The sequence below is a fragment of the Suricata suricatta genome, chromosome 10, assembly GCF_006229205.1.
Source record: "Suricata suricatta isolate VVHF042 chromosome 10, meerkat_22Aug2017_6uvM2_HiC, whole genome shotgun sequence".
Lineage (NCBI taxonomy): Eukaryota > Metazoa > Chordata > Mammalia > Carnivora > Herpestidae > Suricata > Suricata suricatta.
The window spans coordinates 64,372,302-64,440,000 of NC_043709.1; the positions used below are offsets into that span (position 1 = coordinate 64,372,302).

The window sequence follows — 67,699 nt, forward strand, 5'->3', positions numbered from 1 at the left end:
GTGAGTGGGAGAGGGGAACAGAGAGAGGGGAACAGGATCCGGGGTGGGCTCCGTGCTGATGGCAGCGAGTCTGATACAGGCTCGAACTCACCAACCATGAGATCATGACCTGAGCCGAAATTGGATGGAATGCATCCATCCGTCTCTTCTCTCTCTCTTTTTGTAATGTTTTTTTATTTATTTTTGAGAGGCAGAGAGGGACAGCGCAAGCAGGGGAGGGTCAGAGACAGAGGGAGACACAGAATCTGAAGCAGGCTCCAGGCTCTGAGCTAGCTGTCAGCAGAGCCCGATGCGGGGCTTGAACCCACGAACATGAGATCATGACCTGAGCCGAAGGCAGACACTTAACTGACTGAGCCACCTAGACACCCCCATCCGTCTCTTCTCTTAACGAGAACATGTGATATGCCTAGCTCAGTGCTACAAGGAATGCCAAGATGAACCAAACACAGAGCCGATGTCCTCAGGAAAGTGAAACTCTGGTAGGAGGATAGGTAATTTATGCAGATAACCATCCATGGGACAGCCAATACGGGCTGTTAATGAAAGCTTTGCCCAGAGGCAAGGCCACTTTGCCAAGGGAAATTAGAAGGGCTTATATATAGGGAGAGACATACAAGATGAGTTTCAACAGGGGGAGATGGGGAAGAGTTACTTTTCCAGGGTGTGGGTAAATATCGAGAGGTAGGAAAGCCCAACGCTTTCACAGGGAACAGAGTCACTGGGGGATGCAGGTGCAAGAACCCTGTAATGATGTGTGTGAGCCAAATCATGAACTGTCTCTGGAAAGCAAGGATAAAACATTTGAGCTTTAGTGAGAAAAATTGAGGAAGAGGGGAAGGGCAGAGAGGTTTTGAGCTGTGAATGTCTCAGTTGCCTCCTCAACCCCTTTAGCATTGTTTTCTCTGCTGCTGGATTATGGCCTTTGTTGATTTTGTTATGTCGTGGAATCCCCTGTTGGACCATAAGCTACTCAAGGGTAGTGCCTTTAATTTAACTCTGTATCCACTACAAGCTTGGCCTGAAGGAGGTTCCCAGCAAATGCTATCAGAAGGTAGGAAGAAATGATAAAACTGTCTGTAACAGGAACACTGGCACAGCAATTCAGCACCAGATAAATGGGAGAAGAGGGGGCTGCTGCCTGGTGTCCCTCCACCTCCACCAAAGCATAGGGTAAACCCTGCTTTCTTTGCTGGAGTCTCTCCAGGAGCTCTTCCAAGAGGTACCACAAGGTGGCGGTGTTCTGTGTTCAGAACAAGTGTTCAGCCAAGGTTCTTAAAATGTTTGCAGTTGGAGAAGTGCCCATCCAAGAACTGTCCCTGGATAGTCTAGACATTTCCTTCCAGCAAGTGCTGAGACAGAATGAGAAGGCTAAGGGCAGTCATGGAAAAGGAGAGTCAACAGACCCCCAACCCCACAGTGAGTACCGTCCTCATCTATCCATCCATTCGTGTGACAGTACCATGTGTCAGGTACAATGTTAGGCTCTTGGAATAACAGCAGTGACCAAGTCATTGTCCCTTCCTTCAAGGAGCTCAACATCTAGTCCAAAACCCAAACTTTCTTTGCTATCATTCTCTTTCTTTTACATACACACATACACACGTTCCCCGGGCCAATCCCCTTGACCTGGGAAGCCATCTCCATGAGAAATCTACTCTTTGGCACTGCCATTCCTCCAAATCCAAGTTTCTCTCTAACATTGCTGCATGGGTACATGAGTGTGACCCCTAAATCCTGCTTCCTTGGATGACTCCCCTTGCCCTTTCCGAGCTCCCTGACCAGCCTTTTCCTACTCTCTCTCTCATCCTCCCATTTGTATCCACAGCCACACTGCCAATTCTAGTAGCTCTAGGGACCTCCTGAGAGTATGGCTGATATGGATTAGGGCCTCCCAATACTCCAGAGCTCTGGAGGCTCCAGGAACATGAGAGTGGATCCACAGAAGAGCCCTATGAGATCCTGATGTCACCAGCCCAGAGAAGAGGAGCTGGAGTGTCCAGAAAACCAAAGACGTCAGAAACATGCCCCTCTGTGGCCTGGGGGCTCTACCAGCCAAACCTGTCTCTAGACAGGCTACCTTCTTTTTCTCATCTACTTTGGGGGAGGGGGGGCGCAGGCCTCTCCCTAGCTGCAACTCCTTGGTGGTGGCTGTTGGAGACACCAGTTGGGAGGTGAAGCATTGTGGGACATTGTCCACTTTCCCAACATGCTCCAGGGCCCAACTTAGCCCTTGGCGGGTTTGGAAGAAGAGAGGAGGGAGGGTTGGTGCTGAGAGTGGGAGCCAGGCCTATCGAGGTCCCGGGAGTGAATGCCGCATTGTTGGCCAGGCCAGAGTCACAGATAATTACCTCAATTAGTGACAATGGGAGAGTAATAAATACAGGCTTAGTGTCTCCTACCCCACCAGGGCTCCGAAGATTAATCCAGGCTGACGGGCGGGCCCTGAAAGGCGTGATGGACAATTCATTAAACTCCCCAAATGCCGCACAACCTGGGCGTGAAGGCTGAGTTAGCCCCCTGGGGGCTGCGCCTTTGTCCTGATTGTGTGTCTCCGCCGCAGCAGAGCCCGGCAGCCCCCAGAGAGCGGGGAGGTGAGTGGGGCTCCCCCAGCCGAGCCAGGCGGCGGGAGGATTAGACCTTGGTCCGGCCCTGGTTGCCCTGGCACACCAGCCCGTCTAGGCTGGAATGTCCGTGGGGGGGAGCAGGCCGAGCGGAGGGGCGGGGCCGACAAGGTGGGGTAAGGGGGGCACACAAAACCGGGGGCAGGAGGAGTTAATTAGACGCCAGCCAAGGAGGGCGAGGGGCCACAATAGGGCCAGGGACGGCCCCTTCACTTCCGAGGATTAATAGGGAGGAGGGAGAAGGGAGGGGTTCAGCCCCGGCGGAGGAATGCTGGAAGCTTCCCAGGGTGGCACTGCCCCCTTTTGCTCAGCTTGGCACCTACTTGGCAAATGGATAGGAGGAAGCAGGAGGCTCTGGCAGCCTGGGCAGGTGCCTCCCAGCATCCCACAGAGTGGCTTTTTCTCCTGGCATGGCGCCTGCATTGGGAGATGATTGGGCAGGGAGGAGAAAAAGGACCCTTCATTTATCTGGGAATTAGTGGACACAGGAATGTTTAGGGGCCCTATCCTCAACACCTTCCACCTCTACCAACCTACTCTGAGGCAGAACCAGGAGGGATCCTGAAGCTTTACCCTTCCTGATGAGGCTGCCGGGTAAAAGCCAAGAAGTCCGTAGAGGGGCTGGTGCTGATGTGAACACAGGGAAGCCGCCGCTGCGCGTGCATGCACATTACATGTGTAGACACTTGTGCGAGCAGGTATTTTTATGCGCGGGCCTGGTGCTCATCAGGCCCTCAGTAAATGTCTGCTGAATGAATGAATAAACTTTGGTTTTGCTGAGAGTAAATGAATGAGAGAATGAGTAGTGATGCTGGGCTGTCCCATGATACCGGGTGGCCTTGGGCCCTTTCCTTCTGAGCTCCCCAATGTGGCCCAGAGAAGATGGAATCCCACCACTGAGCAGATGAGCAAATGTCCAGGAAAAATGAAGTGGTAGTGCTTCCTTCCCTTGGAAAAGGGCAAAAAAAGTGCAGTAGCCTCTTGGAAGCCCCACTTCCTCCTGGGCCCCAGGAGGAGGGCAGCCCTGGCTCCTCCCTAGGAGCCACCCCACCCTATCCCCTCCCAGGGAATGACAAGGGAGCGAGTTGGCGGCAGTTCCCTGGGCATATTTATAACCTGCTGCTCGCTCACCAGCGTCTGCTTTTAGCCCAGACGGGGGAGGGGGCAGGGGGGTGGTCTGTCTCATGCTGGGCGCCCAGGCTGGGTGTGGAAAGAGTGAGTAAGGGTGAGTGGTGGGCAGCTCTGTATGGATATTCCTGCTCACACCACAGCCAAACAGCTTATTTTCTCCTCATTTTGTTATTTTTCTCCCTCTGGCCTGGAGAGGAGGACTGAGCCAGCCTTAGATGGGGGGGGGGGTGCTAGACCCTGGGGTATTTGCAGCCCCACTGACAGGGTTTTTCCAGGGTGCGTGTGGCAGGGTGTGTGTGGTGCCGGCTTGCTGACCCCCTGGGGACTGTGCAGGTCTGCCATCTCACTCCTCTCAGCTTTTCCGCTCCCCCCAGGGTATTTCAGGACCAGTGCCTCCTTCGCCCACTGAGGCCAACCATGTGTCCGGGGTCCCTGGCGGCCTCAGATCCCCCTGGGTGTGTGGCACCTGGCACCTGAGGAGGGTGGAAGGATAGCCTGGGTGGACAGGGCAGGCCCATTCCTGACAACACCATCCGACGGCAATCCCCTTCAGGCACATCCTTTGTGAGGATGGCCCAGGTGAGCATAATATCAGCAAGAATTAACTTCTGTGTGATGCTTTGCAGAGATCCTCCACCCATTTTGCTTGTTTCCCCCCCCCACACACACCCCACCTTTTTTCTTAGTGCATGGCCCCTTGAGGGTCCAGCCTCATTCTACACTTCTGACTCTGACGTCCCTGCCCCTGGAGGTGAGGGCTCCCATGCAGAGGACTCGAGTCTGGGTCTGTCATCAAACCTCACGGATGTGCAGAGGGCTTTGCACTTCGTTGGAAACTCACTGCACTCCCTTAGTAGTCTGACAATACCAGTTGATGTGCCTGATTCCCTGGCCACTCTATAAACTCCTCTAGGTAGGCACGATGGCTCATGCATCCCTGTATCCACAGCATTTGGCACATGCCTGGCACAGAAGAGGTGTCAGCAAGTGTCCCGAGTTTTCATGAACATGACCTCATCTGAACCTCACCACCTTCTTGAAGGAGAAGACTAAGGCCTGGTAAGTATCTCTGTTTAATAGACAAGGTAACTGAGGCTGAGAAAACAACAGATTTGTTGAAAGTCTAATTAGGGCCAGAACAGGATTCATTGCTTCTTTTTACCCTTCTTCTAGCCCGTAGGTGTCAGCTTGGCTCAGAGGCACCAGCTTCTGGGCCTGAAAGCTGATACCCATTCCTGCTCTTGGAGTTAGGAGTCAGGTGAGAGTGCTTGGGGACAGCTGCCAACCCTTCAGCTCCCCAAATGTTGCTGCTTCTCCCCAACTCTGGGCATTGTCCAGCAGGGGTCCAAGCTCCCTCTCCTGCCTCTGGCAGCCCATTCACTTCTTGTTTTGGGAGCTGGGGGATCTAATAATTCATTGGATTAAAGACTGGACATTCTCTGCAGGGGGTTCTTTACTGGAAACCCATGGCTTATGAGAGGTGCCTTCCACCCCAATCAATAAGGTTTCTATTCCTCCGCCTCTGCTGCCCATGAGACCTAAGCTGGTGCTAGCTTGGTGGATGGAGAAAAAGGGAAAGGGATGTCCTTGCAGGGTTGAGCAGCTCCTGTCTCCACTCCCCTACCCCCACACATACCCCAAAGGCCAACAGGGGTCAGAGTTCACACATCCAGGGAGAGGTGGGAGGCAGCTACCACAGCAAAAGAGTCCTGGGGAGGGGGAGAAATTCTCCAGTCATCTGGGATCAGTTGTTGCCCTTGGGGGATGGGGTGCTTCATAGCTCCCCCTGCCTTTTAGGTCCTCCCCTGGCGGGGAAGTGTTAGGATTAGGGACAGGCATTAGAGCTCAGGAAGGGGTTAGTGTTGTCTTAAGTTCGGGTTAAAGCTAAGGTTAAACCTAGATCTAGGGATGGGCAGAGGATTAGGGTTAGAGATAGGTTCAGGGTGTAGGCAGGATTAGTACCCCTTCTGACTCTGGTCAATGTGCACATGGAGGATTAGTAACAGAGTCCTCTTTCAGGCTCTTTATGGGTATGACTAACTTAATGGTTTGGTTATGGACCACACTTGGGTTTCCTTCTAGTCACATTAGTTTAAACCCTAGCCTCTAGCTGAATTCTAGCCCTCCAGCTCCCTTCTTCTCCCCCACGGTCGTGTCTGAGCTTTTGGGTCCAGCTCAAGAGCCTATCACCTGTTACCTGGATCCTCCTGAGCCCAAAGTTGGGAGCTGGGCTCCTAATAAGGTGTTTCCTTCTCTTGGGGAGGAAAGTGCCTTCCCCACTGCTTGATGCCCTGACCACAGCTGAAGCAAAGAGGCTTCAGGGGCCCAAAGCTCTACAGCAGCACCCTTTCTACTTGGATTGCTCTTTCTTCTTTGGTTTCTTTTCAGAACGCGGTCATGGCTATCACTCAGTTGTAGCTATTTTTACAATACCTAGGAAAGGCGGGCTTAGAGTTTGTTTGTCTGTTTAATCCCCATTCAGCAAGGGAAGAAATTGAGGCAGTTAATGGATTTGCCCAGTATCACACAGCCAATTGGTGTTTGAATAGAAAGAAGAATCCTGCAGGGTCTCTTCACTCCTGCCCAGGTTCTTCTGTAGACCTAGACCCCCAGTGCCCTCATTAAGGTCAGGCAAGGGTCAGAATCTCAGGGTCTTCTTGCAGGACAGGGAAACCAGTTCCCCAACAATGTATCCTATTTGTTTAAGAGAGGTAAAGCAATGGTATGTTCTGGATTCAAGGAAAAGCCATCAAGTCATTGATAAAAATAGAGATTTTATTCTGCGGAGGAAGATACTACATTGGTGGGGGCGAGGAGCCACTAATAGCTACAATGGAAGGAAATGCTGATTCCGGTAGGCAATGGCATCTTTAAGAAACTGGAGAGAGAAGAGGGATCAGAGAAGACTGGAGAGCAGAAAAGGAGAGGAGAAGGGAGAGGGATTGGGTTGGGGTGGAAGTGGTCTCTGCAAGCCAGGCTGAAACCCAGCACAATAAATAGTTTTATTTACAACAACCAAACTCGTGGTTTTGTATCCACGATTCAGTGCAAATTATTTACACACTGATGAGGAGGCAGGACAGGAAGGGGTAGGAGGTGAGTGAGGGAGGCATGGCTCACAGCTGTTCAATGGCTCCATGACAGAGGCTGGGAGAATGGGGGTATTTCTGCTGGGGCCCCCAACCTCATTTTCCACATCATCACAGCTGCCCTTTCACCGGAGAACCTCCCGGTTCAGTTGAAGGCGGGGAGGAGAAAGGCCCTGCTGTGCAGGTGTGTGTTCAGCATCAGCACCCTCGGCGGGAGAATGGGAAGGGCGGGAGAGGATCTGGCGAAAAAAACGGAGGATAATGGGGAGGGAGAGAGGCCGGGAGGTCACTGGCCCGGTAGAGGAAGCAGAGCCACGCAGACGGAAGCTGACCCCCAGGGGGGAAGTGAACAATCCTTCTCTCACCTCCTGGCCAAGCAGGGGGCAGTGCAACAAGGGGTCTCCCGGGAGAGGGAGGGAGGTAGGTCCGGGGCAGGTCCATCAGGATGGCAAGAGGGTTCATGCCGGCCCAGGCAAGTGGTTTCAGGAGTCCCTCGGTAGGAGGAGGTGGGAGAAACGACCGCGCACGTGTGAATCTCGGGGGATTGTGGCTGGAGGCGACTGGGTGAGCACGTATCGGGGTGGGTTAGAGGGGGACGCTCCTGGGCGAGTCCGCGCAGCGTCTCACAGACATTCGTGCAGTACGCGCGTGTGCGTGCAGTTGCGGCAGCTGACGTGGCAGCACCAGTGGAAGGTGCAGTTGCAGCGCTCGGTGACGCGCTGTGTGCGAGTGCGGTGGCCTCGGCCACAGCAGAGCAGCTCGCAGCCGTCTAGCGCGGGTGACGAGCTGTTGCAGGCGCGCCCGGCCGTGCCCGCCGTTCCCAAACGTCCGCTGTATGTGCAGAAATTGGGCGATTTCTCGAAGTAGACGAGGTCGTGGGGGGAGGGCGGCTTGTGCGCCGGGTCTTCGGGCTCCAGGCGCAGCAGTTCCGCCCGCGAGGCGCGGTTGCTGCCGCGGTTGCCGTAGAGGACGCGTGAGGCGCCATCAAATCGGTCGCGCAGCACGTCGCCCACGGCGCGCAGCGTGGGCAGCCGCATCCAGCACGTGCGCACAGTGCACGAGCCGGACATCCCGTGGCACTTGCACTCCTGGCGCATCTCAGAGAACACAGTCTGGGGGGAAGGAGGAAGAAAGGATGTCCGGGGCACTGTCAGAGCCAGAGCCACCACCGTCCCAGATACCGCCCCCTCCCGGACCCTGTCGGGACCTCAGCAAAGGCCTAGGCCTAGGCCGGGGGGGGGAAGGGAGGCGCGAAACGTCGCGGCGAGATTTGAACCCCAGGCCCAACTGTTCCACGCCGGATATTGGTCTCGGCCTCCAAGCCTCGTTTTTTTGCATCTGTACAATGGAGGACTGTCGGCAATACGTTCCACGGATTCCATGACATCTAACCTCTTCAGTTCTACCTGCCCTCAGCCACTATCTCTTCCATTCTCAGCCTTCCTTCCAAACCTCCTGCATCCTCGGGACGTCCTCTCCTGGTCCCCTACCCTGACGCCTGGTCTTATCACCAATAGTCATTCCCCAAGTTCGAGGTTAGCTTCTGCTCAGGTCCTCGGAGATCCCTGCCACGCCACTCCGCTTCCGGGCGGAGCCCCTCAAGCCCGCTCACCGTGCGGCCTGCCTCGTTGTTGTGAAGGTTCATGAGGAAGCGCAGGTCCCGCCCCTTCTCCCCGGAGTCCACAAACTCTCTGCCGAAGAGGCGGCCAAAGTCGATGTTGTCGCTGCAGCCCCCCCAGTGCCAGTCGGGGCCCCCAGGGCCGCGCCGCCGATAGTCGCATGTGCAAGACTCGATGGAGCCCTCTGAACAGGAGCGCGCCACCGAATGGGTAACCCCGGCGGAGGTGATGGCGAAAATAAACGCCGTTTCCCGGCAGCCTGTGAGGGAAGGGAGCGGGGATCAGCGAGGCGGGTACCCGGGATGCTGCCAGCCTCCTCCGTGGAGGGCTTGGGGCCCTTGAGTTTCGTGCCCTGACTCCGCCCTAGGAGTCCCTAGAGCCAGGCGGCCGGCTGGGTTGGGAAGCTGGTCTCCTAGAGAAAGCACGTGCGTGAGCACGCAACCCTGTCCACGCTCCTAATCATGCGTTCCTGAGACTCAGGGCGCATTTGGCTCCTCAGTGGGAGCGGAGCAGCTCCAGAGAGAAAAACTGAAAAGAGGGGAGAGGAAGAACTCTGCCAAGACCTCTCGGAGGCCCAAACTTTATGCCCCTGTCGGTGATGCAAGCCTTGCTGAGCTGGAGGCAAGACACGAGCGCGGAGATGAGCTTCCCAGGCGCCTTTGAGAGGGGCCCGGCAAACGGTGGCCAGCCCGCGTCCACGACTCAGAACTCGATTTTGCTGGGGCAGTGGCGCAGAAAAGTTAAGCTTCGCGCCAGAGGTGCCCACCTTGCAAACGGCTGGTAGAATGAGTCCGGCCCCTAGCTGGCGCTGGGCACGAAGCTCTTGGCGGGTTGATCCGGTAACCCTGCAGGCGCCCGGGACATCTTCCCCTGCACTCGCCCTCCCCTGCCCTGCGGGTGACCCTGCGTTCCCCTGGTCCCGGAAGTGTCGCTTTCCTGGGTACCCACCTCGGTTGACGATCTTGCCGAAGAGGTGGGGCCCCGAAGCCGTGGGGCAGTTCCAGCGGCGATTGCGGAACTGCCACTTGCACTCTCGCACCGCGCTCTGCAAACCCCCGCTCACGCTGTGCAGGATCCCCGGGTTCTGGCGGATCAGCCTCCGCTGTTTTCGACTCAGCAGCTGAAGACTGGGCTCGAGCACCAGTTGTAGACTCTTGGAGTCGGTCAGCAGGTTCGTGGAGGAGGCTACGTTCACGATGCCCCTGATGAGATGCATGGTAGGAGCTGAAGCTCTGGTACGGGACCTGCTCCCTAAGCAAAAAGGTCGCGTCTACCCTGTCCTCTTCTCGGGGCTATTTGCCTGAGAGAGCCTCAGGAGATCAATAAGGAGGTAAAGACTCTGAGCTCCCTGGCTAACTAGTTTGAAAGGAATGGGCGTCTGGAGTTTTGTGCAGGGCCGCTCGGGACCCAGGGTCTGGGGACTGGACAGGGGAGTCACGGGATACCTGAAGACCAGATGTCCACCTTGACTCTGAGAGACTGCTTCCCGGCAGCCTGGGCGAGGAAATCCTGGCCTGGAGTCCATGCCCACCCAAGGCGTGAAATGCTCAGGAGTCCCACCCTTTTCTCGCCTCCTTTCTGAGCGCTGGCTGGCCTGGCCCTTCGCTTCCGAGGCAGGGCAACCTGTGCTGTGGCTACCACCGCTAGGCTGGGTTTGGGGCTCAAGGGAGAAGGGCGGTGCTAGATGGGAGTGGGCTCCCTGCCTGGAGTATCTGGGCCGCCGCGGGCGGACCGTTCACCCCACCTCATCAGAACTAGATTCTCTGGAGCAGCTCCGCTCCAGAGCGCCCCTAAGTGTCTCGGAGGGAAGTCAGTGCGGCGGAGCGAGCCTGCCTGCGGACTCATCCCAGAGCGTGGGAGCTGGCTGGGGCTGGCCCCTGGCTCTGCGCCCCGGGACAAGTGGCGACCCCGCACCAGCTCACTTACCACCATCGGCCACTGCTGTTGGCGGCCAGGGCTGCGGGCAGAGCGGCCAGCGCCAGCAACAGCATAGCAGAAACCCAGCCGGGCAGCAGCGCCCAGTGCCCCATGGCCTGCCCGGCCTCGCCTGCTCTGTGCTGAAGTTGGGGCGGCTTTGGCTGCTGCCCGCGACGGTGGGACGGGTCGCGGCGGTGGCGGCGGTGGCGAGAATTCGCAGTCTGGCTCTAACAGCCCTGGGGGCGGGCGGCGGGCAGCATGGCTCGCGGTCCCAGCTGGTGGGCTGAGGCAGCCACGGCGGGCGGCACCGCCTCTTATAGTTGCGGCGCCGGCCGAAGTGACGATAGGAGGCTGCCCCGCCGGGCCGCACTGTGGCACCAGGGCGCACCGGTCAGGGGCGCAGACAATGGGCAGCGAGCGGGCCGTGGCTCCCGCCCGTCTGAGGCGAGAGCTGACGGGCTGGCCGTCGGGGCTCACCCCCGCCCCCTGCCCGGTGGCTCCCGCCTCCGGGCCTGCACTGGCCGCCGACCCCTCCCCTTGGGACGCCCTCCCACGCGCGCCCGCTTCACTCCTCTTCGCGTCCGGAGCCCGTCGGGGACCAGCGTCCGCCAGGGGGCGCGGCGGCAATATGCTAAGGGGAGAATCTGCCGGCGGGTAGGTGGATGGGGTCCGGCCGCTTCGCCACCACCGGCTGTGTGGCTGTCCCCTCGACGTCACCCTTGACCCGGCTGGCGTCCCCTCTCTCCCCACTCCTGAGTAGAGGAAGGAAAGTTGTGGGCAGTGACTCTGGGGAGACGCCTCCTGCCCAGGAGCCTCCGACGGCTGGACAGGGAAGGATAAGCGGGAGACTGGGAGTGGGGTCGCAGTCAGGGAAATTCTTAGGGTGGATTTGGAGGGTGAGTTCACCAGAGAGAAATGGGGGGCAGCAGCAGATTGTGGGCTGGAAGGAGTGGACAAATGACTGTGGGGGGGTGCGTGTGTGTAAGTGGGACAACGCAAGCGTGAATGCATGTGAGAATGAATGTGTGAGTGTGTTCTCAGGGTGCGCACTCTTGTGTGTCCTCATGTAGAGAAACTCCGTGTTTTGAGGAGGGGTGTTAGAGAACTTTCCAAAGAGTCTTGGAATGTAGCTCATGTCAGAAGGGATCAATCAAGTCAACTTGTCACAGCCACCACCTGGGGCAGTGCATTATCTGTGTGTCAGGAAAGAGGTGGCGGCTACTGTCAGGAAAGCTCTAAAGACTGACTGAGGGATGGAGTGTCTGGAACTGTTTGTGGAGGTGGGTGGATGGGTGGATGAGTGTGTGTGTGGGGAGATTAAATATGCATATATGTGTCATTCTCACCATGTATACCTTGTGTCACCCTATGGTGTGTCACTCTGTGGCATGTATCAACATGTACATGTCACTAGGGGAGGGGACTGAGCCTGCAACCAAATGTCCATCAAGATGGACAAGGTCTGGAGTAGCTGAGTCAGAGGATAGGCTCAGGAAAGGCAGTGGAGTGGATGTCAGGTGTGTGGGTGGTGGGAAAAGGCTGGGAAGAGAAGAGTTGCTGGCTGAGCCGAACCCAGAATAGGGAACTTGTGCCTCCATGTGCCTGCTTCTTTTTTAATTTTTCTGCCAAGTTTCTCTCTTCCTGCAAAATTCTGGCTCTTTCCACTCTCACTACATTAAGATATCCATAATGCTTGCAAGCATCTCCTCCATTTTACACTTTTCCCTGGGACCTCAGTTCAGCTTCAAGGCTACCTGGGCCTCCTATTGAAGAAAAAGTGGCTGCTGTCCCCTTTATGAAGCATATGGAGCACCACCAGTTTTGTCATCATACCCCACCAGCACACACAGATGGCCCCTGGAATGAGGGAGGACTTTCTCCTTTACATCTCTCTTCTCTCTCACTTTAAGGAGGAAAAAAATAGATTAGGAAGTTGTCCAAGGTCCACACAGCTAATAAGTGAATAAATGGAGCATGTGTCTGGCTCAGTTGCTGGTACATGCATCTCTTGATCTTGGGGTTGTAAGTTTGAGCCCTACAGTGGGTGTAGCGATTACTTAAAAATAAAATCTTAAGGGCACCTGGCTGGCTCAGTGGGTAGAACACGAGACTCTTGATCTCAGACTCTTGAACTCTCCTGAGTTCAAGCCCCACTTTGGAGTCTTTAAAAAAAATGAGGGGCGCCTGGGTGGCTCAGTCGGTTAAGCGTCCAGCTTCAGTTCAGGTCATGATCTCACGGTTTGTGGGTTCAAGCCCCGCATCGGGCTCTGTGCTGACAGCTAGCTCGGAGCCTGGAGCCTCCTTCAGATTCTGTATCTCCCTCTCTCTCTGACCCTACCCTGCTCGCGCTGTCTCTCTCTGTCTCTCAAAAATAAATAAAAAACATTTTAAAAATTTTAAACAAAATGAACAAGTTGATAGACCCAGATTAAAACTCAAATCTGGGGCGCCTGGGTGGCCCAGTCGGTTATATGTCTGATTCTTGATTTCGGCTCAGGCCATGATCTCATAGTTGGTGAGTTTGCGCCCCTAGTCTGGCTCTGTGCTGACAGCTCAGAGCCTGCTTGAGATTCTCTCCCTGTCTCCCTATCCCTCCCCTGCACTCTCTCTCTCTCTCTCTCTGTCTCTCTCAAAAATAAGTAAGCTTAAAAAAAAAAGACCTCTTTTTTGACTCAAAGCCAATGCTCATTCCCCTAATCAGCTTTGGTGAGTGTGTAGCAATAGCAACAAGCTATGGGCCCCATCTCAAAATTGACAGATGAATAAAAATGATCTTTAGGGTCTTTCTGTCTCCCTTTTGGATCCTCTCTTTTTCATCTCCCCTGCTTTTAGGGTGCTTTCCAATTGAGTATGTCCCCAGATCTGATCCTGAAGAATTCCAAGTCTCCGAAATGATCAGGTATCCCCTTCAAGGCAGGGAAATCACTCTAAGGAGTACAGTCTGATACGTTTAATTAATCTTCCTGGGGGACCTCCATTTTAAACGAGATGCTTATTAACTAAGATGAAGCCCGATGGAGGTTATTTTTGAGGGCAACATCTTTCCCAGACCTATCGCTCAGTCCAGTGCACCTAGCCCCTCCAAGGATTTGACACTAAGGAACAAGATGGACTGGTTCAGCATCCTCCCCAGATCCAAAATCCAGTAGTCCCTTCAGAGGGCACCCAGCACAGAAGGCTCAAGTAAATAGACAATGTACCATGGTCAGCTTGTCCTTTGTCCCTTAGGAGTTCATTCCCACTGGGGCCTGGGCCATGTCTTTTGGCCTGTGGATTGATTAAGCCCCATGGAAGTTGGAGATGCACTGGAAGACAGGAAGTCCTGTCTGTGGCGCCTGGTGACAAGCAGAGGTGGGAAGAAAGAAAAGATGAAGCCAGTATCATTTGTTCCATCATTCCACCCACCAGGAGTAGTGAAGAAGGAGGGGGAGATTCTCTAAGTCTGAGTCACGCCATGAGACCTGGCCCAAATTTCTATTTAGATCAAATCATCACTCTATCAATTGCCCTCTGTTTCCATCCTGCATCTTCAATTTACCTCTACACTGAATTACACCCATCAGCATGGAAAATGCTGTAATCTCTCCCATCTAAAAACTCTAAAGCTTCATTTGACTCCACATTACTCCTTAAAATCGCTCCATTTCTCAGCCCTCTTTTACTGCAAAAGCTCAAAGGACTGCTTTAATCACTAGCACCAATTTCTTTTCTTTATTCTCTCTTTCCACCCTGATCACATCTTTGAATCTGCTACACCTCCTGATCAAAGTCATCCATGACCTAGTCATCCTAATCAACTTTTAAGGAACAGCAGACAGAGGTGAACACTTTCTCCTTGAAATACTTCCTCACTTGGTTTCCAGAACACCATTCCTACCTCCCTAGCTGCTCACCTTCTCAGTCTCCTATCTGGTTTCACTCTGTATACCCAGTTTCTAAGCTTCAGAGTGTACGCCAATTCAATTTGGAGTTTCTTCCCAGTCTACGCTCATTGTCTTGGTGATCTATCCAGTCTCAGGCTCCCTAATTTATCTGGCCCTGAACCCTGAGCTCTGGACTCGCACATCTTACACTTGAATAACCATATCAAGATATACATGTTCAAAACTGAACTCCTGGGGCACCTGGGTGGCCCAGTCTATTAAACATCCAACTTCACCTCAGGTCATGATCTTGAGGCTCACAGCTCAGAGCCTGGAGCTTGCTTTGGAGTCTGTCTCGCCTCTCTCTGCTCCTCCCCTGCTCATGCTCTGTCTCTCTCTTAAAAAATAGATAAACATTAAAAAAAAAAACTGAACTCCTGATTCTTCCCATCCCTAACCAGGTCTTTCTTCGGTTGTCCCATCTCAGTAAATGGCCACTCCATCCTTTACAATTGCCCAGGACAAGAATCTTAGAGTCATCTCGGAGTCATCTGTTGTCTTGTACTCCTTGTGAAATCCACAAACAAATCCTTCTGTCTTTAAAATATATGCGGGGGTGCTTGGGTGGCTCAGTCTGTTAAGCAGCTGAATGAATCTTGATTTCAGCTTAGGTCATGGTGCCGCAGCTCATGAGTTTGAGCCCTGCATCAGGCTCTGCGCTGACAGTGTGGAGTTTGCTTGGGAATCTCTCTTTCCCTCCCTCCTTCCCTCTCTCTCTCTCTCTCTGTTACTCCCTGACTCTCTTTCAAAATAAATAAGTAAACATGAAAAATTAAAATATATGCAGACTGTGACCCATTGTTACTATGCCACCGCTGTATCATTCATCAGAGCCACCATCCTCTCTCTCCTGTATTCTTGCAATAGCCTTCTTCCTAACAGCTCCCCTTGCTCCTACCTTTGCCCCCCACAATCTCTTCTCCACAGAGCAGTCAGAGCCTTTCTTTCCAAAACAGAAGTCAGGTCATTTCATGTCTCTGCTCAGAATTGTCCAATGAGCCCCCATCTCTCTCAAAGAAAAAGGCAAAATTTGTGGCCTCCATGGCCCTATATGATCGATCTTACTCCTTTCTTGTCCTCTAACTTCATTCCCCACCAATTATCTCACCTGTGGGTTCCCCCTTTTGACGGCATTGGCCTAGTTGCTAATTCTTTGAATGTACCAAGCAAGCAAGTTCCTGTCTTGAGATCTTTGCACCTGTTTTTCTGACTTCTGGAATGTCTTTCCTCTGATATCTCCATGGGTTTGTTCCCTCACTTCCTTTCCCATCCCCTTATATAAAACAGAATCCCCACTGCCTCTCTTTTTTACCTTGCTCTATTTTTCTATCACTTTTGACCATGGATAACTTTAAAGGCTTGAAGTAGAAAACCAGTAGCAAAGCACCTCTTGGAATGGGAACTGGGGAGAGAGATACTGGAGGGGAAAGGGACTGTACTTTGATGTTGGGCTGTGGGGAGGAAGCAGACTAGGGCTGAGAGTTTATGGACTGAAGAGCCTACCTTCCTTTGAAGCACCAGCAGGCGGCACTGCCTCCTTGGGCTGGGAAGGCATCAGCCTGTGCTAGAGAAGGGGGCAAAGTTCTGTCTAGGGTAATCCCGCAGATTTCTTGGCACCAAATGCTCAACTATTGGGGTTTTCCCTGAGAGTCCGATGCAGTCGGACTGTGGACCCTTTGGTGCCTCCGGGCGGTGGCCTATGGTGCTGCAACAGAAGGCGTGACAGGCGGAGGGTGGGCAGCACAGCTGAGCTCACTGCTGAGGGCGCATCCATCCCTCCCGGGCCTATAATTTGGGTTCCCCAAGCCTGGCCGCCCCTATCAGCGACTCAGCAATAGATGAGTCACCCGGGACCCCGGGCCAAGGCAAACATGAGGGGGGGAGGAGGAGGAGGTTCCCGAGACTTTGCTCTGCATTAGCCACCGCCTCAGTTGCTCGATTTCCCCAATCTCCCGGGGCCCCCACTCTTTTCTTTGACCCCCGCCCTCCAGGGCTCCAGTGTTCTTCCCAGATTGTTCTTGCTACACCCTCCATCCTCATGATGGGAAAGCAGCCGTCCAGTCTTCTCATCAAGGGGAAGAGGGACCAGCTTGCTCCCACTCCCTCCCCAGAGTAATGACAGCCCCTCACTTTCCCCCCTCCTGTCATGGCCCCAACCCCTGTCAAGGTCTCTCTGGTTCCCGCCCCTCCCCTTTCCTGGAGCTGGCTGCGTGCTTGGGGTATTAGGCAATGGGTGTGTACCCTCAGCCCTCTCCAGACCCCGCCTGCTCCACCACCCTCCAGCCGCCTGCGGGTCAGTGCTCAGGCCAGCCGGTCGGGCCAAGGGCACTGAGGGCCAGTGCAGGCCACCCAGCCTGTCTGCCTGTGGCCTGCACTGGCCCAGAGCAGGGCTTATGCATAGAGAGGGAACAGGAATATGGACCCCTGGACAGACCAGCTTGGGGAGCCCTGGAGTCACTGAGAAGTTGGAGTCTATGGTAGTAGTTCTGACCCTGGCCATTCCTTGGCACCTGACTATACTACAGCCTGACAAGGGTAGAATCAGAAGAAACAAATCAGAAACCCAAGGGGCACCCAGAGACTTGTGGGGAAATACAAATGTCCAAGAGGTCCCCACAAGAGAAGAGGAGCATAGGGAACCTTGTCCCCTTCTACTGGGGACCTGAGTGGAGTCCCAGGCTTCCATGCAGGAAGAGGGACACTGGAAAGGATCACTGAATCCAGGTGTAAGGATGAAAGCTACTGAGATAGCTTGCAGATTCTGGTGGCTTCAAAAGCCACATATGATTTGGGTCTTGGCCTCCAAACAGGAAGAAGAGGCAGGGGCTGTAGTGCTACTTCTCCTCCCCTGCCCCCAGAGGTGAGAAAGGAAAGAAAAGCAACCCTCTCTGGTCAGAGTTGTCCAGTGTCAGGAACCATGGCACTTTTACCTCCCCAGCCTACTCAAAACCTAGTACATTGAGGTGGTCAATAAACAATATACGGGCAGATGAAAGTCGCTGACCTCGCTCAGACTGCTCTGCCCCCTAGACAGCAGTGCCCCCTGCAGCACAGGGCAGGCTCTGCAGCAGCACAGGCTGGAGGCTGGCTGCCTAGACAAGCTGCATGGCCACCACCAAGGAAGAGATGACTGTGGCTGTGGGTTTCAGCCCCGTGGCTCTGCTTCCCCGGGGGGCCTGTCTCTGAGTCAACGTGCCAGCCTCGGCTGCGCGGGGCCAGTTGTGCCTTGGGCTGCGGTCTGGCAGGGGCGGGGGGCGGCTGGGAAGCCTGGGGCCCCTCTCTGGCAAAAATAGCCCGCAGTGGTTAGAGCTGGGAGGGTGAGTCAGGCAGGAGCGCAGTGGCGCCTAACCCCTTCACTGCCACTGGAGCTCCCTAAGGTGGCTTGCCTTGGTCTGTGAACCCCAAGATCAGGTTCTTTCCCTGGCTGTCCTCAGGCTGGGCTCCATCTGGGATCCCGGGATCCTCCTCATACCATGTGAAGCAAATCTGAAAGCATGGAGCAAGCATATGGGCCACTCGAGGTACAGACCAGGAGATCCCAGGAAGGGCAGGAGAACTCTGCAGGCAAGGTTGCCTGTAAGCCAGGGAAAGCCAAGGGAAGCATAGGAGAAGCCTGGAGACCTTTGGGGCTACTAGAGCCTCTACTAGGACCAAATTCTGAGGCCAAGGCTGACCCCTCCCAAGGGGCAGGCTCAGATCTCAGAGGTGGGTAGAAGCCAAACCACCCACAAGGAGCTTTTCCTGCTGGCTCTGAGTGCCTTGTGGTGCGCTCTAGCTGAGAACTCTGCACAGCAGTATCCAGGGAAGGAAGCTGATTCTCAGCTCCGTCTTCATCTTGTCAAAGGCACTCTCCGGCCATCCAGTTCTTCTTGAGGAAACTGAGGCAAAGAGAAATGACCACGTGGGACCAGGTCCAGACTAGGGAGCTAGTCTGGGTCACTGCACCCTCCTTGCAGACTTGGCTACCCAGAGCAGGTGAGAGCCACTTTGCTCACCACCCCCTTCAGTGGGGCCAATCGTGAACCCTGGCGTCGGGGGAGAGGGTGTGTGTGTAGGCTGGGAGGAGGGGGAGCGGCTGCGCTCCCTGGGTCAAGGCGGGGGGTGTGAGGAGTGGGGTGGGGATGCCCGGGGCTCGGGGAGGGGCCGCAGCTCTGTCAGCCGCAGCAGAGCCGCCTGTGAGCTCGACGCGAGTAGAGTAGAGCCAGAGCCCCCAGTTCTTTGCTAGACCGCTGGTTAGCTTTCTCGATCACTCCCTCCCTTCCTCCCTCCCTTCCTTCCCGGCGGCTGCGGCGGCGCTGGGGAAGCAGCGAAGAGGAGTGGCCCTGCCCTGGAAGAATGCAGCTCTGCCGAGGGGGCAGAACCCGAGGCAGTCTCCCCACGGTTTGAGAAGCCTGAGTCCAGGTGACCCAACCCTGCCGGTGGCGACCCCACACCAGAGCAGCTGGAGGTAATCGGAGCTGGGAAAGCAGGGAGGGCAGGGATGAGCACACGCGGCAGAGACAGGCACACGGGCAGTCAGACAGACAGACACGCATCCGCCCACAGGGGCACGGAGACACAGAGTGAGCCAGGAATATTGTCAGAGATGAAGACAGCAAATAAAGGCATACCCCCAGATCTGAAGGGCAATGAACGCGAGAGCAGAGGGTTGGGGACCGAGGCTGGGACCTGAGGGATCAGATGGGCGTCTCTAAGGAGGGGAACATTAGTTAGGAAAGGTAACAGAGGAGGAAGAAGACTCAGACTGTGCGACGGTCCTTTACAGGCAAGAACAAGGTCCCCTCCCTGTCTGGTGCACCTGGAGCCTTCCCTCTATCCGAACTGCCGGAAAAGGGGGTAAAGAGGGGTCGGGAGCCCATTCCTCTACCCTTCTCACCTAGGGTGCCTGCCCTCGACGGCATCCGGAGGCGACCCTCCCCCACATCCTGCCATCTGTTGGAGAACCCATCTCCCAATTCTGCCCCTTAGCCCTGAAAGTGAGACTGTATAGGGTGAGGGAAGCCAGTCGTGGGCCCTTGAAGAGGGAGCCCCCGGGGTCAAGATGGTGGAGTGGTGTTTGTGAGTCAGTATGTCTGAGTCTGCATAAGAGTGTGTCTATGTGCCCGGTATTGTGTCTGGCTGGATCCAGCTACAGGGGCCCTTGTGTAATCTCCAGCTGCGAGGCCCCTAACTCTTCATGTAGGGTTCCAAGACTGGCAATCAAGGGGTGATTTTTACTGTTTTGTTTGGGGAGGAATGTGGAGGGTCACTGGGGTGGCACTGGTGAGTTAGGAATCCTTGGTTGCCTCTCGGAGCCCACCTTATTCCGAAGTCCCCAAGTCTCTGTGTCCCACAGGCCGTGATCGATCTGCCCACCGGGGCCTTCGGGCCCGGGCTTCGACATGCCGGAGGAGCCCCGGCCGCGGCCTCCGCCCTCGGGCTTCGCGGGTCTCCTGTTCCTGGCGTTGTGCAGTCGGTGAGCAGTTCCCCCCTGTCACCCAGCACACGAGAGAAGCCGTAGGCTGCAAGCACCGACCCGGGACGGGAGGAGTCGGAGGGGGCGCGCGGTCTGGACCACAGACCCCGAAACGCCTTCTGCGTTCCCAGGACCCTCAGCAATGAGATTCTGGGCCTGAAGCTGCCAGGCGAGCCGCCGCTGACCGCCAATACCGTATGCTTGACGCTATCGGGCCTGAGCAAACGGCAGCTAGGCCTGTGCCTGCGCAGCCCCGACGTGACGGCATCCGCACTGCAGGGCCTGCACATCGCGGTCCACGAGTGTCAGCACCAGCTGCGCGACCAGCGCTGGAACTGCTCGGCGCTGGAGGGTGGCGGCCGCCTGCCGCACCACAGCGCCATCCTCAAGCGCGGTGAGCCGGGCTGGGCCGGTCTGCGCCTCTGGGGCTGCGGGCGGGGGGCGGGGGCAGGCCGAGGCGAGCGGAGGCGGGAAGGGACCGGTTCACGACTCGGGGAGGGGCCTCTCTGGGAATTCCCCCCCGGGAGCCACGGAGCTGGGCCTGGCCACCCGTCTGGGCCCCTGCTCCTGGCTTCCACCTGCGTGCTGCCGGCAAGGCAGCTGGATCGCTGCTCTCCTACCCCAGGGCCCCCCTTTCCTACCTCCACCAGGCTCAGTCTGGGTTGCACCTGTGAGGAAGAGATGCCCCCAGCCCTGGAAGCTTCAAACGTTCCCCCCATTCCCTCCCTCAACTTTCTCCCCTCTCCCTCTCTGCCGGGACAAGCCCAGGCTGGTGTCCCCAGAGCCTCAGCGGGGGTGGGGTGACGCCCCCAACCGTTTAAGGGTTAAACCTACTCCCCTAATTGCTGGGGTTCCCAGGAGGAGAGGCTGGGAACAAAGACCCTGATGACTTTGAAGCCAGGGAGCAGCCCCCTCCTCTGTGCTCTGGGGGCCCCAGGTGGCTCTCACCTGAGCAGGTGAGGAACGACTGGCAGGGCGAAGAACAGGTCACTGCTGGTCTGGTCTGGGAGGTATGGTGTGGAAGGCATCGTTGCTTCTTGCCAGGCCATGCCCAAGTTTCTTCCCTGGAGGAGTAAAGATCCATCCTGCGCACAGCTCCAGGGTGGGGGCAGTACTTCAGGGACTACGGGGTTAATAGGCAGCTGCCATCTGCAGGGGAATTCCCAAGACGTGTGCAAACAGCTTCACCCCTGGAGGGTTGAGGTTGGGGGGGATCTGGAGGCTGGGCCAGAAGCCCTGCATCCTGGGGTGGAAGAGGCCTGGCCCCTATCGAGATGCTGTCTCTCACCTTCTCGGGGCTCAAGCAAACCCCTACCTAAATGCAAGTGAGGGACCCCTCCTTCCCTACAGGCCCGGGTGTGGGGGAAGGCTTTGATACCCAAATGGGAAGCATGGGAAAGACTTGTCATCTCAAGCCTCTGTGACCCCCCAAAACATAACAAAGAAGCCAATATATTAATAGGACTGTAGGGCAAATCACCCCGACTTCTCTCCTCCTCCCAGAATTTTATAGAGTAATAGCAGGTTAGGATAAACATAAAGGGCAGTCTTAAAGGGCAAATATAAAACTAGAAACTGGAAAGGGGAAGGACAGCTCCATAGTTCCAGTGCTTTGGGAGTGTTGGGGTGGTGGAGTAAGGTTGATTAAAAGACCCTAAAGGAAAAAAAAGAAGAAGAAGAAGAAGAAGAAGAAGAAGAAGAAGAAGAAGAAGAAGAAGAAGAAGAAGAAGAAGAAGAAGGAGAAGGAGAAGAAACCTAGAAGGTCTCGGCTTCCACCCCACCACCTGCTGGGCTGGGGAATTTCTAAGGCTTTCAGATGTAGAACTCAGTGAACGGAATCTTCAAAGACCTCAGGGACTCCCTTTCAGTCACCTGCCAACCCTTGGGGTCTTGCCCTCCGGCTAGCTCTTTCATCCACACCCTAAAATCCCAGACTAACTGTAGGAGGATGGGCCTCAGAGACCACTTCAATCCATCCCCTCCCTTAATAGATGAGGAAACTGAGGCTCTGTGCTTCTGTTCCCTTTCTTCTCAGTGACTTTCACCCCAATTATTCAGCTGGTAAATGGCAAAGTCAGGATTCAGGTTAGGAATTCCTGAAGTTGAAGGGTGGCTGCGTATTTCTTTCCACCTCCCTCCTCTCAGCTGCCTGTCAACCTTATCCCCCGTCACACCCTTTTTGTCCCCAGGTTTCCGTGAGAGTGCTTTTTCCTTCTCCATGCTGGCTGCAGGGGTCATGCACGCGGTAGCCACGGCCTGCAGCCTGGGCAAGCTGGTGAGCTGCGGCTGTGGCTGGAAGGGCAGTGGTGAGCAGGACCGGCTGCGGGCCAAGCTGCTGCAGCTGCAGGCGCTGTCCCGGGGCAAGAGTTTCCCCCACTCCCTGCCCAGCCCTGGCCCTGGCTCAGGCCCCAGCCCTGGCCCCCAGGACACATGGGAATGGGGTGGCTGTAACCATGACATGGACTTTGGAGAGAAGTTCTCTCGGGATTTCTTGGATTCCAGGGAAGCTCCCCGGGACATCCAGGCAAGAATGCGAATCCACAACAACAGGGTGGGGCGACAGGTATGTGTGTGCAACTTGTCCTGGGTCTCCTTAGCTTTTGAGGCCTGGCTAGAGTTTGAGAGGCACAGCAGAATAAGAGGAGGAGATGCGGTGGGTGATGGCCACTCGCCATCTGGAGGACCTCAAGTTACTTAACCTCAGTTTTGCATCTGTAAAAAGAGTCTAATATCTATCTTACATTGTCATTAAGGGGGAGCTAGCAAATGGAGCACTCGGCAGAGTGCTTAGTCCTTGGTAGGTGCTCATTACATGATAGCTATTATTACAGCTGCCTCCCTACAGAATTTAGGGGTTCTCTGGGTCAGACATGTCACTCTAGTGCTCACTGTGGAAAGAGCACTGGACTAGGAGTCAGGACAACTGGAGTTGAGTTCTGTTACCACCTAGTTACCTAAGCTGAGTCTCTGTTACCAGCTAGTGATTACATTTTTTTGATGTTTTATTTATTTTTGATACAGAGAGAGACAGAACATGAGAGGGGGAGGGGCAGAGACAGAAGGAGACACAGAACCAGAAGCAGGCTCCAGGCTCTGAGCTAGCTGTCAGCACAGAGCCTGACGCGGGGCTCGAACCCACGAACGTGAGATCTGACCTGAGCCGAAGTCGGAGACTTAACCGACTGAGCCACCCAGGCGCCCCCCAGCTAGTGATTAAAGATGGGCAAATCACTGGGCTCTGGCTTCAGTTCTCCAACCCTCAGATGAGGGAGTTGGGCTATTAGCCAGCCTTGCAGTGCCCTTTCTCTTCTGATAGTCTATGGTCATTCTTGATTCTATTTGTCCTTCCCTGTGCTCTCTGTTCCCTCCACTCTCCTGTGCCTCTGTGCTCTGCCCATTTGCTGCCCTCCCCTTCACCTCGCCTCCCTCTGCCGCTCTAGGTGGTGACTGAAAACTTGAAGCGGAAATGCAAGTGCCATGGCACTTCGGGAAGTTGCCAGTTCAAGACATGCTGGAGGGCAGCCCCAGAGTTCCGGGCAGTGGGGGCGGCATTGAGGGAGCGGCTGGGTCGGGCCATCTTCATCGATACCCACAACCGCAACTCGGGAGCCTTCCAACCCCGCCTGCGTCCCCGTCGCCTCTCCGGAGAGCTGGTCTACTTTGAGAAGTCGCCTGACTTCTGTGAACGAGACCCTGCCGTGGGCTCCCCAGGCACTCGGGGCCGGGCCTGCAATAAGACCAGCCGCCTGCTGGATGGCTGTGGCAGCCTATGCTGTGGCCGTGGGCACAACCTGCTCCGGCAGACACGAGTTGAGCGCTGTCATTGCCGCTTTCACTGGTGCTGCTACGTGCTGTGTGATGAGTGCAAGGTCACAGAGTGGGTCAATGTTTGTAAGTGAGGGCCAGCCTCGCCACAGCACTGGGGAAGGGGAGGGGCACCTTTTTCAGCCTTTTGCTCTGATTTCTGTCCAGGGTCAGTCCTGGCTCCTAGAAGCTCCAAGTATCTACCTGGAGGCAGCTTGGGGGGAGGTGAGGGTCAGGTAGAGTCTGTGATGTGCAACCTTCTCCCCCACAATAGGAGGGCCTTGGAGGGAAAGCTGTCACCCCTCTTCTGCTCCTTAAACACCTGAAGTGAACTAAGGTGAAATGCACTGTATTGCCTCCCTTTCCCCCACCCTGGGGTCCCTTGAGGGCTGGTTCCTCTTCCTTCAAGCTGGGGAGTCCCTGTAGTTTGACCACTCTTTTCCTTTGAGGGATAGCCCCAGGCCCTGTGTGGAGCCAGAAGACCTGTATCCAGGGAGACCATTCATGCCTATCTGCTGTTCCCAAACTCTTCTACAGTGGCCTGGGCCCACTCTTGTGGGGTAATGAGATTTTTCTTGGGGAAGGGACAGAGTGATAGAGGGGGACCTCTCCCCTGAGTCCTCAGAGAGTTGTCTAGGTCTTAGAGAAACTATCCCCCCACCTTCAGATGTCAAAGGGAGCCCTCCAAAGGAAGAGTTTTACCTAAGACTCTCTGAGCCTTTTATTCTTTCTTTAGGAGGAGGGATGGGGATGGATAATTTATTGTACTGAGAGTTGTTCTTAGTTTGTTTGTAACTAAAATAAATTAAGCTACTGGACCAGTGGGTGCAGGTGGTGATACTTCTGCCTATACTTGGGATCCCAGTCCATGGCTTCTTTTCCAGGTGAATTCTACCCTCATATACTCAATGACATTATTTATGTATATCCTGCTTGGGTCTACAAAGGATTTGAAATGGTCTTCAGTGATTGATTTATCATTATTTTTAAAAGGTTTCTTCCTCCTTCCTTCCTTTTCCCCTTCCTTCCTTCCTTTTCCCCTTCTTTCCTTCCTTCCTTCCTCTCTCTCTCTCCCTCCCTCTCACACTCTCTCTTTCCTTCCTTCCTTCCTCCCTCCCCCCTCCTCTCTTTCTCTCTTTCTTTCTTTCTTCATTGAGCCTGATGTGGGGCTTGAACTCACAAACCAAAAGATAATGACCTGAGTCGAAATCAAGAGTCGATGCTTAATGAACTGAGCCACCCAGGTGCCCCTGGTCCTCAATATTTAGTTGTCAACTTGCAGTGTGAAAAGACAGGGGGGTACTTCTAGGGGTGAGAGGCTAGAGTTCCAAACATAGGCCCTATTTACTTTTTTGTGCCCCAACTCCAGATTTCACCTTGGTCCTTGCCCTAGAACAGGGTTGTAATTTTTTCTTCCTGCAAAGGGCTCAATAGTGAATACATATTTAACCCTTGAACAACATGGGGGAGGGTTAGGGGAGCTTCCCTTCCCATGCAGTCAAAAACCTGTGCATAACTTTTGACTTCCCCAAAACTTAACTACTAATAGCCTACTGTTGAGTGGAAGCCTTACCCATGACATAAACAGTCAATTAACACATATTTTGTGTGCTACTTGTTTTATATGCTATATTCTTACAATAAAATAAGATAAAGAAAATGTTATTGGGGCACCTGGGTGGCTCAGTCGGTTAAGCGTCTGGCTTCAGCTCAGGTCATGATCTCACAGTTCATGGGTTCGAGCCCCATGTCGGGCTCTGTGTTAACAGCTAACTCAGAGCCTGGAGCCTGCTTCAGATTCTGTGTCTCCCTTTCTCTCTGACCCTCCCTTGCTCATGCTGTCTCTTTCTTTCTTTCCAAAATAAATTTAAAAAAATTAAAAAAAAGAAAAAACAAAGAAAATGTTATTGAGAAAACTGTAAGGAAGAGAAGTACTATATGGTATTTACTGAAAAAAATCTATGTATTAAGTAGACCCACACAGTTCAAACCTGTTCAAGGGTCAACTGTAGCAGGCTTGTGGGCTTTGGTGCAACTCCTCAACTCCGCTATAATTACTCAGCTCTGCTGTTGTAAATCACAAGTAGCCATAGACTGTACATAAAAGAATGGGCCTGGCTATATCCAATAAGGCTTGATTCATAAAAATGGACTGCCAATGAGATTAGGTTCTTTGGCTGTACTTTGTTTATCCCTGTCCTTTATCATGTCCTTTACCTCTTTTCTGGAGACTTCAAATACTGAAGGTATGTCAACATCAAACCTGGACCCAAAAGAGCAGGTGCTTTTCTTTATGGCGGCAAGTCAGAGAACCTGGGAGGTAGATATAAAACTAATGGGAAACATATAAAAGAGATTCCAATGCTCAAAAAGGGAGCGTTTTGCTCTGGAAACCAGCAAAACCAGCATGCTGTCCTACTGAATTATTTGCACGTGTATTTTGTCCTTCCTCATTCAGAGCTCTTCTGCATTTAATCTTAGTAATGTAGTTCCTCTATCTTTTAGGAGATAACCATAACCAAAGAAAACAGATTTTTAAAACTTACCATCTTTCTACTCCTAGCCCAGTATCTTTGAAAACAAACCATTATCATTCAATTAAGAAAAAGGATAGGCATCACACATTTAGGACTTTACAGGTGACTAAATGTTTATGGGGTTGTAGGCTGCTGACTCTAACAGGTCATCTCCTTGGTCAGGGAATGTTCTCTCCATTCCTCTAGGCAATAGATATATCTGCTCCCCAAATTACCCTTAAAAACAGGTGATTTTGCTACTAAGATAGCAAGGACATTTTGAGGAATGTTGGGTTAGGGCAGTACTCTACGGCAAAATTTTATGTCCTGAATTTCCACTTGAGAATTTGGGCTTGGAAATTTGATGGAAACAGGAAGCTATCTCATCCCCACTTTAGTCACTGACTGAGCCTGGGGTGTATGGGGGAGTGGGGGAGAGGGGATGTAACTAGAATGGACAAAGGATATGAGAGAGAACAATGATAAGGAACGTCCAGAATGGGAATTTCTCACACTTAGAAAGAGGGAGGAGAATCTCCAATGGTATTACAGCAAGAATATTTCATCTTTTTCCTGTTTCCTTCCTCCGTATTCCCTTTGGCTCCCTCTCTTTCTAGCCTTCTCTTTCGTCAGACACACTCTGTGGCAAACTTAAGCTCCAAACCACAACCTTGAGAAATTCCAAATCGATTTTGTCAGCAAGGCCAACACCCCCAACCCCCCTGCTCCCGGCACACGCTCTGGGCTCAGACCCAGGTCTGGGGTCAGTGACGAGAGAGGGGAGTGTGCAACCCACAGAGTGGGTGGCTACAATTTCAGCTTTTACTTAACTCTGCTTGCAGTCAGAGGAAAGAAGAAGGACTGATGAACTGTAAGTCAGGCCTCTTGGCCTCCCTCAGCTCTGGATGAGCTCTTCTCCCTTAGCCTTTCATGTGGTTCGGAAGCTGGGGAGTGGCAGTTGCTGGCTAATTGCCAGCTAGGCAGCACCCCTCCTGTCTCTGCTGCTATTTGCTCCATGGGGAGGACCCAGTGATGCTGCAGCAGACGCCAGACTCCAAACAAGTGAAGGCTGGGAGATTCTCCAGTCCCAGTCATCAGTTCTGACTCCAATGCCATGGTACCTGCTGCTAACCATATTAGGCTGTCAGCATTTCCATCCTCTGTCACATCTAGGACCCAACGTGGAGAGGATCTGAAGTCTTGGACAGGGACACGGAATTTCTACCTCCTGTCAGACTCTCACAAAGCATGTTGGTGTCGTTGTTGAGGCACTAGTGAAGGGGAGGGAGGAGCAAAGTATAATTTTAGTGGTCAGTGTAGGGGCATAACTTGGTGGGCTGAAAATTTTAGGAAAAGAAATGGAAAGGATAGTTATCTGGCGGTATCGACCTAATCTAAGAACATGCAATAAAACTGAAGGAGTCTTCTGCCATCTACAACACAGAGCTTAGCAGGGCAAAGGCCCTTAATAGCAACAGCCCAGGACAGATACAACTCTCTTTGTTATGAACATGCTCCTTGTTATCCAGCTCACCTCTCACCATCTTAAATTAGGATCATGTTGGCTTCACATTCTAGGGTCATGCTATTCTCCACGTTAAAATAAGAAAACAGACAGGAATAAGAGGAAGAGTAGTGAATGTACACACCAGGAGTAGATGGGGACAAGTGTAGCTATCTACCAAACTAGTTCTTCTTGGAAAGAGAAGAAACAAGGCAAAAAAAAAAAAAAAAAAAAAAGGCAACAATTTTGGCTGAAGCCTTAGGGAAGAGCTATGTGTTGTTTCCTTATACTGCTGTAAATGAGGGGAGAAGGCACTTAGCATTACTAGTGCCTTTCTTCTTTCACAGCAGAGACTATTCCAAGGCAGCTTTGCACGTCTAGATCAGGTGCAGAAATGAGTGTAAGGGAAGTGGGGGGTGGGCAGAAGTGGAGAAACCTGGGTGCAAAGTCTCTCACTTTCCTTGGGATACTAAAACTCATAGTCATCTAGTCACACTCTCAAACCACGCCTCTGAATATTAGGCTTCCACCGTTCGTCTTTCACTTTCCAACCTCCTAACTGGTCCAGAGTCCAGTTGTTTCCTTCGGTCTCTTAAATTCATCACTCTTTCTCCTCTTCGCCATGGGAAAGGATCTCCTGATTCAGACCCCTGAGTAACCTAGTCTTAGATTAGAAGAGAGTAGCAACACTGATGCAGCGAGGGCTCTTAGGGAGTTGCAGCTAACCGTGGTTAAGAAATAAAGATGTGGTCTGGGGAAACTCTGGAGCAGCAGAATTGGAAACAAAACAAAACAAAACAAAAAGATGTGGTCTGGAAGAGTAAGGTGAGTCATAGCAAGGATTGTTCGCTCATACCCTGCTCCCGGCTTTTCCTCTCCGCCCAAATCCTCTCCAGTGTGGACAGCATGCCGTTCTAGTCCTTAAATTCCAGGCATGGCCCTAGAGCTTGGGGTTCTCACCTCAGTCCCCACTGCCTCATCCCCCCTTACCGGCTCCCGCCTCCCGCCTCCGCCGCCCTCAGCCAGCAGCCCCCACATCGGGCCCCGCCCAGGTTCAGCTCCAGCACCCGGTAGCTTCTGCTGCAGCCGCTGCCATGGTGATGGATCTCGCGAGAACTGCCAAACGGTACCGTGCAGTTCTCGCGCGATCGGGGAGGTGGGAAGTATCCCGGTCTCGGGGTGGGGGTGCGCCGCACAGCTCCCGTTGCCGTCGCGGCTTCCGGTGCTAGGTGGAGGAAAGGAAGGAGGGAGGCAGGGAGCGGGGCCAGGGGAGCAGTGGTGCCGAAATCGGCTTGGGGGAGTCGGAGGGAGCGGAACCAGTGCCGAGCGGAACCTGCGGGGGCGGAGGCGGCGGCCGCGGCGGCGGAGCTGGGAGCAGGAACAGGTGAGGGGCTGGTGAAGGAAGGCGGGTCCTCGTAGTGGAGAGGCTTGGGGTGGGGGCTGAGGAGATAGACCCCTCTCCGCCAGGCACTGCCGGGCGAAGAGCGGTGTGGTCCTTCCCACCGGAGAGCTCGGAGAGGGGGCGCCGGGCCAGTCTCTCGCCTGCCCCCGCATTTGAAGGACGCGGAGCTGGGGTGGGGGTTGGGGGGCGCACACGAATTTGTGGCATTGCCTCGCTCGCGGGGGCGACCCGGGCTGCAGTCAGGTTCTTCTTGCCTGCAGGAGGTGGGCTTCCGAGGGGTCGGGGTTGAGGTGGAGGAAAACAGTCCAGAAAGAGGTGATTGCGGGGGCGGTGATGACTGTTTTGTATCCTTTTTCTGGTAAAGGACTAGAGGATGTCTCTTTTTCCTATTCTCTCTCCCTCTCCACCTTAGTACTGGGGACCAGAGCCTTCCTGCGGTGACACCCTTTACTCATCGTGGGGCAGGGGTGCGTAGGGGGTTTAGGGATTAGGTGACAAGGCAGGCTACTGAGGCACCCCGGGGGCACTATTCTGGTAAAGACTGCGCTTTTGGGGTCTTGGGAACCACACGTTGGGAAGAGGGCAGCAGGTGGGGAGCGGGAGGAGAAGAGGCAGGAGAAGGGGGAGGGGGATCTGATCTAGCTTGGAGAGGAACGGAGAGGTGGTGTCTTCCTCCCCCAGGCAAAGCGGGGGCGGTCTCAGGAGGAGGGAGCCGCTTGTCGGTGGCTCTGAGTTTGTGTCTTCCAATCCGCTTTCTTTCTTTAGGAAGTACCAGGATTCCCGGAACAGAAAATGGAGCCATTGCTTACACCAATGCTTGAGGGAAGGAGGGGGAGGTGGAGTTCCCTGTTAAACCTAGCCACTTGAATGGCAAAGTGGTAGCTCCTCTTCTGGGGGAGTTCCCTTCCTTTTGGGTTGTATTACTGCCGGTCCCATTCTGGCCAGGCCGGGAGGAGTGTGGTATGTGGTCAGGAGTGAGAAGAAATAGTGAGGTCATCCGGTTGAGGGAGAAGCGTAACTCAAAACCTGTCTCTGCTGCTGTTGGATTGGGTCACCCCTGGTCTATGGCATGAAAGTTTTATTGGTAGGAGATCTGCTACAGGAGTCTGATTGCGTGGGTCAGTGCAACAGGACAGAATCTAGTCTCTGCATACTTTTCTCCCCTTGTTCCTTAATCAGGTGGTGACCGGCTTTGCTGCCATTTTGTCCTGAGCTTCTTGGGGTAAGTGTCTCCACTTCGTATGACTGGAAGGGAGCAGTGAATTGGTTATTGCACATGAGACCTGAGTTTGAATAACATATCTCTGAAAGCTCATTTTAAGAAAGAAGCAGATCCACAGAGGTCACCTTTTCACAGAATGAATCACTGACCTTGAATTTAGCTAGGGAGGGCCCCCATGTATCACATATTTATGTGCTTCCTGCCTCCCAGCATAGAATTATTACCTTGTGTCATCAAAAATTTTTATGTGTAAGTCTTGTTTTTCCAAAGAGATGAAACATTTCAGTTGCAGGGATCTGATCTAATGTTGTGTCCCCCACAATGCCTATACAAACAGTAGACACTTATGATGAATATGGAATGTGAATGGATGGAACTCAACAAGCTTTCTTTAAAAAGATTTTTTTAATGTTTTTTATTTATTTTTGAGAGACAGAGAGAGACAGTGCGAGCAGGGGAGGGTCAGGAGAGGGAGACACAGAATTTGAAGCAGGCTCCAGGCTTTGAGCGAGCTGTCAGCACAGAGCCTGACGCAGGGCTCGAACCCATGAACCGTGAGGTCATGACCTGAGCTGGAGCTGTACGCTTAACCGACTGAGCCACCCAGGTGCCCCTCAACAAGCTTTACAGTTTAAGGAAAGAGGAAGAGATGGCTTGACTCTCAGGGAGAGTGCTTGGAGATAGCTGAGTGAGGGTACAAAGGCCCTTAGCTGTTATAATTAAGAAGTATGAGTTTCGCCACCTTTTTAGGAGGCACAAAATAGGCATGGGTAATGGAAACTAAGATGCAAAAAGAAAACTATTACTAGAACACTAAGTTATTATTTATCTGAAATCTCCGATCCCTTGCTTCCCCAGTGTGGGCAAAAGGGTCTCCATTAAATGTTAAGTCAAAATTGGAATTTTGGAGATTATGGAGCAGGGAGCCAGTATATGTGTTTGGTGCCTGGCACAGAATTGGTGCCAGTGAATGGTAGCTGCTATTATTAAACTGAATGCAAGTATAAAGGAGAGAGGACAGCAGGCTGGAAAGAGTGGAAGTGAAGTCTTAAGTGCACAGAGGGTCATAGTGTGTGTGTGTGTATCTCTGCTACTCTCTTTTCCTCCGGAGTCAAGAGGAAATGGACTTAGGATAGTGGGTGGCATTTGTTGCTTAGAAGGAGGAACTTCTTTAAAACCAGTTTTGTTAAAGCTGAGTAAATAACAGGGAAATTGGGGAATCTGCTTCTCCATACACCTTTAGAAATGGCTGCCAAGCAGCCCAAGACTCAAAGCATCTTGGTGTTTGGTTCTTCTCACCTTATTGTGGGTCAATTTAGAGGCAAAATGGTATGGTAATAATTGAGAGTGTGATCCTTGGAATCAGACAAAATTGGGTTCAAATCCTGCTAATTATTAGTTGTATAATTTTGGTGAAATTACTTGTCCTTCCTTATTTGTCATTTTCCTTAGTAAATAGTATGATAAGGATAGTACCTACTTCATAACATAGGCATGAGAATTAAGTGAGATAACATATGTAAAGCACTCAGTATCATACAAAGCACATGGTAAGCTTCAAATGTTAGTTGCTACTCATAATCATCATCATAATGGTAATAATAACATGAACACTCAGGGCTGCTTTAAAGGAGAGAAGGTTGACACAAGAACAACTTGCCGCCTGTGTAGAGGGATGATTGTTACCATGACTTTCTTTGCTGTTTGTAGGCTTATGAGCAATGAAATCTTTTTTCAGCATCAGCCTCACAGAGGCAGCTCCTGCTGCCTGAGTGGGAGGTGAAGCTGGAGCAAGGCAGGGGCCCTGAACCATCAACTTGGATGCAGAGTGAGGATGTGGGGGCTCAAGAATAGTGTTCATGTTAGAAAAGTCAGCATGGGGCACCTGGGTGGTTCAGTCACTTAAGAGTCCAACTCAGATCATAATCTCACAGTTCAAGAGATCAAATCCTACATTGGGCTCTGCACTGTTATCGTGGGGCCTGCCTGTCTCTTTCTCTCCTCCCCTGCTTGAGTGTTCTCTTCTCTCTCAAATAAATAAACAAACATAAAAAAAAAAAAGCATGACTGAGGTAATGGTTGACACTCTCATAAAAGAGCATGCTCATTGACCTAGTCAGTGATTTAGATTCCTGGGTCCCTTTATTTTAGGTCCTAGTAAGTATTTCAGCATCCTCCATTTCCTGGGCCACTCTTTTCTTTAAAAAAAAATTTTTTTTTGAGAGAGAGAGAGAGAGTGTGAGTGGGAGAGGGGCATAGAGAGAGAGAGAGAGAGCGGGAGACACAGAATCCGACGCAGACGCCAGGCTCCAAGCTGTCAGTACAGAGCCCAACACGGAGCTCGAACCTATGAACTGGGAGATCATGACCTGAACTGAAGTCATCCAACCAAGCCACCCAGGTGGCCCAGGCCATTCTTTTCACTTCGTCATGGCTCCTTTAAATGTCTACCTCTGAGTATGTTTCAGAATGTACTATATTAAGGTCCAGAGTTGTATCTGTTATACATTTTCAACATCTGTTTCAGATATAGGTAGAGTGCTAGTAAAGCTTTTTGATAGTGAAAAAATAAGGGGAACATTTGGAAGGAGTTCTACAAATGTTTGAAAGCTTGTCTTATAGCCTAGGTAGGAACTGACAGGTAGGGATTCCATGAACGTGTAAGAGCTTTGCATTGGACTTCTACAGAGGACCAGAAGGGACATGGCTCAAGATTTCAGGGATCCACCATCACCACCATATTCCTGAAGAAAGGCGAGATGACTGGGTGTAGATCTCATCATACCTTTTAGCTCTTCCATTGCTGATGAGAGCCTCGTATAACCCTTCCTTTGTGAGCATCAAGCATGAATGTTTAAAAATTTTTTTTAATGATTATTTTTGAGAGAGCAAGAGAGAGTACGAGTGAGGGAGGGTTAGACAAAGAGCGAGACAGAATCCAAAGCAGTTTCCAGGCTCTGAGCTGTCAGCACAGAGCTTGACATGGGGCTCAAGCTCACGAACTGTGAGATCATGACCTAAGCCAAAGTCAGACGCTTAACCAACTGAGCCACCCAGGTGCCCCAAGCATGGATGTTTAAACTTCAGCGTACTTTAGGATGCAGGAGAACGTTTGCTCTCCATTGCAGTGGATTTTGGCCCTCTCCTCTTCCTTTTGTAAAACCAGTAGAACATTATCTTAAATAAAATCTTATTTGAAGTCTAATACATTAAATGGATAAGAATGGAGCTGCTCTGGTGGTGGTGTCGAGTTGGGGAGCATAATTAGAGCCTCTCATATGGTTCCCCCACCCACCCAGAAGCCTGTGAATGCCACTCAAGGAGCCCTAGAGTTCTGAGAACATAGCAACTGCTTCGAGTTTGTCAGATACAGGAAGAGGATCAGGGGTCATCTATAGAATACTGCCTTCCTCAACCTCAGAAATGTTTTGCTACTGTCAATAGAACCAGACTCCTCAAAAGCAAGTATGTTAGTCACTAGCCACAGATTAATCATGGTGTTGGGGACATGAAACATGAATAAGGCATGGTGCCTGTTGGCAAGAGGCTCATAGTATGCTACTTCTCCAACCTTTTTTCATCATGGCATACCCAGAAAATGCTAATAGTGAGACATGGTGCTTGCAACCTGAGATGACCGCCCCTTGAGTTCTAGCCATCTTAAGCCCTGCCTAGCTCTCCAGTACTGGTGGGATGTATGGCAGATCTGTTATGAATTAAAGGCATATTATTTGGGAAGTTCCAGCTCTGGAAAGCAAAATGGGCAAATGTGAATAAGACATACTGTGGTAAGCCCTAGAGTAGAAGTACATTTGCAGTGCTGAAGGATCACAGATGGCTCTGAGTTCCCAAGCTAGGTAGTTCCCTGCTTTCCGCATCCTTAGACTGCTCTGTCTGAAGTGATGGGCCTTGTCAAACCATGGCTTCCTGTTTCATCTATTCTCAACAGCTCCATTTTGAGTTGTGGAGTGGAACCAGATTGGGGCAAAGGTTTATTAGGGCTTTAGGCTGACTACTCATGAAATTTCAGTGATGCTATAATTAAGAAAGCATAGTATTCTGAATATCCAAGGTTATATAGATGTAGGCATTAGAGCAGCCATGGAATATCAGGAGATGGAACAGTTGTAAGCTGGTCAGATTCTAAGAATACGGCAAGCTGATAGTTTTAGAGGACTGTGCCACAGAATGTTCCAAAGAAACAAATGAGTTTGGTTTTTATCTGGTCACTGTTTTATGTGGCTAGGTCATGTATTCTGATTCTCTGTTCTGACTCACTCACTGAGGTTTGACCATGGGAAAAGCCAGACCCTTCCTAGGTGTTTGGGTTTTTCTAATCAGACAGGGCAATTTAGGATCCTTCTTTACTTGATAATGTGGCCTTCTTTCATGTTTTCCTATACTGGAGTCATCTCAGACTAGAAAGGAAACTGGCATAATGATTCTGGCCTGAGCCTAAACAACTGTTAATTAAGTGGAACCTAATTTTGGTTAGAGATGTTTTAATTTGTAACAATATCCTCAATTGCCTAGTAGCTAAGTTCAGTAGGTATCTTTGAAGCCTTATCTTAATTTGACATTTTTAAAGCCTTTGACCCTCCTTTCTTTTTTTAAAAAAAATTTTTAATGTTTATCTATCTTTGAGGGGGAGAGAGACAGAAAGTGAGTTGGGGAGGGGGAGAGAGAGAAGGAGACGCAGAATTTTTTAAATGTTTTTTAAATTTATTTTTGAGAAACAGAGACAGCATGAGCAGGGGATGGTCAGAGAGAGAGACACACAGAATCCAAAGCAGGCTCCAGGCTCTGAGCTAGCTGTCACCACAGAGCCCGACTTGGGGCTTGAACCCACAAACCGTGAGATCATGACCTGAGCCGAAGCTGGACGCTTTAACTGACTGAGCCATCCAGGCGCCTCTAGGAGACGAAGAACTTGAAGTGGCTTTAGGCTCTGAGCTGTCAGCACAGAGCCAGATTCGGGGCTCGAACCCACAAACCGCAAGATAATGACCTGAGCCAAAGTCAGTTGCCCAACCAACTGAGCCACCCAGGCAGCCCCATCTTGTCCTTCCTTTTTTAAAAGTTTTTTTTCTGGGATGTCTGGATGATTAGTTGGTTAAATGGCCAACTTTGGCTCAGGTTATGATCTCGCTGTGGTTCATGTGTTCGCCCCGTGGGCTCTGTGCTGACAGCTCGGAGCCTGGAGCCTGCTTCTGATTCTGTGTCTTTCTCTCCTTCTGCTCCTCTTCTGCTCACGCTCTGTTTCTTTCTCAAAAATAAATAAACGTTAAAAAATTTTTAAAAATGATTTTTCTATGATGTTTCACTGTCTTGACTTCCTTTCAGTTCCTCTGGTTCCTTCTTACTCTCTTTCCTGGCCTCTGTTTTTGCCCATTGATTTAAATGTCGACATGCCCCAGGTTTCTGCCTTTGGCCTTTTTTCCTGTCACACTGTACACACTCTCCCTAGGTATATATACATTTAGAGTAGCATCAGTTGCAAAATACAGAAGACACACATGTAGCTTAAACAGTAAGTGAATTTATTAAAGCACATACCTTGAAGTGTGTAGGTGAAATAAACCAGACACAAAAGAACAAAATTGTATGATTCTATGTATATGAAGCATCTAGAGTAATCACATTTATAGACGGATGTAGAATGGTGGTTGCCTGGGGCTGGAGGTAGGGGAAATCCCGGTTATTTAAATTATAGAGCTTAAATATAGGAGTGTGAAAATTTTCTCAAGGTAGATGATGGTAATGGTTGCACAACAGTGTGAATGTACTTAATGCCATTGAACTGTGCACTTAAAAATCGTCAAAATGGCAAATTGTGTTGTGTGTATTGCCCTCCACACACACATACAGAGAAATGTAGCTACAGCACTTGTCTTTTTAATCCACCAGCTTGGCATTGTCATTAAGGATACAGATTTTCTTTTTTTTTTTTTTTAATGTTTTATTTTATTTTTGATACAGAGAGAGACAGAGCATGAGAGGGGGAGGGGCAAAGAGAGAAGGAGACACAGAACCGGAAGCAGGCTCCAGGCTCCGAGCTAGCTGTCAGCACAGAGCCCGACGCGGGGCTCGAACCCACGAACATGAGATCTGACCTGAGCCGAAGTCGGAGGCTTAACCGACTGAACCACCCAGGTGCCCCAAGGATGCAGATTTTCTTAATTTTTCTGCCCTGACAGCCTAGAGTTCTTAGGTCTGTTCTTTGTGTTCTCCACATTTCATCCTTCTACATCAACATCTAAAGGCTAGACAAGAGAATGTTGCCATATGTCTTTTGTTTTTCATAAAGTGTATTTATTTTGAGAGAGAGAGAGAAAGAGAGTGTGTGACAACACAAGCCAGGGAGGGGCAGAAAGAGAGGGAAAGAGAGAGTCCCAAGCAGGCTTCATGCCACCAGCGCAGAGCCTGATGTGGTGCTTGAATTCATGAACTGTGAGATGATGATCTGAGCTGAAATGGAGAGTTGGATGCTTAACTGACTGAGCCACACAGGTGCCCCAAGCATATATCTTTTTTTTTTTTTTTAAGATTGACAAAAACTTTCCCAGATGCTCCCAGCAGACATTCCCTATATCTTATAGGCTAGAATTAGTATACGACCATTCTTAGTCACTAGCAAGGGAAATGGAATGCTTATATCCCTTGGGTTGATCACTTGTCATACCCTAGAGCTGGAGAAGGGTATATTTATACCCCCAACCCCAACATCTGAACAAATTAGGGGTTCTGTTAGAAGAAAGAAGGAGAGAAATGGCTGTTTGGGTAGATAGCCAATAACCCCTGTCATCCTGGATCTTGGTTTTTCTTATGACCTCAGTTACCATCTCTGCAGATGGTTTTCACATACCCAGCCTATCTTTTCTCCTAAACTTCAGACTTTAGCACCTTAAAATCAAAATTTTAATCTAAAAACAAACACCTTTAATCTCAGATGCTTCCCTTGTATTTCTTGTCTGAAAAAGTCTCATTGGATCACCCAGGCCAGAATCCTCTTTGACTCTTCAGCTCTTCCTTCCTATATTTAATCAGTCATTAAATCCTGTGGGTTCTACTATTTTGATGTTTCAAATCTGTCCTTTCCTTTCTCTGGTTCAGAACTTTTGATTTCTCAGCTATGTTACTGTACCTTCCACATGGTCTTTCTGTCTCTTTTTCATTTTTAATTTATACCCTAAACTATTACCAGAATGTTCATCGTCGTTTGCCTTTTTTTTTTTAAGTAAGCTTTACATCTAACATGGGGCTTGAAATCCTGACCCTGAGATCAAGAGTCGCATCCTCTACTGACTGAACCAGCCAGACACACCCAGAATGGTCTTTCTAAAGCACATACTTGATCATGTTACTCAGTATAGCCTTTACGGCCCTTCATGATCTAGCCCCTGCTTATCTCCAGAGTCATCACTTTCTTTTTACCCACCATGTGATATCCAAATAAACTGCCTCTCAGATGCACCTGGCTTTGTCTAGTAAAAAGTGCTGTCTCTAACTCAAGTCTTTATGTCTTTCACATGCTGTTCCCTCTCCCTCTTCTTTATTGCTTGATTACTTCCTCTTCTTCCTTCAGGAGTCAACTGAGGTGTGACCTGAGAATCAGAGAATCGCCCTTTACTCCTGTTTTGATTAGTAGCTCCAGCTTTCTGTCCCCACAATACTATGTGCTTATCTCACTCCTGTCCTCATGCTGTTTTGTCATCCTGGGTTTGCTAGTCTTTCTTTCCCATGACTGAGTTTCATGAAGGCAGAAGTTGTCTTCCTCTCTGTATAGTTCCATATACTCAGTAAATGCTTAATGAACGGATGGAAGCTGACATCTGAAGCTGTTTCTTGGCTTTGAGAAATCTCTGAGTCCAGTAGAAGTCATTGAGATACTAATCTAGGAGTTCTTGTGTGCTTGTGATTACAGTGCTCTTGAGACAAAAACTTGGAAAGCTTATAGAGGTCACAAGCCAGCTGTGCTAAGGAAACTAAATACAAGCAGACCCTGCTTTTGTTACCCTAAATTTTATTGGTCTGCTCCATTGGCTTTGCTAAAAATAGCATCTCATTAGTGATAGCTCAATGTGAAAACTGTCTGGGAACAAAGCTGCTTTTAGTGCACCCTGCTTGGCAGCAGACTTTGGTCTTCCTTTCCCTGGACCCATCGTGTAGCCTGAAGAGGAGGGGGTGATGCCAGATCAGAAGTCCCCTCAGAGATGTCTTAAGACGCAAGCCTGAGGCAGCCACAGGAGTCAGGTGAGGGGAGTGAGTGTGGCAGACTGAGCTGTGACTCTCAGTACCACCGGGAGAGTGAGGCAAGCATGTTCCTGCAACGCACACAAGCCAAGATGACTGAGCAGTTATAGCAACAGCCTGCCTCTCCTGAGGGGGTGGAAGGATGGACGTGGGGGCAGTGAGTAGCCCTCAGTGAGGACATCCTCAGATGAGGCTTAATGCAGGCAATGTGCTTGATTGAACTCCTGCAGTGTCCCAGACAGATTGTCCTAGAACACGTTTTTTTAGAGCTCTTCTTGTTGTTTGTGCCACTGATAACAAAGTTTGTGACTGTAAAATAGAATGTTGAGATATAATTTTTAATAAGAGATATTACTGTATTCCATTTTTTATCCTAAGCCACTCACCTTCAGTTTTAACTGCTGATTCCTGGTTTCTTACTGCCCATGGAACCCTGGCATATTGCCCTATCAACCCAGGAGTGCCATCTGTGGTAAAAGAGAGTAACTATAGGCTGTAGAGTACATAGGGAAACAATCCAGGGTTTATGGTTTTTTGCTTTTTTGTTTTTGCCCTTCTGCTTCCCAAAACTTTTTCTAGGAATGCATTATGGTGAAAGTGAGAATCAGCTATACAGCCCAAGATTTGTGTTCATAGCACAAAGATGAAAGTAGCCACCATCCTCGTGGCAGAGACAACAAGCTGTCTGGTAATAGGGACAGAGAAAGCCAAGTCAAGAAAACCAACACCCACTTGGGAATGCTCATCTGAGTCTAGCTCTTGATTATATTAAAGAGGAGCCATAATATATAGTATCAACTAATGGCAAGGCCCTCGGCTGCCCCCCCGCCCCCAGAGGACGTGTGGTAACTACTTAGGCATTTCATCAGTTATCCATCTGCCACATTGTGTATTAAGTGGCAAGAGAAAATTCCACCAATTTTAGTCTTCTAGTCCTTTTGTCTGGTGTTTCCAAACCACTCTTGGGGTCAGGTATGTGTGGAGAATGGCCAAGAATTGACAGGGTATCTAAGAAACCGTCTGTGCATTAGACAGATACCAAGTACTGCTAGGGCAGAAGATATAAGAACAACGTCAGATGAGGCTTAAATTGGCCCATGTGCTTGGTTGAACTCATATAGTGGACTTGGTACTGGGAGTGGGACAGATCCAAAATAAATAAAAGGCATAGTTCTCGCCTATGGAGAATACAGTTAAGCTGGAGATAGAGTAAATATACAGACTTACAAAGAGGAAAAAACTCCACAAGGTAGTTAGTGCCACTTGAGTGATTCAGATGATTCAGAGACATACCAGGAAATAGAAATAAGTGTAACACTGGGATCAGCTTTTGAACCAAGACATTAGCATGCTAGCTTAGCAGAGAAGCAAACCAAAGGGCAAGGTATGCGTGTTTGGGGGCAAGGGGTATTTTTCAGCCACTGCTGTACTCACAGTTGGTAATCATTTACTCAGCAATAATTTCATTCACGAAGGACAGCAGGATAAATGTGTGGCATAAATTCAATTCAGAATCTGGGCCAAAGCCTATTACCAAGGCCTTAAAGGAAAGTATCATCTGGAGCTGGAGAAAAGGACACCTGAGGAGGAGACAAGATAAAGACTAGGAAGACTTGGGGAAGGTTTAAATTTTGGGAGGTGACAGTGGCAGAACCAGAAATCTGACTACTACAGATTGCCGGAGTTGATGGAATCTGATCATATTAGCCGGGCAGATGTCCCCTCCTGCCTCAGGGATCCTCTGGGAGCTGTCTGCCTAGGTGGGTTGAGGCAGGTTGGGCAGGAAGGATGGCTAGTGGGCGACTTGGCTGAAGTTGAGCCCTAAGGTTGAGCCAGGTTCTCTCTCTGGGGTGTGAGCCCTCTGGGTCAGGGGCAGGGCTCATCTGAGGAACCTACCAGGAGCACCACGCCTGGCTCATTAGTGGATGTCTGAGAAGGCCTTTGAAGATGAAACACTCCATAAGCACTCATTGTTTCTGTTTTTTGGACAAACTAGTACTTTGGTCTCCAGGGGCTGTTGATCTGGCTCCTTTGTGCTAGTCTGGAATTTGCTGCAAACTGAGGAGAGTAAGAAACAAACAGAACTGAAATAGTTCTTGAGAAAACAGCTAAACTCCCACTAAACCCCCCTGCTTTAGCTTGTAAATAGGATTCCTCCCCATCCACCTTTCACATTCTTGGGATTGGGTGCACTCTGTCTTGACCTGTTCCTTCGCCTGCTGGGTTTGGGGTGTGTGTGTGTGCCTCTGGTTCCCAGACTCTATAGAGAATGCCAGCAGCTGGCATATGGTGATTGCTGAATAAGCTGCCTGCTGACGCATGTCTCCTGCAGGCACAGAGAACTGGCTGGCATGGGCGATTCTGAACCCCTATTTTATTTATTATTGTTTCAAAGATGCATTTCTGTGGTTGTCCTGTGCCATAGGGAAGGGAAGGAAGAAGAAAGAAAATGAGTGACTCTATGATTTTGTCTTTTGGGGGCAGTAGTAGTAGGGTGGGAGGATGGGCACTTCATAGTGGCTCTTACTGCTGTCTTCACTTTTTTAGCAGGTATTTGTTAAGTTCTAGTATGTGCCAGGCATAAGCTTCCAATCTGAGCAAGCTGCTAGTAAGGTCAATATAGACCTTACTATTTTAGTTCATTTGCTCAACTGCTATGTGCCAGGCACTACTCACGGTATCAGGAACACAGCAGTGAACAAAATTGATAAGGAGCTGACATTGTAGTAGAAAGAGAAAAACACTACAGCAAGAAACAAATATGTGATGTGTCTGATGCTGATAAATGCTAGGAAGAACAGAGAAGTGGGGTAAATGGGGTTGAGAATGATGTGTGTATGTTATAGGTGGTTGATAAGGTGATATTCAAATGGATACCTGAAGCAAGTGAGGGAGTACTCCGTGAAGGTTATCTGGGAGAGTGAAGAGCAAGTACAAAAGCTCTGAGGCAGGAAAGTGTTGTGGAATTGAAGGGGAGAGTAGTAGGAGATCTAACAAGGGAAGCAGAGGAATGTAGATCATGCAGGACCTTGTAAGCCTTGGTATAGCTTTGGGTTTTACTGAAAAGGAGAAACAAAGCCAAGAGAAGGTTGAACCGAGAAGCAGCATGACCTGATTTTGGTTTTAAAAGCGGTCTAGCTGCTATGTGGAGAATAGACTGAAGAGGGTGAGGGAAGAGGCACGGAATGAGGTGACTGCCTCATTGCAGGTAAGAATGTGGAAAAGCTGTCCTTGGATGGGCCACAGTGAGCCTAGGAATAAGGGGGAGCCTCTGCCCATCCCATCTCCCAGTTTGGTGTATGATTGTACGAACGGGAACAACTTGAGCAGCTGGCATTTCACAAAGTGGAAAGGACCAGCCTCTTTTAGGGAGTGTTCCTTTTTTATTTCTTCCTCATTAATTTTGGTGTGTGGAGGGAAGGTGGAATTGCAGAAATATAGAAAGGGAAGATGTGGACTCTCTTGATTTGAGCAGAGAGCCTAAACCTTGGGAACCTGGCAAGCCCAAACCTTGTCAGGAGTCAGAGCCACTCCTCATTCCACTGCCTCTTCTCCCAGCCTTTCCGGGAGTCTCAGGGTAAGGCTCGGGGAGGGAGGAGGCATTCATGGTCTCACAAGACCTTGTATGGCATAGAATGTCAGAACTCCAGGGACTCTAGACGTCATCTAGTTCAGCCTCCTCCATTTACAGAGGCAGGTGCAGATAGTATGGATGGAGGAGTGAAACAACTCGTCCAAAGTCACATGGGTATATTACTAGCAGAGCAGGGGTCCTGAATGTTCACTGCTTTGTCTCTGCTCCCAAAGACTCAGGATGTGTCTGAGTGGGACTTGATCTTCATGGTCCTCTCAGGCTCTTCGTTTGTCATGAGCTCCAGCCATGACTTTGGCAAATCCTGTTTGCATGAAATCCTGACTAGCAGATGGTGGTAATGAGTTTGTGTTTCTTTGCCTAGGATCAAGTTCTCCGTACCAGAGATCGGGCCAAAACCAGACTTCCACTGCCCCCACTCGAGCCTGCCTGTCCTCAGAAAGTGGTTGCTGTGATCATGGGTAATATCTTTGGAAACCTTCTCAAGAGCCTGATTGGGAAGAAGGAGATGCGCATCCTGATGGTGGGCCTGGATGCTGCAGGAAAGACCACCATCCTGTATAAGCTGAAACTAGGGGAGATCGTCACGACCATCCCCACCATTGGTAAGGGTACAGCTTAGACGTAGGCTTTCATACCAACGGCTGAGCCAGGCAGGGGGCCTCTTCCTAGATTCCCCCACCTGGCCACCAGGCAAGTCCATGCAGCTTGGGGGGATTCGGGGAAGGATGGTTATTTAGCTTACTAGCAGGTGCTGAGACTGCCGTTTGCCCACCTACCCTGGTCCTCTCTGATGCGGGAACTTCCGAAGCCTGGCACTGAACAGTCACCCTGAGGCACCGAGCTGGTTTATTCTCTGTGTTGCTTGGAAAGCGGGTGAAAGGCTTTGATGTTTCTGCCAAAGGCCAGGAGTTGCTTTGGGTTTAGATCCTCAGTGGCCCTGATCCTGGTTAAGACCTGTCTGCGGAAGGGAGAGCATTTGCCTTATTGATGGGGTTCCAGGTCACCATTGTCCATTGGTTCTGCATTTGGGGCTCCAGGACTATAGCTCACTTTTTCTTCACTGTGTTTCCCAGGCTCCCCTTCTTAGCTGCGGCAGACTCCGTGGCTGAGGTACAGGAATGGGGCTGAGTCATTTCTTTGCAGGAGGGAGAGGCAAAGACTGAGAGAATGAGTGGAGAAGGTTAGCTCATGTTAGCCAGATGATTGTGAACCTTCTGACTGGCCCTTCTCTTCCTCTTTTTCTCTTTTTGGTCTTTAGGCTTCTAGGTCAGGGAATACCAGGCCTGAGAAAGCCTTAGCTTTCTATGCTAGGATTATAGCCAGGCTGGGGGAAACAGAAAGGAACCCACTGGGATATTGTTCTCAGACCTGGTGTTTGAGGCCAAGTGGCCATTGTTTTTTCCAAAGGATTCAACGTGGAGACAGTGGAATACAAGAATATCAGCTTCACAGTTTGGGATGTGGGTGGCCAGGACAAGATTCGGCCTCTCTGGAGACACTACTTTCAGAATACCCAAGGTATGGCTTATGAATTGCCCAGGTTGGTATGGGTTGGTTGGGTATGAGTAGAAGGTGTGGTCTTCCTTCTTGGTTATAGGCAGTCAGTTCTTGCCCTGCTGCAGCTCCTAGGAATGGGAGCAAAGGAGGAAAGGGAGCAAATATTTGGAGGGTATACGGAGGATGTTGTCTTTTAGTGGTGGGCGTGTGGGGACTTCATCTGCTGTCTTGTGCAGCCCATGCTCTGCCTCCCTAGGATTGATATTTGTGGTCGACAGCAATGATCGGGAGCGAGTAAATGAGGCCCGGGAGGAGCTGATGAGGATGCTGGCAGAGGATGAGCTCCGGGATGCAGTGCTCCTTGTCTTTGCAAATAAACAGGTGAGACTTCTCCCTACCCCTGGATTTGAGAGAGGACAATCTGGCTGTAGAAATCATGGGCCTTGGAGCTTACTGTAGGGGAAGCCCTGTGTTCTCAATTTTGGAAGTATGGGAAATACAATTAGTTGGCTTTTTTATGTTCCTCTTCTTGTCCCCACTCCCCCGCCCCCAGCTTCAATTAGCAACATTTCTGTCCTCAGGGATTTGGTGTGGTAGATACATCACCTCAAATCCCTCCTTCATCTTCCCCGTTGTCTACTTTAGTGGAACTGCCCTTACTCCTGCAGTCAGACAGACATGATTCTTTGCCCAGTCTGAATCACCTCTTCACTTCCCTACCAACCCCATATTTGGTTTGCAGCTACCAGTAGAATGACCTTTAGTGTCTTGAATCTATGGTTCTAGGATGACTAAATCCAAAGTTGCTCCTTAGGACATTGTTCTGGCTCCTCCAGTGAAGGAGGAGGAGAGGGTGCTGGTACACATCTCTTTGGTAGATAGGTGCTCTAGAAGCCTTTGAAAGATCCTGAGGCTCCTTTTTGTGTGTCTTCCTCGTGCTCCAGGATTTGCCTAATGCTATGAACGCTGCCGAGATCACAGACAAGTTGGGCCTGCATTCCCTGCGTCACCGCAACTGGTACATTCAGGCCACCTGTGCCACCAGCGGGGACGGGCTGTACGAAGGCCTGGACTGGCTGGCCAATCAGCTCAAAAACAAGAAGTGAGAGCCAGGCAGCCCTGTCCAACCCCCCACCAACCCCTGACACACCTACTGTCTCCCTACCCCAGTCCTGCCCCTTCCTTCCCGTTGCCAGTGTGGCCAGGGCCCTGGGTATCATGTCCGCATGCCCAACAAGAGCCTTGCCTCCCCTGCCTCCCCTCCTCTTCCTTTCCATGACCAGTCCCCAATTGTTGTCCTGATGATGAATTATTCCAATTTATCGGATTTAAAACAAAAACAAGGTTGTTATGGTTTCATGGGGTGGCCCCCCCTTATCCTTGGGTTTGGGAGGTGGGGTGGTGTATTCTCTCCGTTCGCTTCATTTGGCTCTGGTTGCTGTGCTCTTGGCATCTGAGTCCCTTCCCTTTCCCCACAGGTCCTTCTATTCCCCGTCTTCCTTTCCTTTGCCACCCTCTCCCTGTTCTACATGGAAACTGCACGGGCCTCTCTGTGTGTGCGTGCATGTGAGCGCGTGTATATACATGTATAGAGAGATATATATGCAGGGGCCAGGGGGAAGGGTGGAGGGGTGGAGTGCAGCTGGAGGCTAGGAGCCGGGACACTGCCCACTCTAGCCTATCATCTGCCCCTCCCATGTTGGTAAGATAAAGGGAAGAAGAGGGAAGGCTGCCCCACTTGCACTGATTCCTCTCCTCTCTGCAGGTAGGTTTTTCTGGATGATATGATGGATGGTGGATTTTCCACCACCATCTTCCTTGTACCCTTCTCTCCACCCTGCTTAGGGCAGGGGGGTGGTGTTTATCTCTAGATGACTGTTCCCAAGGAGATACCATTCTGCCCTGCCTTATTAGTGGGAAGGAGAGAGGAGCCCACTCACTCTTACCAGCCCAGTGTTCAACTGATCCGCCTCCTCATTCTTAGATCTGTCCCTCAGGAGCTTGTGGGGAAGATAGGGAAAGCAAGGCCTTGGGGGTGTGTTTGGGACCCAGGGCACTGGGGGGTGGGCCTCAGGTTTTTCATCTTCATACTCTTGTGTTGTTAGGAGAAGGTGAGGTATGGATCAGTCCTATTCCTGCCTTCCCATGCCCCCCCCCCCTTCCTTATCTTCTGATCTTGGGGATTGGGTGGTTCATCTGTTCTTTGTCAGAAGTTTCCTCACTTTAGTAGTCCTGCTGGCCTGACCTCACTTTAGTAGTCCCAGGCTGGCTGGGTGGTTTAATTGGAAGCAGGGAAGTGGGGGTGACATAGCAGACCTCAGTTTCAATTCCCCTTCTCTCCACTTCTCTTTTTCTAGTCCAGGATGTGCTGAAGGCTGAAAATTTTCTATTCTGTTTCTAGACCCTCAGGCTATCCTGCTGTCCCTCCCAACTCCATCCCAACAGTTTTCCCCTGCCCGTTTCACCCACTTCCCATAAATCAATTTGAGGGTTGGAGTGGAGGAAATAGAATTCTGAAGTAGTTGTTGGTGCTGGTGGGATGCAGTGGTCTTCAGAGTCCTCCCATCATTATGTAGGTGTTCAGAAGCTGCTGCTACTGCGTCTCTCTCTTTACAGGGGGCGCTTGTCCCTGCAGTCCTGGCCTGGGTCCTGACTTTGTGGTTTCTGTGAAGCTGTGGCTTTTCTGTGGGCTCCTGTGTGTGCTGGCTGCGCCCTGAGCTCCTGAACGGCCACCCATAACTTTTCTGCTAAGGTCAGGGCCCAGGCCCCCCCGACAAGCGTGGCTGAGGGACCCGTTCCCAGAAGGAGTGTCCCAAGCCCCACCCCATGGGGCCAGGCTCCCTGCCACCTTTGTCTACAACAGGCAGATCAGTATCCCCACCCTGACCCAGGTTGAACTGTGAAAAAGAGGTTCCAGGGGTGGCTCCCTCAGTGCCAGTTCCTTAGTGATGTATTATTTACCCAAGATGTAGTGGGGGTGTGTGTGTGTGTGCAGGTCTCTTGATCTCTAGACCTGTGTGTGTGTGTGTGTGTGTGTGGTGGCGGCAGGGGAGAGGGGTGCTGGAGCTTCTATTTCATTTTAATGTATATTCACTCCCATGAACCCCACAGATGCTTCTCTCCACTCCTTTTCTTTGCCTCTGTCTCTGCTTCCTCATTTTTTTGCCCCCGTTCCTGTTTCCTCTCCCTTCCTGAACTCTTTCCTTTGCCTTCTCAACTCATTCACTGCTGTTGCCTGCTGTTGTCTCCCCTTTCCTTGTTGCATTGCTACTTAGGATTCCCTACTCTTGATCTTTGTGGTAGGTGAGAATTCTGCCTCTTCTCCTGCCTCCCAATCTAACTCTCCCTAGGTAGATGTCAGTCCCAAATAGATTTTTCTCATTTTAGGCCCACCCCTACCTTGCTTTGGGGGGCTCCAGGGACCAGCGGGCCTGAGTGTTAGGAAGCAGCCTTGGAAGTGGTTGCCTTGGTGCTGCACAAGGATATATCCAGCAGGGGGCAGTAAGTGACCTTGGCAGGGGTGGTCCATTATACATTCCCTTTCACCTAAAAGCTCTTTTTGGATTGGGTTTTTCATTCCATTTTTGCTTGCTCCCTTCCACACTCTTCTCTGGTAGATTTAATTTTATGCTTTCCTTTGTTACAGCCTTTTCCCCACTGGAGAATCCCTCTTCCCCCAAAGTTTGTTTTGTGGTATTATGGTGGTAACTGCAGTTCTGAACTGGTTTTTCTCTTCTTTTTTCCTCCTCTGGAATGTAGACTGTATATATTTAATAACTCACCTTCTCTCTCCTTGCTCAAAATGTGGGATACGCGATGACTGTGACCCTGGTTGGAATTAAACTTGTTTTATGCAGCTTTGGAGCAGACCTTCATCCTTGATATGTAGCAGTCATGGGACAGTTGTTTAATGGTGAGGGTACTTCTGTCTTTGGTCCCTCTCTGTAGACTGCTCCTTCTCTCAGCAAAGGGGTAAAGGGTACACTTGACAGGGATGGGGCAGTGGGGAGAGGGAGATTATGGAGGAATTTAGGCTTATCTCTCCACTGCTTACTACTTCCCATCATACTCCAGAGAGGAGCGTACATGAATTGGGCACCAGAGTGTGAGGGCTCTGTGACTTTCTTTGCTCCTTAGTTGTAAAGGGTTTAGTTCTATACTTTATCACCTGCTGGTAGACATTAGGGACTTGAGTGGCTAGAGAGCCCTAAACTCAGAGTGACCCACTTGATGAGCCCTGTGCATCAAGTGTTTCTAGATGGAACGGGTCCCCTCATCCATAGATTAGAGTCGCCTCAACCATCTAATTTTGGACTTTGGTAGTGAGTAAGCATGAAGGGTAAAGGCCTGGATAATGTAATGAGCTTGATCCTTTTTACAACTGTGGCCCTGTATCACCACTGCCTCAGGCATGTGGTTTCCCCATTGTCAGAATGCCAAACCTCATCCAGAGATTCCACAAATGTCTTGAGGGAAAGGACAAGCCTCCGCCTTCCCAACCCACTCCTGCCACTACTCTTTTCCTCTCTTGCTACTACTGTCTGGCTCCAGGCAAAGAAAGAGATGGTGCTCCCCTTTCTTTAGTGGGTGAAGTCTGGGTGAGGTAGGTGGGTAGGCCTTTCCCACTCTTGCCACTTTCTTAAGTTTTGGGGACAGAGATCTTCCCACCCTGATGTTGTGGGAAAGGGACAGGTTTTAGGCATATAATAAATTTGAGAGTCCCAAGTGCTGGTGTGAAGTAAATCGTTTGTATTCAGTTACTTCCCTGTTCCTCAAAAGCCCTGCCTGGTGACCAAGGTTACTGATAAGAGCACCTTTCCCAAGTGCTTTATTTGTACATTTGTGAGTATACTCTTTCTAGAACAACAACCTCTCATTAGATAATGATAATAGAGAGGACTTTAGCTGGATGGCAGGCCAGTGGGTGTCTTTTGACCCCTGAAGGGTATTACCTAGTCCCTTTTGTCCATCCATACTCCATTTAAGATTCCAGGACAGAGGCGGAAGGAAACCCTCTTGTGGCAGTTGCTTATTACCTTCCAGCTTCTTTCAGGAGGGCAGCGGGGGGATGAGGGAGAGACTTCACCTGGAAAGTAAATGTTTAGCATCCAGCTCTTAGGACAGATAGCAATGTTATCTGCCCAGAGCTTGACTAGCTCTTCAGTCAAGGCTTGGCAGAAGACTTGGGCCCAGGGTCTACCTCAGAATAATCTGGGCAAGGGAGCTTTCAACATGAGCTTGGAGAAAGCCAGTGGAAGCCTTTGGATTGGTCAGAGTGGGATGGAAGACAGACCTGTCCTCCTCTTTCTAGAGTTTGGGGTCAGTGGCAGGGAAAATGAATATGGGTATGTGTGAGTTTCTCAGACTAGAGATATAAGGTCTGAAGGCTCTCAGAATTCACTACATCACTTACTTCCAGTTCAAGTGCCTAGATTGGTCAGAGCAGAACATGGACAGATTATTTACTTAGTACCTTTTAGGGTTCCAGACCTGTGCTAAGAAGGAAGTCAAACCACTGGGTAGATCTGGAAATCCATTTCTGGAATGCTCTGAAATCCTTTGGGATATCCATAGTGCAATACATTGGGGTAGTAAGAGTTTGGGAATACCCCTTTGCTACTGCTTGGTGCATGGAGTGCTGTCTTTGGGCAGGCAGTTGTAGTAGTAATAATGCTTCCAGTTCTGAAGGGTGTGGAGTTAGGAGGGTCACAGTCCATCTCTCTGCTCTCTAACCTGCTACCTGGAGGGATAGAGTATCCTGCTGGTCACTGGGGAGTGACAGGATCCAGTGGCCTTCCTTCCTCTACAGGTTTTTCATTCTAATTGGGTTTTCTGGCCCTGATTGCTGGGATTGGGTAAGAATGACCCTGAATTCCTGAGCAAAGGGAAGAGGAGGTTAAGTCTGAGGAAATCTAAACCTTGGGAAAGGGAGCAGTGTCACTGAAGTCAGTGGCTGGAGGTCTGGAAGTGACGAACTTGGGTCAGGACTGATCACCGTCATGGCTTGAAGGTGAGTGTCTACTTATGTGTGTCACTTTGGCCATCAGCTACAGAAGAGAGGATCTGAGCTCTAGTTTAGGAACGAATCTGGTTTCCAAACTGAACATTGTGTAGAGAGGATGACACTGAAGCCGGAACTCTGCCTGTCTCGGCCCAGAGCTGACCAGTGCTGCCCATACATGCTTCCTGCCACCACCCTTCCTCCTAACCACGCACATTGAAAGCCGTCTCTAAAGAGGTCTGAACAGTCAGTCTGGACCTGGCAGGAGGTTTGAGAATGAACTTGTCCATCTGGCACCCTGTCCACACACCCCCCCCCCAACCTCAACATACATTGTTGAGAGTCCTCCTACGACAGAATTGAATACAAGTCCTTTTAAGGGTTCGAGGACTTAGCTCTGAACCACAAGGCTTTAGATGTTAGCTTTTTTCTGCATTCTTAATATAGGAAAGAGAGGTGCTCTCTTGGCTTTAGGTAATAGGTAAGAGATGGATTTTGCCTATGCCTTAGGCAGAAACTTATGTTGATGGGATGAACAGCCAGGTGGGGGGGAGTGGGGAGGGGTACTGCTTCAATTTTGGATGAGCGAGTGCATAACCATACCTCAAAACATTTTATCATCCAGGGTATGCATGCCCTTGATGATATGGCATTAGATTTTTAATCCAGATTTACATATGCTGACTCACAAGCTTTTTGTTTATTAACAGTCTGTTAAAAACAAACATATTAAAAATATTTAAAAAGCAGTACCCGGGGCGCCTGGGTGGCTCCTCGGCTAAGCCTCCGACTTTGGCTCAGGTCAGATCTCACATTCGTGGGTTCGAGCCCCGTGTCAGGCTCTGTGCTGACAGCTAGCTCAGAGCCTGGAGCCTGCTTCCGGTTCTGTGTCTCCTTCTCTCTCTCTGCCCCTCCCCCTCTCATGCTCTGTCTCTCTCTGTATCAAAAATAAATAAAAACATTTAAAAAAATTAAAAAATAAATACATAAATAAAAAGCAGTACCCTGCTTACTATCTGGCACATAATAGGCATTCAGCCTTGAGTGAATAAACATAATTGTTTTTAACCAAACGGGGCCTGGCGGGCACCACATGAGTTCAGGGGGCCGTGGTAGAGTTTCTAGTACTAACTGACAGAGACACGTTAGAAGGGTGGAGGCCTTTCCAGGAGTGGCCCTCTGATTTCAAAGTTGTGCCTCCAGTCGGGGTTGTGCCAGCTCCTCTACCTTTCCCAGAACCATCTCACCTTTCTCTGTTCCTCCTAACCTCACCCAACAAGAGAGAGCTCCTTCCTCCCTGATCCCTTCTGGGTCCAGGTGGGCATGTGCTGCCCTCTGTGGGTGATCTTGTTGCCTTAGTTTTGCCTGAGTCTCACTCCTGCCCCTGACCCCCACTCCATCCCCACTTCCCCTTTCCATTCAGAGTTTCTGACAAAGCTGGACCTGGACTGGGCAGTAGCCCTCCATCTTCATGAAACCATTCCTGTCAGCCCATGTCAGTGCAGTATGTGCTTTCACCACTTTGCTCTGAAACCTTCAGTGGATCCCCACTGCCTTCAGCTGACATTGAATCTCTTCATAACCAGTTCTTGCTTCCCTCCTCTCTCTACTCTTCCCCCTGAATCCATTTCTTTAGGCAAACTAGTCTACTCATTTTCCCCAAATATCCGAACTACTGCCTTTATCCCTTTTCTTACTTGTTTAAAAATACCACTTTAAGATCTACAAAGCTGCCCAGGACCTCTCTAATCCCAAGGATTCCTACCCCCACCCAAGCTGTCTCCTTTGGTTCCATTAGCACAACTCATTCAACATCTCCCACACCTTCCCTTATAGTATTATATATCATGTTCATTTAATATTTAATTTTGAAATTTATTTTTGTAAACAAAGTAATCTTCATTGCAAAACATCCAAACAAAACATAAATATACAGAGCAACATGTGGAGCCTGTTCGCCTCTGCTTTTCTCAAAGTAACCACCCTCAGCTATTTGGTGTGTCGCCTCCTGGTAACTTCCTTCCTAAATATATATGCCTCCACACGTTTGGAGAGAGGTTAAAATGTAAATGGACTCATATCACATTTATTATTTTTATTTTTTTTTGATGTTTTATTTGAGAGAGAGCATGAATAGGGGAGGGGCAGACTCTCTCTCTCTCTCTCTCTCTCTCTCTCTCTCTCCCCCCAAAGTAGGCTCTAGGCTCTAAGCTGTCAGCACAGAGCCCAAAACGGGGCTTGAACTCACAGACTGTGAGATCATGACCTGAGCTGAAGTCAGATGCTTAACCAACTGAGCCACCGTGGTGCCTCTCTTGCTTTTTTTAACATACACATTTGTCTTGGAAGTTTTCCAAATTAGTATAGATATGTTTTAATTGTGTTATAAGTATTGCATTGCATAATATTTATTCAAAATAAAACATTTGTCTAGAATCTGATATATGGGGGGTACTGTACAGCTAATAACTAGGGGACTCCAGACATGATTACAACCTTGTCCTTGCCCTCGGTGAGATGGCTCTTTAGAGAAAGGGAGAAGGGGGACATACATAAATAATTGCAACACAACAGAAAATAACGTCCTTGAGAGTGTGCTGAAAGTTCAGAAATAAGTAACTACCAGCTGAGGGAATCAGAACTTTACAGAGGAAGTGACATTTGAGCTTGATTTGTAGGAAGCTTGACAGGTGAAGGAAGAGCATGAGCCAGGGCACTGAGACGGAAACACATGATGAAGGTTCATCTGATGCCAGACCACAGTCCATGAGCAGCAAAGGAATTTGTTTCAATTCATAGGTGTTTATTGAGCATCTATGTGTCAAACACTATACTAGACATTGAGAATATAGAAATGAGAAAGATGAAGTTGTGGTCATTAAAAGGCTTTTAGTTCAATGGAATAAAAGCCAAGTGTGGAAAGCCAGATTAGGAACAGATGGTGAAAGCTTTCAACTGGCATGTCATGGAGTCTGAATTTTATTCATTGGGCAATGTGAGGCTGTAGGCTCCATGACAAGCTGAGCAGAGCAGCAGTGTACAGAATGGGCTAAAGTAGGGGTGGGGATGGGCTGGGGATGAGGGGCTTAGAGTGTTCGTTCTTTTTTTTTTTTTTTAATAAGATAGAAATTTCATTTCTACTTCAGCTGAAAAGTATCTGGTGGTAGGCAGTCCAGGTATGGTGGCTTTATAGTTACCAGGGCTGAGACTTCTTTTTGCTTCACCATCCTCACACATAGCTTCATCCTCATGGTCACCTTATGGTCTAATGTGGTTATTAGAGTGTAATTCATCTCAGCTACATTCCAGACAGCAGAAAAAAAGGAAGGTGGAAGGAGCTTGGGGAGAGGAGGAGCACACAACGACACACTTGTTAGCTAAATTAATTGTCATTAAGGAGCCTTGCTGGAAGTTCAGGATAATATTTCCAACACTTTTGTTTATAACTTACTGGCCATGGGGCACCTGGGTAGCTCAGTCGGTTAAGCATTGGCTTCGGCTCAGGTCATGATCTCAAGGTTTGTGGGTTCAAGCCCCACGTCAGGCTCTGTGCTGACAGCTAGCTCGGAGCCTGGAGCCTGCTTCAGATTCGGTGTCTCCCTCTCTTTCTGACCCTCCCCTGCTCATGCTCTCAGTCTGTCTCTCTGTCTCTTAAACGCCCCCCCCCCAGAAAAAATATATATTTAACTTACTGGCCAGAGCTCAGTCACATGGCCTTATCCAGCTCTAAGGAAGACTTGGAAGTGTAGTTTTGTGGATTTTTTTTTTCATTTGAGGTATAATTTGCATGCAATGCAATGCACAGATCTGCTATAGTTTGAGAAGTTCTGCCAAATGCACACACCCATATAACCAACAACCCTATTAAGATATAGAGCTTTCCATTATCCCTAGAAATTCCCTCCTTAGGGGTCTTTTCTTTAAAAAAAATGTTTTTTAATGTTTATTTTGAAAGAGAGAGTGAGCAGGAGCAGGGGAGGAGTAGACTGAGAGAGAGGTAAAGAGAGAACCCCAAGCAGGCTCTGTGCTGCCAGTCCAGCAGGGCTCCAACTCACGAACTGCGAGATCATGACCTGAGCCAAAATCAAGAGTTGGATGCTTAATGGACTGACACCCAGGCACCCTGAAGGGGTTTTTTCTTTTGAAACAACCCCAAAGAGAGAGATAATGAGGGCTTAAATAGGGTAGTAGCCTTGGGAATGGAAAGGAGGTGTGGAGAGGCAGTGGAAGGAGAGTCCAAAGGAGAATGGTTAGGTGTGAGAGATGAGAATCTAGGAATATGCTAATAGAGCGACTAACAGAATCAGAAATTGGGAGGGAAGTCTGGGTTGTTACAGATGGGATGGAAGGAGAAAAAGGAATGAGTGCAGTATTGGGTGTGTCAGTTTGAGGTGGTGGTCAAACACATAGGTGGAGACACCCAGTAGACAGAGGTATCTAGAGCTTGGGATAGCATTCAGAGCTCAATTGCATCAAATACCAGAGAGATGCTAAAGAGGACAATGGAAAGACAGCTGGGTGGCTCAATTGGTTAAGCGTCTACTCTTGATTTTGGCTCAGGTCATGATCTCATGGTTCATGAGATTGAGCCCCATGTTGGGCTCTGTGCTAACAGCCAGGAGACTGCTTGGGATTTTCTTACCGCCCCCCCCCCCCGTTCTTGCTTTCTCTCTCAAAATAAAAAAGAAAGAAGACAAGGGACCAAGAAATGACCCAAGAATTTAGTGACTGAGCTCACTGATGACTTTTTGAGGGAGCAGAATTCAGATGCCAAGGTCTGAGTGGGCAGTGAGAGTTTAAATCATGCAGAAGAGGACTGAATGTATTGCCTGAAATAATTTAAAACCCCTCTTAAAAACTGATGTCCTTTGGGGTGCCTGACTGGCTGATCTTAGGGTTGAGTTCAAGCCCCACATTGGGCAAGATAAATAAAAATAAAAACTGAGAGCTTTGCATAAACATAAAAGAGAGCTGCCCTTTTGACAAACCTGTTGAAGGGAGAAAGAGTCTGTTGATGTCAGGAAAAGATCAGGGATTCACCCTATCCTTACAGGAAAATAGCTCCTGACTGAAATTAACTTTCCAAAGGATAGAGGGATGAGACAGCTAGCTTCTTGTCTCCTTTCGGATATATGACCTCCAGAAATTCAAGCTGAGGGAGATGGGAGAGGGATGCTGTCTCTAACAACTCCTGGGGTGGGATGGGCCAGCCAAGCACTGCCAGGACAGGTATGAAGAGACTTAAGAGGAAAGAGCAGAGAACAAACACGCTGGACTCAGGCAATAATGGATTTGAATCTTGTCTCTGTCGCCACCTAGCTGGAAGGCCTTGGACAAGTTTACTTAACCTGAGCACCCAGCTCCTCCTCTGTAAAATGGAAACAATTCTGCGTACCTTTCAGGGTGGTTTTGAGGTTTACAGACAAGTGACTGGCACACAATAGGTCATCGTGAGTGCTGTTAAGTGATCCAGCCCCTCACTAAAGGACGGAACGGCTAACGGATAGGTCAGAATCCGCGACCTCAGGATCTTAAAGGGTAGGGAGGGCTCCCAGCGGCCTCCTCCCTCCAGGAGGTGGAGACAAGGTGGAGGAAGGGCTGCTGGAGGAGGAGCTGGCGCGTTGTGACCCGCCTCGTCCCGTCCAGTCCAGCCTAGGCTCCGAGGGAACCGCTGTCCTAGCCGCCGCCACCCGAATAGCCTGTCCCGGTGTCCCGTGTCCCGCCCCGCGTCCAGTCATGACCCTGCGCCCCTCGTTACTCCCGCTCCATCTGCTGCTGCTGCTGCTCAGTGGGGCGGTGTGCTGGGCTGAGGCTGGGTTCGAAACCGAAAGTCCTGTCCGGACCCTCCAAGTGGAGACCCTGGTGAGGATAGAGGCTGCGGGAACTGGGCCTGGGGAGGGACTGAAGGGGTCTAAGCGAACCTAGGAGCGGGGAGGAAAGTGCGGGAACTGAGTTAGGGGAGTGCCGGGTGGGTCTGGGGGCAGGAACGGACCTCTGGAGGAGCCTGCGTGACTCCCGTAGTCCGATCATAGGTGGAGCCCCCTGAACCTTGTGCGGAGGCCGCTGCCTTTGGAGACACGCTGCACATACACTACACGGTGAGGGATCTGGGGGGCCGGGGCGGGGCCTGGGCGGGGGCGGCGCCCAGCTGGAACACGTCAGCGTTGGCTGGGACACGTGGCAAGAGGTTCAGGAGTAAGTTGGGGCTCTGGGGTCTTCGAGCACGTGGCGGGGGGAGGGGCGCTCTTCTTGCCTGCCCATTTCCCCTCCTGGCTTTTCCGCCAGTTCCGCCCCAGTGTGGAGAAGAGAAGGGTGGGGAGATCTCCGAGAAGTACCAGCCCTTTGGGGCTTCCTGTTGCTTTCTGCCCTGAGGGGAATTGCTGGGCTGCTGCCGCCTGGGGGTTGCCGCCTTGCCGCTGCTGCTGCCCAGGGGTGCAAGTGTGTGTGGTGTGTGCCTGCTGAGAGGGAGGTACTAGGTGTGCGCTCTTGCTGCTCTCTCCCCCCAGGGCAGCTTGGTAGATGGACGCATTATTGACACTTCCCTAACCAGAGACCCTCTGGTTATAGAACTTGGCCAAAAGCAGGTGATCCCAGGTATGTGACCCATGCCTCCCATTCTGCATCTTCCTAACCTAAGCCCTTCTTAGCCTCTTGAATCTCTAAGTTACCTTGGAAATGCCCCCTCAACTCTACGAGTCATGTCTTCAGGTTCAAACCCCACTTCTAACACTGCTTTTGCATACCACTGGCAACCAGGCATTTGAGAAATGGGGAGCTGAGTTGAGGGTCAAAAGGAGCCTTTGATCCTCCTCTCCTGGGATTTGGGGAATGTAGGTAGCTTCCTGTTCAGTTGTGTCTTCTTCTTCAAGGTCTGGAGCAGAGCCTTCTAGACATGTGTGTGGGGTGAGTATCTGGGCAGGGGTGGGCTTGGGTACCCCCTTAGCATGGTTGGAGGCTTACTTTGCTCTCCTTGCTCCTAGAGGGGGCAGAAGAATGTGGATAAGGGCTTTGCACTGGGCAGGTCCAGGTCATTGGACCTGAGCATCCAAAAGCCACCTTGCCTATCTGGCTGTGGGTTTTGTTGGAGGAGTTGAGGCATGTGGGGAGACAGACACCTTTCATGTTTTGGGGTGAATATCCAGAGTTTTGCTGGTGGGGCTTCAGATGGATTGAGGCCACTGGCCCACCTGGTCCCACGTCTAGCTGTGATTCACATTCCTTCCATCAGAGAGAAGCGAAGGGCAATCATTCCTTCTCACTTGGCCTATGGAAAAAGGGGATTTCCACCATCTATCCCAGGTAATCTGACTAGGCCTCTCTCTCAGGCAATCTAAATACCCAGGCCCTAAGAGCTACAAGGAGCTATACACTTTGTCTGGAGCTGAGAATGTCTAAACCCAGTTTGCTGAAAAGGACAGGGGTGGCTGGGGCCTCCTTCTGCAGGGCCACGGTTTTCTTCTTCAGGTCACCAACAGGGACTAGAGACATAAAACCTGTTAGGGCTACCTGGCTTGCCCTCTGGCAGACCGCAACTCTTTAGGGAGGAGACACCTGCTTGAACCACTTGGGTCTGTTGCCTGTGCTACCCCTCTCAGAACTCTAGACCTTTTTCCTGCCGCTTCTCCACAACTCCAACCTGTGTCATTTGTGCAGCTGGCCTGGCCTGTCATCACACCTCCACCCCTCTTTTCAGCCTCCATCAGGGAAAAGACAGTAAAAATAATCACAGTCAAGTAGTTAAAGACAAAGCAAAACAAAAAACAACTTTTAAAAGCCAAGCCTACCCTATAACTTCAAAAGCCATCATAGGTCACTGCTGATATCTATACTTGAAGATCTGATATTGGACAGATTTCCTAAGATGCAGATCTCTTGCTTTGGGTTATAACAAACATTCTGTTAACTAAAATGTTTTGTCCTTCAGAGTATTAGGATAAAAGTTCTTATCCTAGTTCCAACTGAGGGAGAGATTCGGAAAGAGGGTCATGGGACTAAAGAGAAACTCTTTTATCCAGAGTTCCATTATCTCCCTATTCCCAGTGTTTGCACGTCTCTCCTGACTCACCCCTGTTCATTCCCTGGCTCTTCACGTCTTAAGCCACCTCCTTCTTCCTTTCCAGCTCTTACGTTGAAATATCTATGTTTTCTTAGTTCTAACAGTCACATTGAGTGTGTTCATTGGTTGGCGGAATTTTAAAACATCTAGGTTAAATTCAATTAACTTCAGGCCTGCAAAGATTCTATCGATGCGGCTATTTGGAAATGGAGTCGTCAGTGTAGAGGTTCTCTCACTCATAAATGGCGAACACGCTGTGGGTCTCAGATCCACAGAAAGTTTCCCTGTGCTGTCAAAAATCTGTCCCTGAACACAAGCCACACTTGTAGATTTGGGGTAAACATAACTGCTAATAGACTCTGCATAACCCTTCTCTACTTTTATCTAAAGGAACTCAACACATTTAAATCTTGCCAGCTTCATAGTTGTTGCTCTGCTGTGGCCTGCCCTTCCCCTGCTTTCATTTAGATTCTGAGACCCGGATATAATGCAGAGATTCTAATCCTCACCTCTTCTCTGCCTCCAGCGGATGCAGTGCTGCAGTTTGATGTGGAGCTGATTGCACTGATCCGAGCCAACTACTGGCAAAAGCTGTTGAAGGGCATTTTGCCTCTGGTAGGCATGGCCATGGTGCCAGCCCTCCTGGGCCTCATTGGGTATCACCTATACAAAAAGGCCAGCAGACCTAAAGTCTCCAAAAAGAAGCTCAAGGAAGAGAAACGAAACAAGAGCAAAAAGAAATAATAAATAATTTTTAAAATTTCTTTGCATTCTTCACCTGATACTTTCTGGGGCTACTTCTGTAAGTGGGAATGAGGAAAAGGGCTGGGGAAAAAGGCACTCAGAGTTGGATCTTCCCTGATGTGGTGTTTGGAGGCTTTGGATCGCCTCTGCCTCTGCCTCTTCCTCCTGTCCTAACTGATTACCAAGGAGCTGCTCTTGAATCTTCCCATAGGATCTCTACCTCCTGAAGGTATGGATTTTGGCCCCAATAGTGCCAGATTCCCAAGAGACAATGCTTCCTGGAGCAGTGAGCCTCGGATATTTGCCTAAGCTATTATCTCCTCTCTCTAGGGCCACTGTATTCCTAGTATCTTCCAGGTAGCCTGTTCTGTTCAATATGGGAAAAATACAAAGAGCTCACAAACTCCATGGAAAATTTTAATAGCAAAGCCCTTCGGTCTCTCAAAAAATCATTTGGGATTTGAAGAGATTTATTCCTTGTATCACAGGATATGGGAGATCACGTGGGCTGCCTCAGTGATGCTGTAAGTGGTGGGAGGTTGCTTGTCACCTGGCTGGGTGGTAGGTGTGGACGCAGGCCGGGGTAAGTTGCTGCGATGGTTGACGATAAAGAGTGGGTTGCGCTGGCTCAGCACTTCATCACTCACCGAGATGCCATCCAAGTACTGCTTCAGCGTCTCTCGCAACTTCCTGTTGATGTCTAACAACTGGGCCTGTCTATGCTGGAGGCTCAGTTGTTCCAGTTTTACCTTGTTGTACCTTTTCCAGAAATTGTCCATCCCTGTGTAGTTCATGATCACCTGGGGGTTGAGTTAAGGGGAGAAGGTCTGTGGTGGGACCCATTAGCAAATGTAGCCCAGTGCCCCATGTCCAACCTTGGGTAATAGCCTCTGGGCCCAGGAACTTTACCTTTGAGAGCTCCTCAGTAAGCTCCTCTGGGTAAATTTTTTCTATCTCCTCCTGTTCCTTGGGAGTCAATACTGATGAATAGAAAGGCAGCACTTTCTCTTTCTCCGTTTCAAATTTCCTACATATTTCAGCAAGTTTCAGGATCTTTTCACCCTATCGGAAGCAAGAAGAGACTTTTTATTAGGAAAGGGGGTGGGAGGGGAGATAGTGGAGTTGGTTCTCCTGCTTGAACCCAGGGAAGTATTCATCCAGATGTGACATGAGAGTAATAAATACATCTAACAGGCTGTTCACTAGGTGCCAACCACTATTCCACTATTTATATATGTGTGTGTGTGTATATATGTGCGTGTATGTATGTGTATATATATATTTATTTATTTATTTATTTATTTTTAATTTATTCTTTTTGAGAGAGAGCAAGCAGGGGAGGGCCAGACGGAGAGGGAAAGAATCTTACTCGGGCTCCATGCCCAGCGTGAGCCCAATGTGAGGCTCAACCTCCTGACTGTGAGATCGTGACCTGAACTGAAATTGAGTCAGATGCTTATCTAACTGAGCCACCCATGCACCCCTTAATTCATTTAATTTTAAATGTGGGGGGAGGGGCACCTGGGTGGCTCAGTTGGTTAAGTTTCCAACTTTGGGTCAGGTCATGACCTCATGGTTCATGGGTTTGAGCCCCACATTGGGCTCTCTGCTGTCAGCACAGAACCTGCTTTGGATCCTCTGCCCCCTCCCCCCCACCTCTCCCCTGCTTGTGTTGTCTCTCTGTCTCTGTCAAAATAAATAAATAAACTTTAAAAGTAAAATAAGGTAAAATAAAATGTGAGAGGGGACGAAACCTGGAATAAAAAAGGCACTCAGGCAGGAAGCAGGAAAAAGCCCTCTACCTCTCTCAAACCCCTTGCACTTGCAGGAGCCAAGTGCCTTGGTTTTGTTTTGACAGCCCTCTCCCCTTCGTTACCTTATCAACGATCTTCCTCAGGGCCTTGAGGGTGGCATTACTTTCCAAAGTAAGTTTGACTAAATTTTCCTCTGATATTTTCCGGCCGTGAGTCCTTTGGGCCTTAAGTTTTCGCAGTTGTGCAAGAACCAACTCCTTGTCCTTACGAATGTACTGGTTCTGGTCTTCACTCTCACGGCTGTGCACCGTGATCTTGCCTTTTAAAATAATTATGGAGTCCTGGAGGAACAGAATAGATTAGAGGAAACGCTTGCCTAGCTGAAGGTCTTCAATGAGACAGGTTAAAGGACCATCTGGGGACTGAAATCCAAGGAAACCATCTTTCCCCATCCAGGGGTCCAGTAGAAATTGGGAGAAGATGAATAGGGGATATTGGAGCAGTGAAAGCAGTGAGTATTTCCAGCTGGCTGCACTAACCTGTAGTCTCTGTATTTTTTTCATCTGTTCTTCAATCTCTTTGGAGCTCCTTTCATCTTTCACCTTCAGAGTCTCAAAGGCAATCTTTTGATCGTCTGTGGCATCAGTATAATTCTTGAGTGCATCCTGGAACCTTCTCCACAGATCTTCTACTGAATTCTCCAGTTGCAGTCTTAGAAAATGCTTCTCTTCTAAATTCTAGAAGGTAGTGCCAAAATAGCCAGTGCTTGGAATTACCCTATTAGTGCCCTTTTACTGCCTCCAGCAACCTCATCCTCTTGAACTGTTTGTAACATAGTACAGTGCAGAGGTCGCCAACGAAAATGCCTACAAAGACCAGGCAGATGTTATAAGTAAGTGCTGTATGCTAGATGAGGCCTGTGGTGAACCAGAGAGGAAATGTTCCATGGAGGTTGAGAGTAGGGTAGCATATCTGCTCAGCTTCACATGAATGTCCCCATTTGGGAACGTAGCCCAATGTTACCAGACCTTTTTTCTAGGAAAGCTAAAATTTTTGATTTTTATATGAAACCTTTCAATTTTTAAGTGTAGGAAGCTTATTTAACAATTTACAAGGGGCACTTGGGTGGCTCAGTCTGAGTGTCCTACTTCTGCTCAGGTCATGATCTCATGGTTCATGGGTTCGAGCCCCATGTCAGGCTCTATGCTGACAGCTCAAAGCCTGGAGCCTGCTTCAGATTCTGTCTCCATCCCTCGCTGCCCCTCCTCCTCTCTCTCTCTTTCCCAAATATAAATAAACAATAAAAAAAAAAACTTTTGTTTTTTAATTCACTAAACACTGGGGCAACATAAAAACAAAGAACCCCATGCCCAAACCCAGGTCTGCAGGATAGCTAAGTTTGCCGCCTCCAGGGTGGTGGAAAGCACTTTGGGCCAAGGGCAGAACTGGATTCTCCTCCTGGCTCTAACACAGGGCAGCAGCATAACTTTGGCAGGTTATTTTACTTCTTTGGCCCTCAGTTTCTTCATTTACAAATCACGGGGAAAGCCAAATGATCTCCTTGGTGCCTTTTAGCTCTAACCTGCATTTCCTTGACATTTCAGAATGATTCTTCCCAACCAGTTTCTACAAAATTACAAAATGCAGCAGGGGTACAGGCATTCTCTTGACTGTGTTGATTAGGGGTCTCTACGAGCTCCAGCGGCCTTGAGCATTTCTCTTTCCCTTATCTCCCAGCTCTTGCCCAGCTCCTCTCCCTCCATACCTTGTTTTTGAGATCATCCCACATGCTCTGGAACTCCAGCTTGCTTTCATACTCAGAATCTATATAGTTCTGCTCCATGGCCATGAAGACATCTTGTAGGTAGCGAATCTCTTTTTCATGCTGGTCAATAATTGTCTTCCTGTGGGAGATAAGACAGTGTGCCCGCACTGAGGAATAAAGCATATGGACCAATAATGACAACTCAAAGCAGTATGTAATAAAACTGTATGAACAGTATAAATTCCTAGTTAAACAGAGAGAGGGTGGGCTCTATTATTTTTAGGGTCAGAAAGAATGAATAAGATCGTTTTGAGTTTTGAACAGGCAGTGCATTCATATGATACAACAAGCAAAAAAGTACAAAAGGTTTCAGTGAGAAGCCTCCCTCCCATCCCTGATCCCTACCAGATGGGTTAGATTTTGATAGCGGAAAGTAGGTGGTGAGGGTGTTACAGATAGGGACCTGGCATGGGGGTAGGGAAGCTAAATCCACAAGTTTAGACATGTGTTAGTTTAGAAGGAACTCAGGAGAGGGGTGCCTGGGTGGCTCAGTCGGCTAAGTGTCTGACTCTTGATTTCAGCTCAGGTCTTGATCTCAGAGTTGTGAGTTCAACCCCTGTGTTGGGCTCTGCTGGGGGTGAAGCCTACCTTAAAAAAAAAAAAAAGAAGAAGAAGAAACTGAGGATCTTCTCTGTTAGGGTCAAATCATAAACAAGGTGGGAAGCTCCATGGTGCTGGCTTAGAGATAGCTCCTCGACACAGGCTCGGCATGCTTTCCTGGCCTCAATCCCTGAGTCCTCTTAGGCCCTCATACCTTTCTGTCTCAAACTCTTTGGTTAGGGCCTCCAGCTCCATGTTGTAACTCTCCTCTAGGAGGTTGAGCCGGCTTCTCTGCAGGGCTAAGAGCTGATCGATGTTGTGCAGGTGGCTGCGCAGGGCATGGGCGTACTGCTCCTCAGCTTCTGACAGGTCCCTGGCTAAAGACTGGGTAGCAAACAGAGAGATACCATGTTGACTGAATGGCGTCAGTGTGAGAAAATAAAAATGTATTCAGCTGGTCAGCTAGATGGCATGAATGGCATTTTCCCCTAGTTCCTGATGTTCTAAGAGTGCTGGTTCTCCCACTCATGAGTGGAAAGTAAGAGTGACAGCCAGGAACCAGCCAGTGTCCGAGGGACAACAGACATTTACAGTGATGAGGCTACCACTAAAGGGAATCAAGGATTCTTAGAGAAATGCCTGCTCTAAGATGTGAGGCAGAAAATAAACAAGTAGAACCATGGGTGTCTTGTCATACAACATAGCAAAGCAGCTATGGAAGACCAATAGGGTCACGTCAAAAGGACTCAGGAGCCCAACAAAAGTGGCTCACTGTGGCAGATTATATCTTCTAAAGTTGGGCACAACAGTATCCTATCCTACAATCTTCTGCAGTGTGACCTTGCCACTCCTCCATCAGGAGGTATCTCTCGTCCATCTCCTTGAATTTGGGCAGACACTACGACTACTTGGACCATTAGAACATGGTGGAAATGACACTGTGCCAGTTCCAGGCATAGCCCTTACATGGCCTGGCAGCTTCTGCTTCCTGCCCCTTGGAATGCTTGCTCTTGGGACACTCCTTCCAGGAACCCAGCCATCACATTATGAGAAGGGCAGTGCACGGGAAGGGGTCATGTTAAGGCATTCTGGTCAGCTCGCTGCTGAGCTCCCAGCTGACGCTCAGAATCAACCGCCAGCCACCTCAGACATCCAGCCCGGTCAAGCCTTCAGAAGTCTGTAACCCCAACTGACGTCTGACTGAAAACTGTAGGGGAGATACCAGGCAAGAACTCCCTGGGTGAACTAAGTTAATGGATCGTGAGAAATAATAAAACAAATTGTTCTAAGTCACTGATCTAGGAGTGGTTTGTTACGTAGCAATAGATAGCTGGAACACTTCCGCTGGCAAGAAAGGGGACAGTGTGGGCATCGATAAGGATAAAAACTACAATGAACTGAAAAATATCAAGTATCTTTGATTATGAATTCATAAGTATACTTTGAAAACTTGGTTACCTTAAGAGGATACCAGACAATAATTCTTTTTTTTTTTTAATGGTGTATAAAAGGCAGAGATAGAAGCAATTATGCTGCCTTTATTACATAAACTATACCTCTTGGTAACTGAATGGTAAATGGCAGGTATCTCTTTATAGAAGTATTCAAGCTAATAAATGAAAAGGAATCACATTATTAGAAAACCAGCATTTGGTAACCCCCAGTGAATTAAGAGATAAACAACAACTGCTAGCATCACAAAAAGAGGAATGCGTGGGTGGCTCAGTCGGTTGAACACCCAACTCTTGATTTTGGCTCAGGTCATGGTTCGAGAGATTGAGCCCTGTTGGGCTCTGTGCAAATAGTGCGGAGTCTGGGATTCTCCCTCTCTGCCCCTCCCCCTCACATGCGCACACTCTCTCACTCTCAAAATAAATGACCATTTTTTAAAAATCACAACAAGAGATTACCAGATGCATGTGCTTCCTGATGGAAGAATACAACACTTCTAAGCTTCTAGATCTAATGACAAGATATTGGAAATACAGAAAACAAAGTAACATGTTAAACTACAATACAGAATACTATGCAGTTATTTTAAGAAAACAGAGAGAGAAGCTCTTTATGGACTAATGTGGAATAGTCCATAGGCTATATTGCTCAGTGAAAAAGACAGGGGGCAGAACAGGATGTAGAACTATCGTTTGATGAAAAAAGGCTTACTCGTGTGCCCGGGTGGCTCAGTCAGTGAAGCGTCTGACTTAAGCTCAGGTCATGATCTCATGGCTTGTGAGTTCGAGCCCCAAGTTGGGCTCTATGCTGACAGCTCAGCCTGGAGCCTGCTTCAGATTCTGTGTCTCCCTTGCTCTCTGCTTCTCTTTCTCTCAAAAATAAATAAACCATAAAAAAAAAAGGTTTACTCATGAAATTAAAGTGATTGAGCGAGATACTGGGTGGCTGGAAGTCAATGGTGGGAGTGAACTATTCTCTATTTCACTTTTATCTTTTGAATTTTGAATAATGAGCGTATTACCCATTCAAAAATGTAAAACAAATTACAATTAAAGTGAATGAAACACAAAAAGGATTTGGTTAAGTGCCAGGCACCTTGAGCCAGGCACTGTAAGCTGCCACAGCCTCTGCAGAGCTGGCTCTTACCTTGTATGCTTGGGATGAGAAAGGATCTTATGAAATAGGTGCTGATAATGGAAGCCTCCTCACTCACTCAACAGATGATTACTGAACCTGTCACGTACCAGCACCGTGCTGGAGGCCAAGGATCCAGGGATGAAAAGACCTGCTCGCTGCCCTCAAGGAGCTTGCAGTCTTGTAGTAGGAAAGGTGTTATATAAACAGAAAATTACAGTGTAACATGGAAATTGCTATGAGGTTGATGATGTACCAGTGACAATGGGATAAAAAGGGCTGAGGGCCTATGTCTAAGAGCACAGGGGCAGGCTTCACAGGACAGAAGTCATTTGTATCCCTCCTGAAGGAGGAGTGATAGTTTTCCAGGAAGACTGAAGAGATGCGGAAAAGAGAATTCCAAATAGAGGGAACAGCATGTGCAAAAACACAGGGTAAGAAACAAGGAAAGGTGCAGGCAGAGTGAAGTGTTTTGATGTTTTTTTGGAGTTTGGTTTTTTTTTTCTTTTGGTAGAAGAAAGGAACCATTAAAATTTAAGCAGTGGAGTAACAGGATCGAATTTTTGTTTCAAAAAGATAATTCTGGGGCACCTGGGTGGCTCAGTTGGTTGAGCGTTGGACTTTCGCTCAGGTTATGATCTCACAATTTGTGAGTTTGAGCCCCATATCAGGCTCACTGCTGTCGGTGCAGGCCTGCTTCAGATCTTCTGTCCCCCTCTCTCTGCTCCTCCTTCACTTATGCTCTCGCTCTAAAAAATAAATGAACATTAAAAAACAAATAAATAAAAAGATAATCCTGATAGTTGTGTAGACAGTCATCTAGAGGTGGCCAGGCATGAAAGGCTGGAAGACAGAGCCCTGCTGCAACAGTCCATATGAGAGAAAATGCCAAGGTCTCAGCTGCAGCAGGACGGGGGGGATGAAAAGCAGGGTATGGCTTTGAAAAGTACTTCAGCAAAAGATGTAGATAAAACCTAGTAACAAGTCCTCTGTGCTGACAGTGAGGAGCCTAGGATGATTTCCGGATTTCTGTGTTAAGTGGTTAAGTGGATGGCACAGGCCACCTGAATAGAGAGTAAGGAAGACCAGATTGGGGAAAAATTGCTTTGGGCCTGGCCAGGGAAGGGGGAGCTCTTTAGTTCAGTTGTGAGGACAGTGCAACAGCCGGGAACAGATACCTAGGAATCTTGAATAGAGGGATGTGGAATTCATGAAAAAATGCAGTCTGGTGTTACAGACCTGGAAGTCATTGACATAAAAGTGGTATTTAAAATCAGGGTATTGTGTTCGACTGTCTAGGCCCTAGATACCCGATTATAGGGTGAGATGCCCAGACTCAGAAACCTGGGAGATGCTAAACTTCATGGGATGGAGAGAGGAAGATAAACTCACAAAGGGGACTGGATGTATATATCCCAGAAGCAGGAGAAAAACCATGAGAGAATGGTGTCATGGAAACAGTTTGCACCCTGCACTGGGCTCTCTGCTGTCGGCACAGAACCTGCTTCAGATCTTCTGACCCCTCTTTCTGCCTCTCCTCCTTCTGTCCCTCCCCCACTCACTCAAGTGCACATGTTGTCTTTCTCTCTCTCAAAAATAAAGAAATAAACTTTAAAAAACAAAAAAGATGATATGGACTCAAGAATCTTCCAAGAGCAAAAGGATGGCTGATTGAGTTGCTTAGAGATCCAGAACTACTCTTACCCACGGAGATCTCAATCTCATCCAAGGCCATTAAACTTGATTCAAAGAGGCCCAACAGAATTTGGCTAAATAAAGCACTGGAGTGGGAATCAAGAAACTCATGCTCTGGTTCCAGCTCTGTCACTGACTAGCTTCTGTGACCTTGGGCAAGTCAGTTCCTTTCTCTATAAATAGCCAGCTTCATCACAGCCTGCATCTTGTAAGGGCTTTAAGACTGGTAAATAAATGGGGTGCCTGGGAGCCTCAGTTGGTTAAGCAACTGACTCTTGATTTAAGCTCAGATCATGATCTTACAATGATCATGGTTGGTGAGATGGGGTTCTGGATGGGGCTCTATGATGACAGTGAGGAGCCTACTCAGGATTCTCTCTCTCCCTCTCTCTCTCTGACCCTCCCCCTCTTCTCCCTCAAAATGAATAAAATTAAAAAAAAATTTTTTTTATGTTTTATTTATTTTTGAGACAGAGACAGAGCATGAGCGGGCAGGGGCAGAGAGAGAGGGAGACACAGAATCGGAAGCAGGCTCCAGGCTCTGAGCTAGCTGTCAGCACAGAGCCCGATGCGGGGCTTGAACCCACGAACGTGAGATCTGACCTGAGCCGAAGTCGGACCCTCAACCGACTGAGCCACCCAGGCGCCCCAATAAATAAAAATTTTAAAGACTGTTAAAGAAAAAAAGGTGGACAAATAAGTTAGTAGGCCCATTCTATTAAGAGGTCAAGGCAGCCAGGTTCAAGTCTCTCCTTGATGTTTCAAGTGCCTACCTTGATGACACTGTCCTTGCAGTCCACCACCCGTTCAAATGTTTGGCTGAGGATCTCAATGTCCTTATGCAGCTCTCTGGTCTTTACCTCCCTAAGGACGGTTCTCCACTGTGTGTTAATCTTGTTAAGGTTCAGAACACTGTTTTGCTCCTCCTTGGCCAGCTTGTCCTGTGT

At 49.7% G+C, this 67,699-nt stretch overlaps 5 protein-coding genes and 1 long non-coding RNA gene across 8 annotated transcripts in view; 3 read left to right on the forward strand and 3 right to left on the reverse strand.

The window, feature by feature from the left end:
- Positions 1–6,509: 6,509 nt before the first annotated feature.
- Positions 6,510–9,903, reverse strand: WNT1 (Wnt family member 1). The gene is made up of 3 exons (XM_029954825.1): positions 9,412–9,903; positions 8,457–8,722; positions 6,510–7,956 (listed from the first exon to the last, which is right to left on the reverse strand). The coding sequence occupies exons 1-3, from the start codon at positions 9,677–9,679 to the stop codon at positions 7,468–7,470; spliced, it is 1,023 nt and encodes a 340-aa protein (XP_029810685.1). The 5' UTR covers positions 9,680–9,903; the 3' UTR covers positions 6,510–7,467.
- An 8,162-nt stretch (positions 9,904–18,065) lies between these two features.
- Positions 18,066–25,825, reverse strand: LOC115305414. Of its 2 annotated transcripts, none has more exons than XR_003914769.1 (3): positions 25,780–25,825; positions 20,707–20,822; positions 18,066–18,181 (listed from the first exon to the last, which is right to left on the reverse strand). It is a non-coding gene; the product is annotated as an uncharacterized LOC115305414 (long non-coding RNA). The 2 variants fall into 2 exon arrangements; XR_003914768.1 differs by lacking the exon at positions 18,066–18,181 and adding an exon at positions 20,373–20,426.
- WNT10B (Wnt family member 10B) lies at positions 18,547–24,380 on the forward strand. Its single transcript, XM_029955645.1, has 5 exons — positions 18,547–18,750; positions 19,639–19,758; positions 19,890–20,152; positions 21,948–22,321; positions 23,199–24,380. Exons 2-5 carry the CDS (start codon positions 19,685–19,687, stop codon positions 23,655–23,657), a joined length of 1,170 nt encoding a protein of 389 aa, XP_029811505.1. The 5' UTR covers positions 18,547–18,750; positions 19,639–19,684; the 3' UTR covers positions 23,658–24,380.
- Positions 25,826–28,775: 2,950 nt separating the features above from the next.
- Positions 28,776–47,412, forward strand: ARF3 (ADP ribosylation factor 3). 2 transcript variants are annotated; one of them, XM_029955643.1, is made up of 6 exons: positions 28,776–28,966; positions 30,164–30,206; positions 42,416–42,656; positions 43,462–43,572; positions 43,808–43,932; positions 44,496–47,412. In XM_029955643.1, exons 3-6 carry the CDS (start codon positions 42,509–42,511, stop codon positions 44,655–44,657), a joined length of 546 nt encoding a protein of 181 aa, XP_029811503.1. In that variant the 5' UTR covers positions 28,776–28,966; positions 30,164–30,206; positions 42,416–42,508; the 3' UTR covers positions 44,658–47,412. The 2 variants fall into 2 exon arrangements, with proteins under 2 accessions (XP_029811503.1, XP_029811504.1); XM_029955644.1 differs by lacking the exon at positions 30,164–30,206.
- Positions 47,413–55,146: 7,734 nt separating this feature from the next.
- On the forward strand, positions 55,147–58,372 carry FKBP11 (FKBP prolyl isomerase 11). The gene is made up of 6 exons (XM_029955642.1): positions 55,147–55,414; positions 55,585–55,650; positions 56,059–56,146; positions 56,422–56,455; positions 56,781–56,851; positions 58,135–58,372. The coding sequence occupies exons 1-6, from the start codon at positions 55,289–55,291 to the stop codon at positions 58,350–58,352; spliced, it is 603 nt and encodes a 200-aa protein (XP_029811502.1). The 5' UTR covers positions 55,147–55,288; the 3' UTR covers positions 58,353–58,372.
- A 376-nt stretch (positions 58,373–58,748) lies between these two features.
- The window catches only part of CCDC65 (coiled-coil domain containing 65), a 10,075-nt gene continuing 1,124 nt past the window's right edge, over positions 58,749–67,699 (reverse strand). Inside the window, exons 2-8 of the mRNA XM_029955639.1 lie at positions 67,526–67,693; positions 62,686–62,855; positions 61,872–62,010; positions 60,646–60,843; positions 60,229–60,447; positions 59,262–59,414; positions 58,749–59,152 (exon numbers count right to left, since the gene is read on the reverse strand). Of these exons, the coding sequence (XP_029811499.1) occupies positions 58,835–59,152; positions 59,262–59,414; positions 60,229–60,447; positions 60,646–60,843; positions 61,872–62,010; positions 62,686–62,855; positions 67,526–67,693 (1,365 nt within the window). The 3' untranslated portion in view covers positions 58,749–58,834. The remainder of the gene's footprint in view (positions 59,153–59,261; positions 59,415–60,228; positions 60,448–60,645; positions 60,844–61,871; positions 62,011–62,685; positions 62,856–67,525; positions 67,694–67,699) is intronic.

Excerpts from the sequence above, each read along its gene's own strand:
- WNT10B (XM_029955645.1), top strand. The coding sequence starts at position 19,685 with ATGCCGGAGGAGCCCCGGCCGCGGCCTCCGCCCTCGGGCTTCGCGGGT. Across the intron at positions 19,759-19,889 it reads TTCCTGGCGTTGTGCAGTCG|GACCCTCAGCAATGAGATTC; the intron begins GTGAGCAGTTCC and ends CTGCGTTCCCAG. Across the intron at positions 22,322-23,198 it reads ACAACAGGGTGGGGCGACAG|GTGGTGACTGAAAACTTGAA; the intron begins GTATGTGTGTGC and ends CTGCCGCTCTAG.
- WNT1 (XM_029954825.1), bottom strand. The coding sequence starts at position 9,679 with ATGCATCTCATCAGGGGCATCGTGAACGTAGCCTCCTCCACGAACCTG. Across the intron at positions 8,723-9,411 it reads CGGCAAGATCGTCAACCGAG|GCTGCCGGGAAACGGCGTTT; the intron begins GTGGGTACCCAG and ends CTTCCCTCACAG. Across the intron at positions 7,957-8,456 it reads ACAACGAGGCAGGCCGCACG|ACTGTGTTCTCTGAGATGCG; the intron begins GTGAGCGGGCTT and ends CCTTCCCCCCAG.
- FKBP11 (XM_029955642.1), top strand. The coding sequence starts at position 55,289 with ATGACCCTGCGCCCCTCGTTACTCCCGCTCCATCTGCTGCTGCTGCTG. Across the intron at positions 56,147-56,421 it reads CCAAAAGCAGGTGATCCCAG|GTCTGGAGCAGAGCCTTCTA; the intron begins GTATGTGACCCA and ends TTCTTCTTCAAG. Across the intron at positions 56,852-58,134 it reads ATTTCCACCATCTATCCCAG|CGGATGCAGTGCTGCAGTTT; the intron begins GTAATCTGACTA and ends CTCTGCCTCCAG.
- ARF3 (XM_029955643.1), top strand. The coding sequence starts at position 42,509 with ATGGGTAATATCTTTGGAAACCTTCTCAAGAGCCTGATTGGGAAGAAG. Across the intron at positions 42,657-43,461 it reads CACGACCATCCCCACCATTG|GATTCAACGTGGAGACAGTG; the intron begins GTAAGGGTACAG and ends TTTTTTCCAAAG. Across the intron at positions 43,933-44,495 it reads TTGTCTTTGCAAATAAACAG|GATTTGCCTAATGCTATGAA; the intron begins GTGAGACTTCTC and ends CTCGTGCTCCAG.